Source organism: Lissotriton vulgaris, chromosome 6 (assembly GCF_964263255.1).
Source record: "Lissotriton vulgaris chromosome 6, aLisVul1.2, whole genome shotgun sequence".
NCBI lineage: Eukaryota > Metazoa > Chordata > Amphibia > Caudata > Salamandridae > Lissotriton > Lissotriton vulgaris.
Window position 1 is genome coordinate 395,123,083 of NC_141694.1, and position 72,089 is coordinate 395,195,171.

The window sequence follows — 72,089 nt, forward strand, 5'->3', positions numbered from 1 at the left end:
GCTGATGCAAGCACTGCGTTCCGCAGACTTCCACCTGGCCTATACTCCCAGGGTGCACAAGAGCAGAGCAGGGGGCGCTCATTTAGGTACCTGGCCCCTGCCCATTGGAACTCTAACCCAATCTCGGCTCGCTGCACTCAAAATCACTGGGCTTTCAGGAAACAGATTAAAACCTGGCTATTCTCCTCCATCTAGCCGGGGCGCCTGCATTGTGCGCCTTTGCCCCGTGGTGCCCACATTATAGGCATTTTCTGGCTCTCCTCCATCTAGCCTCTCACCTTCCATCACTGCTGCCTGTCCTCTAGCGCTGGGACGCCGCGTTGCTGGGGTAGCCATGCGCTATACAAGCTCTGCTAACTTAACATAACATGATGTGCCCTAACTATTTCTACGAACAAGTTCCGTTATAAACTCTTGCTTTGGGAAAGGATCTTTTTAACATGCATCTTTCTAAATATTGAGCATGTGAACTATAATTCTATCATTTTACGCATGTTGGAATCACCAGCGTTCCCGAGTATGCTCAGAATTAATTGCAGGTAAAGATGTATACTATTATTCCGTAACTTATTCTTTTTGCTACGGAATTCATCACAATCTAGATATGGATGGCGAAGGTCTGCCTGCTGTAGGCAGGGTTTGTGGCTGTGGCTCGTGATACTCCATTATTTACAGGTGACATTAATTTCAATAGGAGCTTCTTTTGGCCTGAACTTTGAATTATTTATGGTTGTCAGACCACACAAAAAATTAAAACAAGACTATACAATCACCGTAGTAGGACCAAAGTTATGGGTCGTGGCAGCAGACTAAGTTGCACACTTCACAGAAACAAACACACTGAGATGGGAGTCATTGAACTAGACAAAACACTGCCACGTGGAGAAGATCTTCAAACTCTATTAAACAAGGCAGAATGCTATTGGATCCTAAAATGTATTCTGAATGAACTAAATTCATTGGAAAAATGTAATTCAGTCACATAAACTTGACCCACCCCTCACCAGCCTTTGTTTTCTATTCCAGGGCTACAATTTAGTGGTGAACTATCATCACATCATCGGTATTTATCTTGAATTTCGTTTATGCACTAAAAAGGTGGCCATTAGGAATGTATTACCCTCCCGTCGTCTTAGAATTGCTCTCATTTGAATGATTATGTTTTATTTCATATTGTACCTATGAACAGCAATAGACTGGTTGAGTTCCTTCGGGGTTTAGTGTATACCAGTGAGTTAAACAATCTAGGCGTGTCTATTATGTGTAACATTTGAAATTGAATTCCATGTACTAGTTTCTCAAATATAAATTACACAAATGAATAGTACCTCCGTTTTCTATGACCTTTAAACACATATCATTCATCAAAATGAATTGTTATCTACGGTGCATCTGTGTTCCATTTGGGTGGATATGCAGAGTGGTTATGCATTGCACACCTGGGGCCTTATTTATGAAGGCCTTGCGTCAGTTTTGCGCCGCCGGTGCGTCACTTTTTGTGACGCACCAGCGGTGTAAAACATGCGCCTCGTTGCGCCATATTTAAAAAGTGACGCATCTAGGTAGATGCGTCACTTATAAAACCCCTGCGCCACATTATACCTGCGTCAGGTATAATGTATGCAGAGGGGGCGTTCCCCCGCAAAAAGCCTTGTAATAGTGACACAGTCTTACGCCTGCCTCACAGCAGGCGTAAGACTGACGCAAGCCCTTTCACATGGGGCTTTTCCCATGTGAAAGGACGCATTGCTGGAGTTGCGTCACTTTTGTGACACACTTCAGCAATGCGTCACTTTTGCGCTTACAGATACGTCAGAAATACTGACGTATCTGTAACTCCTTGCGACATGATGCGTCATACATTAAATATGACACATCAGGAATGTCGTAAGGAGTGCGCAGTGAAAAGTGACGCATCGCTGTTTTCACGCAGCGATGCGTCACTTTTCATAAATGAGGCCCCCGCATTCCTCACAGTCTCGAGTCTATTAGCATTGGGACAAGAAAGTTATGTGGTCTTTGCTGTCCTTGTAGTATGTCAGCAACTGACATCCAATTTTTGGACATTTTCTCCCAACCTTTTCAGTACTAATGCAATCTCCAGCTCGCGGCCATTTTTGACATATCGGATGCTCCTCACACACATCACTATTCTGCGCATGAGATGCTCCAACTAGTAGAATAGTGCAGATGCTCTCATTTCTAAGGTGACTTTCAGCAGCCCGCAGATAAGCACACTCGACCTCCCTTAGCTAACAGTGTTAGCTATTCCCTTTTTCAATCACTATTTGCCATTTGCTCTTCTTTCAGGTAACCCTATGATGCTGTAGGACTTCTTCACATTACTGTATATTGTCCTTCCAATTGGAGATTCATTTTCTGGAATCACATTCCACTTTCTCCGCATGACAGGAACACCGATGTTACTTGTTCCCAACCACGTGCAAGTGTTTGTAAAAAGAAAAAAAGTGTATGGTCTCCTCTACACTTCTCACATGCTGTTTGCATCAAATGTTCGAAGTTGTTTACCTCTTTGGACATTCACTGCAGAGTGAATTCTTCACCACTACCCCAGTGATATAATCATAGGCAATTTTACCCACCCAGAAAATACTTAATTCTGCGGTTTTATCACTAAATCCCTGTCCCATTGTTCTATTTTCCCACTTAAAGATGATTTGATCTTGGTTCATCTGAAAGTGTCCTTGTCCTGGTGATAATACGTAAACCACTACGGGTTGCAAAGTCATTGAGGATCATGGAAAATGGAACTAACTATCTAGGAACTGTTGAGGTGCCTGACATGCAGAATCCTAAAAATGGGCACATTTCAGAAAATCTGCTTATGGTCAATTGCCTTCTTTATTATACAGTGGCTCTGGTTACCCACCGACCCCCACAGTGCATTAACTAATAGAAGTTTCATAATGTACTACAGTGCATTTTACATTGAGTACCAACTTTAAAAAAATAATTTTTCACTTATGCTTCCCATTATTTTACATGTAGCATCCTTTTGCCTCCCCACAGCAGGTGTAGTGAGGAGAAATGTTTTCATTTCTCCTCTTTTTTTTCCTCCTTCCATGTGTGCTGCATTCGGTCACACACATAGAAGGAGGAAAACACCTATCTGGACTGTTTTTGTGCAGTAAGGTGCCCCTTCCTGCACAAAAACAATTGTGACTATGTTGCGCTAGGCAGTAATTTGTGCGCCAACGCAGGGGAAAAAGTCAGGAATGCACTGTATTTCATTAATATGGTGCAATACTGCCCATTCACATTGGCTTAGGGCAGTGCAGCAAGAAGACCTGTGGCGCTGCCTGCGCCAGTTCATGGTAAAAGAGGTACTTCGTTTTCAGCAACACCTTTGATCAAACCCACATGCTCACTGATCTTTGGTTTGCTAAACACTGTTTAAAAAATGTTTTTCTGTGGGAATGGGGGGTTTATGGTTCTCAATATTTGTGGATGATGAGGATTACCAGGTCTCGAGAATTTTTTGTCAAGAGGGGGTTCTTACGCCTAAAACATTTTGACAGGACGTCTCGGCATCAAAAAAATAGTAGACCTCTGTTATACACCCTCTTGCACGGGTTCTTCTTCACTCAATGTGTGATTCCCTGAGCACTGAGCACTGAAGCTGTGAATATAAAACTTTATGAAATTGTATAAGGGGTTCCACTTTATCTTTAATGAACTATTTTATTGATGAATAATTGTCCAATTATGCACCGTCTAGCTGATTGTTCCTTTGTGGCCCATGTATTTATTTATGTGTCTCTGGTTCCAGGTGTTTTTTGGGCTGCCCCTGTTCTAGTGTGATGGTAAATCTATGGAAAGGACCACAATGGTTTTAATCCATTACATGTTGACAGCACAAAGTAATTGGATTTTACATTCATACAAGCTTAAGATTTAAAAAGAAACTTGCCGCGAAATCTACTGGGCAATAATTTTTCTTTGCTATGAAGATTCTAGACTTTTCATCCTGTTTCCTAGTTCAAAATGTACCCGTAATTCCGGGTCCTCTCATATCAAGGCAAAGACTAGTCAGCGTGTCATCACTCCTGACGACAATGGAGAGCTTCGGCTAGTCTGCCACCTGCTGGATCACAGGACTAAGAAAAGGTGACTGATGCTTTTCCATTCTTCAAGAATGTTGTTCGAGCGCTATGTTTCTCCAGGCTATATTCAAGCTAGGTGTGTCACCGGTACAGTATGTGTTACAGGGACTATTCTGTGATAGCTAAGGGTAGTTAGTTGTTGACTGTGCCCAAAGCATTAACATTGTTCAAGTTAAACTACATAGAATTTAAATTAATTTAATTTTTGTATTACAGATCCTCCAACCAGAATCAAATGAGCTTTTCCGACATGCAAAGCAATTTTTTTATACACGTCTGTATGCATATTCATTATGTTGATTCAAAATGTGTTTTCTGGCAGCACTGTACTGTATTTGTACTATTTCCATAAAATATACTGCCGGAAAAAGGATTATAAGAAATCTGATACTACAAAGACATTTTTATAAAGCAATTATAGAAAAAAAATCAGCTTATTAGCTAAAACATGGCAATTCATTCTCAATGAAAAACGTTAGTCAGTTAAATAAAATGAGGACAGACAGGAAAATGCAGATTCAAATGAATATTTGCTTTAAAGTGAGAATATGAACAACATGAAGAGAGAAATCTATGCTTTGTGGGATTAGATTCTGCAAGTTAAAAGTGACATTATTGTATTTTGACCTGAAAGTTTGCGGTGACAAAGAAACCAGTTTTGAACTCAACATTCATATTAACTTATAATTGCTATACTTTAAAATGAATTTTTTGTTTATTTTAAAATGGTTCATGAATATTGATGAGATAAACAAAGAATGTCTGCAGAACAAAAAAAGTGCATCTTCCACATGAATGCTAAGAAATGTGGCTTTTCGGATGTTATTTCATACTGAATATATGCCCATCAGATTATTTTCTTAAGAATGTCCTGCTGCATTTTGGTATTAGCAATACTTTTTCAAGCCTATTGATGCATGCAATCACTGTATACCAGCCATTTAAATATTGCTACCCTCATTATCCAAAAAGACTAAGGTCCTGATTACGATGTGTGCTGGAACGCTCCGACTGTCAGTCGGAGCCCTCCGCCCCACATCGTAATAGGTTGGTCAGATTCCTTTTCGACCGAGCCATTTAGATGGGGTCGATCAGAAGAGAATACAAATAGGTTTTCCGACTGGCTTCCGACGGGCTTGGAGAGCCAATCCACCATTTAGAAAACCTACAGCAATACCTCGTCTGGCTTTTTCGGCTGAGTTATTATGATGGCAGTTTCCCACTGCCTTTCTGTGCTGGCCTTCCCGACAAGGAGAGGCATTGGGAAACTGTCTTTGGGGGCCCCAGCAGGGCCCCAATGGTTGCAAGGCCGCTGAATGGTAGTCTAGGGGCACCTGCACCCGGTGGAAGGCACCTAGAGGTGCCTGCCATGGGGTGTAGGAATGAATTGCACCCCTCCTCTTTGCTAGGAGAAAGTTCTGAATGTATACTCTCATAGCTAAATACAGTATTGCGAAAGAACAGGGTTCGGTCGTGTTCTGTCATATCCTAATTCCTGAGCTGGAACCGATGACTGCAGGTCGTTTGGTTCCAGATCAAGCACGATGCCGGGCGGACTCTAGTCAGTCCGGCATCCAAATCGGCCCCTAAAATGCATTTTTCATATCAATAATTGTCAGGACTGACCCTGAGAGGGTTGGTGTTCGTGCACTCTGTTTTTCTAGGTTTTGGAACATCGGACTGACAAGGTAATAACACCCTTAAAAATTGCAGCAGCAGCCAATTCTCTTTCTGTTACATCTTGAACTCCATGCTTATCTATTAAGGGTTACGGAGTGACAGAATAGGTCCTTATTCCACCTCAGAAATATTTCCTTCCTTTTCCCCTTATTACAGATGGGCATTTTTTGTGTTACACAAAAACGGTAATCACCTGACACGACCCAACACAACTGCAGTCTCAGGATGATCCCTTTAACTCGTGGGAAGTGGTACGTCCCTGCAACCTGGACTCGGCGCTTGGTTTTGTTGTATCCTGACGATGTTCTGGACCATGGGTACTCACAAACTTTCTCTCGGGGGCCAAATTTACACTGTGGTTTGTGTCCGAGGGCCGCACCAGTGGGGGCGGGGTCAGTGGGGGAGGGGGCGGGGCTAGAGCAATTAAAAAAAAACTGACCATGAGGTTGATCACTGATCCCTGCAGCGGACACCTTCGTCCACTGAGCCACCAGACCTGGCATACATATATCTCTCTCGCTCTCTTTCTCTCTCTGTCTCCCTCCCTCCCTCTCCCTTACTCTGTCCCCCTCCCTCTGTCTCCCTTTCCCTCTCTCACTCCCTCACTCTGTCACTCCCTTTCCCTCCCTCACTTTCCCGATCTCACTCCCTCACTCTGTCACTCCCTTTCCCTCCCTTCCTTTCCCTCTCTCACTCCCTCATTATGTCTCCCTTTCCCTCTCTCACTCCCTCACTCTGTCTCCCTTTCCCTCCCTCACTCCCTCACTCTGTTACTCACTTTCCCTCCATCCCTTACCCTCCCTCCCTTTCCCTGTATCCATTTCCCTCTCTCACTCCCTCACACTGTCTCCCTTTCCCTCCCTCGCTCTCCCTTTCCCTCCTTCGCTTTATCTCCCTTTCCCTCCCTTACTCCCTCACTCTGTCACTTCCTTTCCCTCCCTCACTCTGTCTCCCTTTCCCTCCCTCACTCCCTCCCTCTGTCTCTCTTTCCCGCCCTCCCTCACCGTCACTCCCTTTCCCTCCCTTCCCCTCCTTTACCCTTCCTCCCTCCCTTTTCCTCCTACCCTTTCCCTCTCTCACTCCCTCACCTGGTCTCCCTTTCCCTCCCTCAAGGTTCATTACGCCACCGGATTTAACAGATATGTATTTTCTCAAAAAGCGCTCCTGCCACATTGATGAAATCGCTTTTGACTGAAACATCATGCTAATAAAGTGGAAATATTTTAATAGAGCAGGTGGACCACAGGTAGAAGTGGGGTCATTGCGGCTCTCCAAAAAAAAATCTGTCTGTCTGCTCTCTACCTAGCTAGATATCTAGTTGGCGCAGGGTTCAAACCTTGCAGTTGGCCAACCCCTTCTGCACACAGCCACAGGTTGCACACAGTGGGGTTGGGTATAGGGCCTGGGCTGCAACCAGCCCTGCACCTAACCTCATCAACAGCCAAACTGCTGCCAGCAGCCTTGTGTTTTCCACCCACCTATGCCTTGGGGTCAGAAACTCATGAATGTGTCTCCCTCTGCCTGTGGATTTATTTTCACCACACAAAACTTGTGAATCACAATCGATTTGTGAATAATTTATAAAAATGTGCTTGAATCTGGCATCTAAAATGGCAACTTGCAGGTTAAATGATTTGCGTGCAGGCTTTTACACTGTTTAATTGTGTGTGACTCACGATTTGCATACCTTTGGCTTGCCGTCACCACTTCCCTCAAGTCACAGACTTCTGGGGGTAGCCACCCAAGGCTGTGAATGTTTTTTAAAGTGCATATAAATTGCAAATAATAATAGATTCACAATTTTGACGATGCTGCAATAAAATTCAGATCCCTTTCCCTCCTTTTCCCTTCCTCCCTCCCTTTCCCTCCTTCTTTCTTTTACTCCCTCTCCCGGTCTCCCTTTCCCTTCCCTTCCCTTTGTCTCCTCTGCCATCTTACCCTGCCTCTGTGTCAGCCCGGGCTGATACAGCTTCGGAGCACACACACATAGCCACACAAGCGCATCAACAGGTCTTTAAAAGACCATTAGCATGTTAATGAGGCTGTGTTGTTGACCTCTTAGCGCCCCTGCAGCTCCACTCTAACTATGGCAGGAATCCCCCGGCCGGCCCCCACAGAGCAGCAGAGTCTCCGAGTCGCGCTGCTGTAACTTAGTTTGCAGACACTCTTTTTAAAAAAAAAATTCAAACACTGGTAATGATGTGTGCAAGGTCCGCGGGCCGCCAGGGAAGGCTTGCCGGGCCGCCACTGGCCCGCGGGCCGTACTATGAGTAACCCTGTTCTGGACCATGTTCCGGATCTTCCGGCTTACAGTCTTTGATTGCTTTCGCATAATGGAACACTTGTCTACTCCCCGTGCGGTCTAGTTGTTAGCTTCGGCCGCAGTTGCTTCCAATTTTTTCTCTGCCTCGTAATCGGCGTTTGGTGTCAGCTGGAGAGAAAGCCTTTAATGTTCCTTTCCGCATTTCTCTCTACGAGACATTGGTTCATTTCTTTATTCCCCTATTGTATGAGGCCATAGAGAAGTCACATGATCTACCGCTGAGAATGACCAATATGCAAAGGTCAGTTCACTGATGAAGATTGCTATATTGAATTATTTTTGTTCTTTTGATTCCGTATGGGCAAAGAGATGACAAATGATCCCTGAGGAAGCTCCCTTCACAAAAAATACTTTCCTGAGATAGTAGCGTTATTTAAAAAAGTCTATGGGAGTGTAATTAATATTTGTTTGGTGAGTAAACTTGTGGCTATTTGACACTAAATGTACTAGAAACAGAGGTGAAGTGGACTCGCCTATGAGAGCACTATACTAGTAGTTTCCTTTCTTCTCTGTTGTTTTTCTCCTACGCATTTTGGAGACTTCCCGACAAGGATTATTGACAGGGAAGATATCCCTAAGTGAGATACACTCATTCCCTTGGAATCACAAGAAGTAGTCCTGTCATAATAATAACTCCTTCTGCCTTCCGAGGAATATAACCTGTCACAGTGTTTTATTGTTCTCGGTCACTAGCAAGTTGTGTCTCTTAGACTGTAGGAGGAACATATTCACTCCTGTGGGTATCTATAAACAGGTTAGTACTACATAGAGATCTTGGCGCAACAGAAAAACAAGCCCACGAATATTATCTCACCCTGAGCGAAGATGGATAGAAGAGATACTCAGACACCCATGAGAATAGATAGTAATCCTTCCCCAGTCACGCAGACACACACATTAGATGATTTATCCTCCGCTCTGCTTGAGATGCAAATAGAGGTACAGACACTGAGAACAGAAAATCAGCAGTTAAAGAGTGAACTAACATATAGCTTCACAGAGAAGGGTTGACTCTAGAGCAGGGGTCTTCAAACTGTGGGTCGCGACCCCCAGGGGGGCCGTGGAATGATAGGAAGGGGGTCGCGCATTACCTTCACACTTCTGCCCAGGCCCATAGCTTCAGCCCCCTCCTTCCCTGTAGTGTCTCAGCCGGGCTGCTGCAGTGCAGCTCGCGCTGCTGGGGGCGGCTGGGAGGTGTCTGGAGTCTCATCTAAATTAATATTTAAGGTGCTCAAAGATCTGATGGGAAAACGGGCCACCTCGCTAGAAATTTGCACGGACTCTCACTGTGAAAGCTTGGCATCCTTTTTCGTGGAGAAGGTGCAGGCAATCTACCGAGGGTTTATGCCATCTGTGCCCGGAGCTGAGCCCAGTGTTGAGAGGGTTTTGGTCTGCAAAACTCTGTCCTCCCTGCCTGCGTTGTCGGCTGAGGCTTTTGATACTCTGAGCCTTAAAATTAAATCTGGCTCTCCCCTAGATCCGTTGAAGCCAGAGCTAATTACACTTCTCCCGCCCCTATGTTGTGAGCCCATATTGGACTTGATTAATCTCTCACTCGCTGAGGGCGTGGTTCCTGCCTCCTGGAAGCAAGCAGTGGTCAGCCCCATTTTGAAGAAGCCTAATCTCGACCCTCTGCTACCTGAGAACTACCGCCCCATCTCCCTCCTGCCCTGGACCGCCAAGGTCACTGAGGCACAAGTGAACTCCATCTTGTCTGCCCATCTTTCCTGCAATAATATTCTTGACGAGAGCCAGAATGGTTTTCGCGCACAACACTGCACCGAAACTGCTCTGCTCTTTATGAGCGAACACTTACGTTCGGTGCTGGATGCGGGGCAGACAGCGGCGCTCCTCTTGTTAGACCTGAGCGCCGCGTTCGACACGGTGTCTCATGACATTTTGGTGAGGCGGCTGGAGGAAGTGGGAATTGAGGGGAAGGCTCTTCAATGGTTCCGCTCTTTCCTCTCGGACCGGTTTTTTAAAGTGGCCATTCCACCTGGTCAGTCCTCTTTCCATCCTTTGGGACTGGGAGTCCCTCAGGGCTCTGCGTTGAGCCCCACTTTGTTCAACTTGTATGTGAAACCGCTGGCTGCTGTCGTCAGACAAAGTGGCTTAACCATGACATCGTATGCCGACGACACGCAGCTGGCGGTGACACTCAGTGGGGACCCTGAGGTGACTGCTCCCAGGTTCCGCGCAGGGCTTATAGCCGTGGCGAACTGGATGCGTATTAACTGCTTACAGTTAAACGCCAAGAAAACCGAAATCCTGATCCTAGGGAAGCAGGCGGAACTTTGGGGAGATCAGTGGTGGCCTCCTGAATTGGGGGTGACCCCCATCCCAGCGGCCGAAGTGAAAAACTTGGGGGTTTGGCTGGATTCCAACCTCTCTTTTACCAGCCACACGAAGAAGATTGCAGCTACCTGCTATGGTATTCTGCGAGGACTGAGACCAAACCTCAAATTCTTCGACCCCCCTACTCGGCAACTGGTGGTCCAAGCCTCTATTCTTTCTCGGCTGGACTATGGGAGTGCTCTGCTGCTTGGTGTAAATCAGGCTGAGGCAACCAGACTACAGAGGGTGCAGAATGCCGCTGCCGGGCCATTGTTGGCCTCCCGAGACGTTGTTCTGTCTCTGCAGTTCTGACCCCCCTTCACTGGCTGCCGGTCAGACAGAGAATCAAATTCAAGGCTCTCTGTCTGACATTTAAGATTCTGAAACTCTCCTCTCCTCCTGCCCTTGCGGGTCTTGTTTCCCCTTATGTCCCCACGCGGTCTCTCAGGTCGGAATCTCTTCATCTGGCGATTACGCCGAGGTTCAGACTGAGTAGGATAGGAGGTCGTTCGTTTCGAGTTCTGGCGGCCGGATTATGGAACTCCCTTCCTGTCCATATTCGTGCCCTTAACAGCCTGACTCTCTTCAGACGTGCTATAAAAACTCATTTGTTCACCTCTGTTGACTGATCTCTTCTCTCTCCAGCGGCGATTTGTTGTGTTGTGGTACTTGATCAGGCGCCAGGACGCCCCTTCGCTGGCGCAGCTGTGCGCTGAATAAAAGTTATTAACATAACATAACATAACATATTAACATAACATAACATCTCCAGCCGCCTGAGCTTTTCACAGGTCTTTAAAGACCATTTACTTATTTACATGCTTTTGTTAACTGGTTACCTAGGCTTAGTTTTTTTAAGGATTCCAGTACCCCCTGGGCCCCCACTCTGCCTATTCCTTACATTTGTATTTTTACACTTACTGCTGTAGTGTGAGAATGCATTTAATGAAAAGAAATATAAATTTGGGTAGCCAAAAGAAAAATGCCTGCCGTGTGTTATATAAAGAGCCCGCAGAGACCTGCTCTTGACACTAAATAGAGTTATAAATAAAAAAGTATGTATCAATTAGCTATGTGACTTTTCTGTCTTTGTTCTCTTTAATTATCAGTCATGGATCATTGAGGCAGCCCTAGAACACAATTAAAAGTGCTTTCTATTTATACTTACTGTTCTAAGTATTCACAGATAAGTGCTAAAAATACAGCTTAAGGTGACTGCTTATTTCTGGGCCATCAAAATAATGAGCTGTATCAGCACATTCCTCCACTCTCGATCCCTGATTAATGCCATTATAGCAATAGTTTAACTTATATCTGAAACCCTACGCTTCAAGTTTCTGGGAACGCACCCTGCATTCAGACAACTCACTCCTCATTCTCGCCTTCACTTTCACACTCGCCCTGCACTGGCAGCGATCACAATGCTCTCACACCGATCACAATGCTCTCACACTGATCACAATGCACTCACACTGATCATAATGCACTCACACTGATCACAATGCACTCACACTGATCACAATGCACTCACACTGATCAACATGCACTCACACTGGTCACCATGCACTCACACTGGTCACCATGCACTCACACTGGTCACCATGCACTCACAGCAATCACAATGCACTCACAGCAATCACAATGCACTCACAGCAATCACAATGCACTCACAGCAATCACAATGCACACACACCATTCACCCGCTCACCCTGCACTAACAGTGATCACAATGCACTCAGTGATCACCATGCACTCACCATTCACCCGCTCACCCTGCACTCACAGTGATCACCCTGCACTAACAATGCGCTTGCGTTGTTCACCCTGTACCTCACCCTGCAATCACATGAGCACACTACTCACCCTGCACTCATGTGACACTTCACTCACCTGTCCCCCCCTCACTGCTCAATCTGTAGCTCACTCAAACAAGGCCATCACTAACCATGCATTAATTCGCCCCACTCTGCACTTACAGCTGAACACAAATTCATATGGCCCCCTTTCTCACCCTGCAGTCACTCCTTTTACCCTACTCTCACACTGTTGCATCGTTCACCGTGCAGTCACTTGGGTACTCTTGTCACCCACACAGGGTTTCGAATTTTTTATCAGGAGGGGGTCCTTACGCCTGAAAATGTTGACAGGGGGGTCTCTGCATCCAAAAGTTTGAAGACCTCTGCTCTAGAGTAACAGGAACAATACCCAAGACAAAAAAAACTACATACAACCACCACATTTTACCTTGCCGGTAACTGGCACCGCTGCTTCCGTCCCAGGCGGGGACGGAGTACAACCTGTTAATCTTATGGTATTCACTCCCAGTCCTATTACCTTTGGTGGTTCCCGAAAGGTTTAATGGAGACAGCACAAAATTTAGCATTTATATGAATCAATGCCACCTTCAATTCTTGTGCAAACCCGCCTCCTTTCCAGATGATGCTGCTAACATGACCTTTATTTTCTCATACTTAGTGGGCAACGCAGCAACCTGGGCAGTTCCTCTGGTAGAAAGTGGCAATTTCATTCTATATGATTTTGTTTCTTTCAAAAAGGAAATGTGCTGTTTATTTGGAAAGCATACCTTCATGCCAGCCAACGATAATGAGCTGTAAGGTCTTAAACAAGGGTCAAGATTTACTGACATACATTGCTAGTTTCAATAGATTAGGAGCCAAAACCTAGTGGCCCAAGAACAAAAGAACGCTGATGTACACAGTACTACCAGTCCCAGGATGCATCACGTTTTATGGGATAAAGATAATCCTCAACGTTAACCAAATTTAATCTGTTAATCCCCATATTTCAGTTCATGTTTACAATGTTTATTGATATATTGGTTGATTTGTTCAAAACAAGTTGATTCTAATTTTCAAGTGCATGTATAATGCCCAATCGCTTTTAATACAGCATGTTAAAATCCCATGTTTCGAAAATACGAATAATTAACCCAATGCATTTACAGCCTTTGTGGCTCTTCGTCAGGGGTTCGTATCTGTAAAATTAAAATCAAATGTATTGCAATTAATGCCATGTATTAGTCCCCACATTTCAAAATGCATTGTAGAGCCATTATAACAATGTCCCCTTATAAACCACACTGATCTTCTGCTAAGCAGCTATTCCCTCTATAAGTATATTTAAACACCATCAAACTTAGCTACTGAATCAATTGAGTAAGTTGTGCTGTTTCTAACAGTTGCGCTCTAAATAACAGTCTATACTGTCAACCCACATGGTGACTATGGTTGTTCTTAACGGTTCCCAGAAGAATGGACGTACCTTTCTTAACTGTTCAACCGCGAGCATATTTCTCTCAACACCACTCCCAAAGTGTGTATATCAGCGTTCTTTTCTAATTTACATGACCGACGCAGTAAGGATGAAGTGTCAACCAGGATTGCTCCGCAAGAGAATGAATTTTGAGAAACTAACAAAAGACGATGTGCGAGGAAACTAACTCTTTTCAGAACAAGAACAAGAAAACAGCTTCAAGAAGTTCAGTCCTTCATAGGTTTCGTGAACTTCGTTTGAAGATTCATTGATCACTTCTCCTATATCATATCTCCCATCAAAAATTTGCTACAAAAGGCTAAAGCCTTCGATTGATCTCTGCAAGCTGAACATGACTTCTTTAAATTAAAAGATAGGCTAATTCAGCCTCCAAGATCAAGCATGCCAATAACACTCAACCATACTTTCTCGAAGCTGATGCTTCCCAATATGCAGTAGGGGTGTGCTATCACAAAGAGAAGAAAAAACAGAGGGGATACATCCCATTGCTTACTTGTCCAAGACTCTTTTACTAGCTGAGGAAAATGATACCATTGGGAACAAAAACTACTAGCCATCAAGCTAGCATTCCAGGAATTGAGACAATATCTTCCAGGATCCCCACATACTATCACCATTTACTTTGGCCATAGAAATCTCCAATTTTTTAAGGGCGCTAAAGCTTTGATACCACGTCAAATGAGATGGGGCTTTTTCTTCAGTGAGTACGATTTTGTTATCACATATATTCCTGGCTCACATCAAGGAAAAGTGACACTTTCTCAAGGTTGTGAAAAGATCAGAAAGCCATTTTGGATCAGTCGTTACACATCATACCTACAAAAAGGGGTATAGGTCTGGGGGCCGCAGTGGAAGACGCATCCACTGTCTTCCTACAAGAGTTAGTAGAAGCCTGTAGGGTGTTTGGAAGAGTGGTTATCTCATCCAAGTAATTGTAGGAGGAAAGACTTGCTTCATCATGAAAACAAGCTATATATCCCTACACCCGAATTACGACATAAAGTGTTACAGTGGTCTCATAGTACAACCTTAGCAGGACCCCGAGGAGAAGAAAAAACTCTACATTACTGTCAACGAAGGATCTGGTGGGATACTTTGTTTTCCATCTCCTGCTCCCAGCCTGGTAAACATCCTTGACACCGTGATCAGGTTATCTGGAGAATAGTCTGACTGCTGGGCCTTGATCAGGGTGATTAAACAATGACCTGAAAGACCGGGCTTTGATCAGGGTGATTAAACAATGACCTGAAAGACTGAGCCTTGATCAAGCCGAGTGAACAATGATTTGTCTACCAAGCCTTGACCAGGTCACCATCTACAAATGTCGTCTGGATCTGGTTATCAACTACAAACACTGCCCTGATTGAAACAATGAACTAACAGCCAAAAGACTGAGAGGAAAAAGTATAAAAGGTTTGTAAGCTGCAGAGTAAAGCAGAAGCCTCCTCTGTCTTGTTTCTGATGAGCTTGGGACTCTGTTCCATTGCCCGGGCTATTTGAATACATCTGGGTTCCTCCTGCAGACGAAGGCTCCTGTGTCTCCTTTTACTACGTATGAAGGGTATGGAAGGCTTGGGCGGTTCCCCCGCTGCCGAGACCCAGTAAGTGGGTTAATCCGGTTCTTCAAATGGTGCCTGAACAGGGACTCCATGAGCACGAAGTTCAGGCCCGGTGGATGTGAGGAGGTGCACGGAGAGACTCCAACGGAGGTACCGTACTCAAGGTATTCTTGCAATCCAGTAAGCCGAATGGCTCGCCCACTGTTCCTCCCCACCCGGTCTGGGTCACATGACTGCATTCTCGCTGGAGTCCCCTAGCAAATACTTTCTGGAGCAGGACACAGCGCTACGTCTGCAGAAGAGAACTACCCCTGTTAGGTAAGGGTGGACTGATCACCCATCAAGTCTGTATAATTCTGTTATTGACTTTTGCAAAAGCCAAGCTGTTATTGACTTTTGTCAAAGCCAAGCAAGCGAGGTGAGATTTTAGAACCCGCTGGTGCCTGTTCTGTATGATTCTGCTGTTATTGACTTTTGCAAAAGCCAAGCAAGCGAGTTGAGTTTTAAAACCCGCTGGTGTCTGTTATCTGTTTTCAAGCATGCCAGTCAGTAGTACGTTCAAGAGATTATGTTGTTGTATATGTATGCAGGACTCCCAGCTGGAGGCTGCTTGTCCGCTTCCTCCAGAAGGGACCCCTGGCCATACGATGCATGTTAAACATGGCCCTTCTACCATAATGTTTTCCTCATTCTGGGTAAAATATACAAAACAAAGTAACGCAGAATTACAGTGGCCACTTTATGGCTCCTATAATTCCCAAGTTCTCGACAATTAATGAAAAGAAAAATGCGCCTGTCTATGTTTGAATCTGTCCGATTTTGGAGGAAAGAGATAGAGCAGAGAGCTAGAAAGCAGAAGACTCAAGAAAGAAAACAACGTTTGTCAATGGCCGCCCACGCCAGAGAAAATTTACTAAATCAAATGACAAAATCAGTAGAAATAGCCGATAGGGAACATGGGCCGGGTACAAACATTTTATCCAGCTCGTGAGAAGAAAGGAAAGGGCCATATGGAAGGGGTAGAAGAAGGTGATTCCTTGCTTGATACCATGCTAGAAAGCCCTCCTGCATTTGCCCCAATGTACCCTGCCCTGACGCCTCACACCCGCTTGTCCCCCGCCACAGCCCACTCCTGCCCCCACTGCCCCTCTTACTGTTCTTCCTGTCACACCATCAATTCCGATTTTTCCTATGACACCGACCACGCCCGCAAACCCTGTACAACAAGTCTCCATCGGCCCAACCCCTGCGGCTTTAAACCTACACACCCTTTTCCTGCTTCCCCGTGGTCTACAGTTAAGCAGGATTTATATAAATTGTTGAATTTACCCCGACTGGCCTCCTTGCGCTCTGCAGTCAGCATTTCGTCCCTTCGAGAAAATGACTTACAGAGGCAACAGTGTTAATGCTGGATAAATAACGGGAACATTTATGCCTTCAAAGAAATATGCGGTACAAAAGGGTGTGGTGATGGACAGAGCATCTGAATCAATCAAACACTCACACCCAGTCAAAAGATCTGGGTTTAATCCATCACCGTTCTTTAGCCCACTCTGCCACCCCAGTACAGACATGGCTATATGCAAATCAGTCTGACCCTGTGCCTCATGGGAACAGTCCAGCCCGAACTGCCAAGCCATGTCTTCCCTGGACTGGAAACAAGCTTCCGAGGACCGGTTTCTGGCATTCCAGCCGTCTTCAGCCCGGCTTGCTTGAATCCAGTGGCAAAGTGAGCAAGGGACTCATGTCTGAGCATACCCTGCCACGCTTATGGAGGCCAAAAGCGGTACAAAAGGGGGTGGTGATGGACGGAGCATCTGAATCAATCAAACACTCACACCCAGTCAAAAGATCTGGGTTTAATCCATCACCAATTTTTAGCCCACTCTGCCACCCCAGTTCAGACATGCCTATATGCCAATCAGTCTGACCCTGTGCCTCATGGGAACAGTCCAGCTCGAACTGCCAGCCATGTCTTCCCTGGACTGGAAACAAGCTTCCGAGGACGAGTTTCTGGCATTCCAGCGTCTTCAGCCCGGCTTGCTTGAATCCAGTGGCAAAGTGAGCAAGGGACTCACGTCTGAGCATACCCTGCCACACTTATGGCGGCCAAAAGCTGTACAAAAGGGGGTGGTGATTGACGGAGCATCTGAATGATTCAAACACTCACACCCAGTCAAAAGATCTGGGTTTAATCCATCACCGTTCTTTAGCCCACTCTGCCACTCCAGTTCAGACATGGTCATATGCAAATCAATCTAACCCTGTGCCTCATGGGAACAGTCCAGCCCGAACTGCCAAGCCATGTCTTCCCTGGACCGGAAACAAGCTTCCGAGGACCGGTTTCTGGCATTCCAGTTGTCTTCAGCCCGGCTTGCTTGAATCCAGTGGCACAGTGAGCAAGGGACTCACGTCTGAGCATACCCTGCCACACTTATGGCGGCCAAAACAAAAACGGTACAAAAGGGGGTGGTGATGGACGGAGCATCTGAATCAATCAAACACTCACACTCAGTCAAAAGATCTGGGTTTAATCCATCACCGTTTTTTAGCCCACTTTGCCACCCCAGTTCAGACATGGCCATATGCAAATCAGTCTGACCCTGTGCCTCATGGGAACAGTCCAGCCTGAACTGCCAAGCCATGACTTCCCTGGACTGGAAACAAGCTTCCGAGGACTGGTTTCTGGCATTCCAGCCGTCTTCATCCCGGCTTGCTTGAATCCAGTGGCAAATTGAGCATGGGGCTCACGTCTGAGCATACCCTGCCACACTTATGGCGGCCAAAAGTGGTACAAAAGGGGGTGGTGATGGAGGGAGCATCTGAATCAATCAAACACTCACACCCAGTCAAAAGATCTGGGTTTAATCCATCACCTTTCTTTAGCCCACTCTGCCACCCCAGTTCAGACTTGGCCATATGCAAATCAGTCTGAACTGTGCCTCATGGGAACAGTCCAGCCCAAAATGCCAAGCCATGTCTTCCCTCGACCGGAAATACGCTTCCGAGGACTGGTTTCTGGCATTCCAGCCGTCTTCAGCCCGGCTTGCTTGAATCCAGTGGCAAAGTGTGCAAGGGACTCACGTCTGAGCATACCCTGCCACACTCATGGCGGCAAAAAGCGGTACAAAAGGGGGTGGTGATGGACGGAGCATCTGAATCAATCAAACACTCACTCCCAGTCAAAAGATCTGGGTTTAATAGATCACCGTTCTTTAGCCCACTCTGCCACCCCAGTTCAGACATGGCCATATGCAAATCAGTCTGACCCTGTGCCTCATGGGAACAGTCCAGCCCAAACTGCCAAGCCATGTCTTCCCTGGACCGGAAACAAGCTTCAGAGGACCGGTTTTGTACCGCTTCAAAGAAATATGGTCCACCTTTTCCCAGTGGACGATTATTAAGCAGACCACCTGGGCTGAATATATGTGTACCCTGGTCAAGAAAAGATTTGAGAATGCGCTTATGCAGATACCCACCGGATTAATGGACCTTAGGTCGCAAATAAAAAGAGGCGATGTTCAGGGAGAAGGGATGTTTGGCACTATGTCTGCTTTAATGGCTAACCGTGATATGACCGTTTTTCTCAACACCCCTCTAGAAACAGCTATGCCAATGAGAGAAGTGGCCCCTGTCTTTGTGAACGCACTTACCGATGCCCAAAATAATGACCGAAGGGCTGCTGAGGCACACTGGCGCAGGCTTTGGGTTCATGTTCCTTGGAAAAGGTCAGAAGTAATGCAGTTAAAAGGACAATTACCAGGTCCCCGGAAGAATCCGACTGCCTTTAACAGACAATTTGGTCAGATTATATCTACAGGTACTCTCGTTCTTGAGGATATAGATTTACTTTTTGGTACAGTTGTCCCCACTGAAATATGGGACAAAATTCGACATACTGACCATGAAGTAGAGTTGGGAGGTAAATGCGCTGACCTAGAGGCTATGGAAGAAGCAAGGATAGGAGGGACTAAACCAGAAGCTGCCATCCTGACTTTGCCCGGTAAAATAATGACGTTTATGAAAACACTTTTGCCGGAAACTGTCATTAACTGGGATAAAATTAACGCCTGTAGGCAGGGAAAAGATGAGAATGTGGCTGACTTCTTTACCTGTTTTTAGACAGAATACAAGGGACATAGTGGTTTGGATCCCCGGACACCAGGTTCTGGCTCAGTATTTGTTCATAAATTTGTCAGCAACTTGCTTCCTGAGATCTCCGCCAGGCTTAAGAAAGTTGAAAGTACGTGGTCTGCCCAAACTATGACTGGTATCTTGGCTATGGCACAATATCTCGATGATAGGGAGAATGAAGACAGAGACAAGGAAAGTAAGAAGGTTATAGATCTTAAGACTAAGGCACTTCTGCAACATGCTTACCCTCCCTGAGGTCCCGATGCCCGCAGGAATTTCAGACCTCAACTCCAACTCCCTCAAAGGGGCTCGCCAGTCTGCCCCTTCCAGCCCTCAAAGTACAGGAGCCCTCCAAACAGATCAGTGTAAGGGGTACAGCCATTGGATAGATGAGTGTCCTGAGTTAGCTGAAAACATCTGATCAGGAAAGACTCGGCCTCGTGCTCCCAGGGAGGGGAGGCCGACTAGGGACCATGGCCCGCCCCACCCACAGGATAAAGAACGCAGGCCCAGGGATGACGCTCCCATCCGGCAGCCCCCGGCCAATAGGTTTGATGGGTACAAAGCAACACACACTTATTACAATTATGATGAAGTTGATGAGACAGGGTCATACCAAGCAAAGGACAGCCAGGAAAGGGGTATTACCAGAGAGCAAATTCTAATGGATCAAAGGGGGCCCGTTTTTTACAAATGTCAGTTGTGGAGAAGAATCATAATTTTCTTTTGGATACTGGGGCCACCAGGTCTTCTATTGCACGTCTATCAGTCCCAGGGGCATCCCTTTCTGGCAATATGACTGTCTCCGTGGGTTTTGCAGGAACCCTTGTGACCAACCCTGTCTCTGAACCCCTTCCTCTCGTTGTTAGGCATGGATTTACTGATATGCGACCATATCATGTAATCCCCAAGGTGTATCCCTAACAATTTCCCCCACCGCAGCTTCCTATATGTATCTATCAGGTCCCCTCCCACCAGAGTTGCAGTCTTTACCTTCCTACCTCTGGGCATCATCAGACGCTGATGTAGGGTGTCTCAACATATCCCCTCATGTGGTACGCATCCAGCCAGGTGCACTTCTCTGCCGCCTCCGGCAGTATTGACTACCCACGGAAGGAGAAATGGCCCTTTTAACAATAATATCTGAATTAATGGACAAGGGCGTAGTGGAGGAGACATCGTAGCAATATCTGTAACAGTCCTATTATTCCCGTCCTTAAAAAAACCAATGGAGATGCACTCTCCCCTAAAATATACAGATTTGTGATTGACCTGAGAGCCCATAACAAAATAACAATCTCCCAATATCCTGTTGTCCCCGACATTACAGCCATCTTAACGATGGTCCCTTCTGCCGCCACACACTTTTCTGTCATAGACCTGAAGAATGCTTTTTTCTGCATTCCTTAACATCCTGACATCAGACTTCTTTTGGTTTCTCCCTAGGTAGGCGGAGCTTTAGATTCCGCTGCGCCCCTCAAGGTTTCACTGAGAGCCCCAGTATGTATAGTCAAGCCCTAAAAAGTCAAGATTCCTTGGAACTCCCTGATAATTCCACACTATTACAATATGTAGATGGACTCCTCATTGCTGCAAATTCTGCCCCAGCATGCAAAGAAGTTACTCTGTTTGTTACGCCACCTTGCCCTCCATAATCACAAAGTCTCTTTAAAAAAGCTTCGGTTTTGTCAAGAGAAGGTGACCTATTTAGGTCATCTCCTCTCAAAGGAGGAAAGGCAGCTCACTGCTGATCGTATAGCCATTATCAATGCTATGACGGCTCCACAAACACAAAAGCAGGTGCGAGCCTTCATAGGTCTAACCTCATACTATAGACAGTGGATTTACAATTTTTCGGCCATGGTCAAACCTCTTCTTGCCCTCACCACTAAAGACATATCAGACAGTTCCTTTCCATGGACTATAGAGCATGCACAGGCCTTCAAAGATTTAAAAAAGGCTCTGTGTACTGCTCCAGTCCTTGGTACTCCTGATTATAACAAACATGTTTTTCTTTTTGTACATGAGACAGGCGGCTGTGCATGTGCTGTCTTGACCCTGATGTTCGGAGGTCACCATCGGCCATGTGCCTATTTTTCAGCCACCTAACGGAAACATGGATGAACGCTTCCTCCGCCCCTGACATCGCCATCGCTATCCCTGACGACTATAAGATCACACGCAAGGACCGCACCGACCATACAGGAGGAGGAATCGCTATCGTCCATAAGAAATCCATCCGCATCTCCACCAGCTCCGACGCCAACCTCGCTAACTCCGAACACCTTCACTTCCAGATCCACATTGACCCCAAGACAACTCTTAGAGGCACCCTCCTCTACAGACCTCCAGGACCCCGCGCAAAATTCAGTGAAGACATCACGGACTTCATCACCCCACACGCGCTCCCCTCCAAAGATTACATCCTTCTGGGAGACCTCAACTTTCACCTTGAAAAGAACAACGACCGCAACACCGCCACCCTCGTGGACAACATCGCCAACCTCGGACTTAAACAACTGGTCACTTCCCCCACCCACATCGCAGGTCACACACTCGACCCCATCTTCACCTCCAGCAACCATGTCTCCTTCAGCCACACTACGGATCTCCTCTGGACTGACCACAGCTGCGTTCACTTCACCTACAACAAGCCGAAACCCATCATCCACCTCCAACCAACTCTACAAAGAAACTGGAACAAAATCACCACGGATCAGATCTCCACATCGCTCCTTCGAACCTCCCCAGCCCTCTCTTCTAACGCCAACGAAGCCGCCTCCAACCTCACCCTTTGGTTATCCAACACCGCCGACACCTTAGCACCACTGAAAAAACGTCAACACAAACTTGGCAACAAGAAGGCCTCATGGTTCAACGATGATCTCAAGAAGTCCAAGAAGCTGTGCCGCTCCCTTGAAAAGGCCTGGAAAAAAGACCCATCCACCAGCAACAAGGACGCCTTCAAAAGCGCCACCCGTACTCACCACCAACTGATCCGAAAAGCCAAGAAAACAACATTCAAGGATCGACTTGACAACAACGCCCACAACAGCAAGGAACTTTTCAACATCGTCAAGGAATTTTCCAACCCCTCGGCCAACTCCAACGACATCACCCCCTCTCAAACCCTCTGCGACTCCCTAGCCTCTTTTTTCCACAACAAGATTGCTGACATCCACAACAGCTTTGACAACCAACCCGGAAGCCAACCCACCCTACCATCTGCTGACCATCTACCCCCCGTAAATACCCTTAACGCCTGGAACCCAATCTCCACTGAGGACACCATCCGCCTGATGAATTCCATCCACTCTGGATCCCCCACAGACCCATGCCCTCACCACATCTTCAACAAAGCAGATTCCGTCATAGCTCCGCACCTCCGAGACGTCATCAACTGCTCCTTCAACTCCGCTACCTTCCCAGAAGACTGGAAACACGCTGAACTCACCGCCCTTCTGAAAAAACCCACAGCGGACCCCACCGAACTCAAAAACTACCGCCCCATCTCGCTTCTTCCATTCCCGGCCAAAGTCATCGAGAAAGCCGTCAACAACCAGCTCGCCGCCTTCCTCGAAGCCAACAAATCACTCGACCCCTCACAATCTGGCTTCCGAGCCAAACACAGCACTGAGACCGCCCTCATCGCAGCAACAGACGACATTCGAACTCTACTGGACAATGGAGACACAGTCGCCCTCATCCTCCTCGACCTCTCTGCAGCCTTCGACACAGTCTGCCACAACACCCTTTTACAACGCCTCAGAAACATCGGAATCCAAGGAAAAGCACTGGAATGGATCACCTCGTTCCTCACCGGAAGAACCCAGAGAGTCCGCCTCCCACCATTCAAGTCCGAGGCCTCTGAAATCATCTGCGGCGTACCCCAAGGATCCTCACTCAGTCCCACCCTCTTCAACGTATATATGAGCCCCCTTGCGGCCATCGCCCGCCAACACAACCTCAACATCATCTCTTACGCGGATGACACTCAACTGATCCTTTCTCTCACCAAGGACCCCAGCACCGCCAAAACTAACCTACACGAAGGAATGAAAGAAGTCGCCGAATGGATGAAACAAAGCCGTCTGAAACTGAACTCAGACAAAACAGAAGTTCTCATCTTAGGTACTTCCCCCTCTGCATGGGACGACTCCTGGTGGCCGGAAGCCCTCGGAAAAGCACCCATCCCGACAGACCACGCACGGAACCTTGGCATCATCCTGGATTCTTCACTCTCAATGAACAGACAAGTCAGCGCCGTATCCTCTTCCTGCTTCAACATTCTTCGCATGCTCAGAAAAACATTTCGCTGGATCCCCTCCGAAACAAGGAAAACAGTCACCCACGCTCTAGTCACGAGCAGACTGGACTACGGAAACACCCTCTACGCAGGTACCACCGCTAAACTCCAGAAGAAACTACAACGAATCCAAAACGCCTCAGCCAGGCTCATATTAGACATCCCACGCAATGAACACATCTCTGGTCACCTTAAAGACCTCCACTGGCTACCCGTCAATAAGAGGATCACTTTCCGACTGCTTACCCACGCACACAAATCACTCTACGACATCGGACCAGATTGCCTTAATTCTCGAATGTCCTTCTACACCCCCTCCCGCCAACTTGCTCTTCCAGCCAAGCCTTCGCCACTGTACCTCGCATCAACAAGACCACCATGGGAGGCAGATCCTTTTCTTACCTGGCTGCCAAAACATGGAACTCACTCCCCGCTTACCTTCGCCTCACCCAGAATCACCTAGCGTTCAGAAAGCAGCTTAAAACGTGGATATTTGACAAATAATCCTCCTCCCCTTCCTAAGCGCCTTGAAACCCTCTGGGTATGTAGTGCGCTATACAAATTTTTATGTTGCAAGGGCTCTCCAAGGATGCTTACGGGCGACCGCTGCGGCCACCCTCATGGTCCGTCAGAGTAGGGGGATCATTATGAACTCCCCCCTGACTCTGATGGTCCCCCATTCTGTAGATACCTTTCTTAATAACACCAAGACTCAGTACCTTACTAGTGCACAACTCACAGGATATGAACTGACACTCGTGCCAGCCACATTAACATCAAAAGATGCACTGTACTAAACCCCGCCACATTACTCCCACTGGATACTCAGGATGCCCGCTTAGACCCACATGACTGCATATTAAGGACAGAGGAGGAAACAAAGGGACGGGTTGACTTACAGGACACCCCGATAGCAGAACCAGAAGGTACACTGTATGTGGACGGATCATGTCTCGGAGGGCCAGATGGTAACACCTCAGCCACCTACGCCCTCACGACATTAGGGCGAGTAGTAGAAACAAATCAGATTCGGCAGTGCTCTGCTCAAGCAGCAGAATTGGTGGTCCTCACTAGAGCCTGTAGGTTAAGCAAAGGGATGACGGTAAATATTTATACTGACAGTCAATATTCCTTCGGGTGGCCCACAACTTCAGGAGGTTATAGAAAGAAAGGAATTATCTTACTTCCCATGGGACCAAGATTCAACATGGCCCCCTAATTCACCGATTGTTAGACTCCCTGACACTCCCCAGAAAGGTGGCCATTATAAATGTAAGGCCCATAAGAAAGTGACAGATGATGTTGGGAAAGGCAATACCCTGCTGTAAACGATTCTAGGACTCTAGTAAATATCCCCATTTTATGACCTTATGTGGTTATATCAAATCATACCCTTATACAGGCATAAGAATCATACCCAAATTAAGACATAGCCAATGCAGTCCAAATATGGCAAGGCTACTCCCATAGACTCCTAGAAAGCACAACATGTTCTTAAACAAAGCAAGCCTCCAGCAGCCCGGGAATTCCCCCTGCTTCTGTATTGATTTGTCCTAGAACTCCTGGAGTCCTGAAAGAACTGCGAGTTCTTAGTGACGTCTTATGTCCAACCTTACGTCAAACTCGGCACCTTCCAGGTATAAATATACCAGCATCTGCCTTAAGCAACACACGGTGGTTTGGAGCGGATCGGCTATCTACTTGCCCGACCCCCTGCTGATGCAAGTGCCGAAGGAAGCTGGCCCTCCCATTGACGCACTGTGAGGGACGCTGTCTTTTCTCCTGCTGAGAAATCCAGCTCCAGTGTTTTCCGGTCAGCCTTGCGGGTTGCTGGGAAATCGAGTCCTGAAAGAGAGATACAAGACCTCCTTCATTCTATAACCAAGGTACGGAGCTGATTAGACCAACAGAGAATTCTTGATTCAGATTCTAGGCAAAAACTGTCACTCATCTACTCCTTTCCTGTACTAGGCTTAGGTTAGGTACACTGGGGTAGGCGTATCTTAGAAACACCAGTTGAGTACGTTTAGTCATTATTTTATTGTTGTATGTATTTTATCCATTTTAAGTATCATATGGCTTAGAAACCATATAAATGCTTTTACAGTATTATTTCATAATACTCATTTTACTGTACGCACTTTACTTCATGACAAGTATTGCAATTGTAGCAATTCACTTCTCTTGCATGAGAAAGTAGACTGCTCAATAAATAACCCTTTTATTGAAAACGCCCGTCTCTCTATTTCTCTGCACCTCTGGTGAAACAAAGCATGCACGATTGACTGAGTGAAATAGCTATCTATTGTTTCCGCGACTCTGGAGATATACTCCTTATTCTGGGGGAGCAAAGTTGTCATGTTTATGCGATTGTCAGAAACGAATCCCTTCTTATCTATTCAGGAAAGTTAACACCTTCCTGTTCACTCGAGAAAGTTTCTAGTGATCTCTGAGCTAGCTGGCATTTCATAATTAAGTCTAACATATTCAATAGAGACCTAGTCGACCTCAGTCCAATGGCTACACTATCGTTTATGTTATTCCAATGCGCAGAGCCTTTTGGGAATATAGTAACTACACTACATGGCACCCAACATTTGGTAAGGCGATAATTTAACGTTAGATACTAGAGTAACTCAGTCGTGCTTTTCACACAGACCTCTTTTTTCCTTCAAAAACTCCGATAGATGTCTGGAGTGGGTAAAAAGGTTAATATCTGCCAGAACTTAGTAGGAAAAGATTCCTATGTAATAGTTTTTGGATTAATCAACGTTGAAGGATACAGTTTTACAAAATATTGTGCACCTATTCTTTGTTTCCTTGAAACTTGCTCTGCTAACTTTCATTAAAGAATGTCAACTAACGGCGACAACAACGAAACCGGTGGAGCTGCAGTAGATGCAAATCAACCGGATTTTGACGTTACAGGGTTTAATGAAAATGACCTGAATGCGAAAAACATCCCGGTAAATGTAAGGAATAGTGTAACTGTAAAACTTATAGAAAATGGTGTATCATCGAGAGGTGGTACAGTCATATTTGTTGTTGAGGCACATGAATGTCGGCAGACACGAGTTCCACTACTACAAAGCAGCCGAAATACAAGCGGAATACGTCCCTTTCGATGAAAATGAAATTCCACTAACTTACCAAGAGCATAAGCTCTGGTTTCATGGCACCCTAAAACATCAAAATCACATTACCAGGCTCGGTCAACTAGGTAGACCAGGAGCCACATGGCCGGTTCTGGCCAGCTATACACCACATCCTGATATTGAAGAAATGTCAGACAGAGAACTTTTAGTTCAACTGAAACAACTAATTAAAATACATAGACAATTGGTACAATATGTCATGTGGACCTTAACAGTCCCACCAGCAATAAAAATTGCACAGCACACCCCTCACCAGGGGAATACAAATGAAATCACACCACAGACTATACAATCAGTCATTTGTAAATAACCCGCAAAACGGGAACACATTCCATTCTGTTTAGCTCAAAAAATTACTCAAATAGAGACAGTATTTCCTGATACTACCCCTCATGAAAAACACAGAATTCTGACTATCTGCCTACCAATGGGAATTGCACCACATGTGGAGGACTGTGACACTTGGGGAACAGCCTTTGCTTTAATCTATGCAAAAACTCATGGTGTTCCGTCTATGGCGGTTATACCAGACGTACTAAGACAGATTCAAAATTAATACGGTCCAGAACCTGCTTTAAATCTAGGTATGAAATTACTGAAAGATTTTAAGCAAGTCTCGGCTATACTACTAGCCAACATAAAAGGTGAAGCAGCATCTGTGGCAATCCGCCAGAAATTTAAAGAAACTGATATAGCAGAAAAACCATTTGAACTTGCCAGAATAATTGAGAAATCCTATGAAGAGCTAGGTAGAGACAGTTTGGATGGGAAACCACTAAAACCACAACTAACAGAAAATCCTGAAAAGACTTTCTTTCAAAATAACTTAATAACTCCTAAACTCCTAAAAAGAAGTGGGAGGGTAATAAGCAAACCACTTCCAGAGAAAAACTGTTTCAGACCAGAGGAAGGTCTCCCCAACCCAGAGATAGATCTCCAGATGAGGGGCAAGTCTCCACAACGGGAGCCCTCTGAAAAAAGATATAACCTTAGGAATAGGGAAAATTTGAGAAAACCTGACAGATATCACGATATTGATACACGTCCCTCTCGATCTTTTCAGACTTCCTCACAGAAATCGGAAAGAAGAGGACGGTCAGAACATAAAGAAGAGCGCGTCAAGTCCAAAGACAAAGAACCTGCTCATCAAAGTAAAAAATTACAGTTTCCCAAAAAGAAGGTAGCCAGTATTAAAGTAAAACATTCCGAGGATTCTGAGGATACAACTCAAGAACGGAGAATGGGCCCAGACAATGCTGGACAGCGCAGCAGAAGTGACCATAGCTCGCAAGATCCTGATGAATCTTCAGGAGACAGTGGATACGAATGAATACATTCAAGTGGAAACTGCAGACACCAGAGTCAGTGTCCCTCATAAATTATATGAAATAAATAACATTACGTATAGAGGGGGACAAAACTAGGAAAATAAGAGGTCTCTTCAGGGAGAACCTATCTAAAGGTTATGATATCCTTGTAGCAGAAAAGGACTGGCCACCAGAGTTTGTCAGGGAGTGCCCACATGGCGAAGAAATGATTATGCCTGCCTTCTCAAATCACATTCCAATTCATAAGAAAATACACATATGCTAGAAAATGGGCAGTAGACCAAGCCCATGCATTATATAAAAATCATGTAGGATGGGATGAGGATTCTCCTCACCATAAAATCCAGTAAATAAATCAACCTACTGCACAAAGGCAGTATCCTGTTAAGCAAGAAGCTAAAAAAACAAGTCAGGGAGATATTAGATCAACTTGAATATCAGGGGGTGATTGAAACATGCACCTCACAAATGAACAATCCTTTGTTTCCTGTCTCCAAACCAGACAATTTATATCGTCTAGTATTGGACTACAGACACTTAAACTCCTGTTGCAAAACATTGCAGTACAAAATTCACACAGTGCAGCACTGAAGAATAACATCGTGCAAAAAAAATATAAAACGTCATTAGATATTTCAAATGGTTTCTTCTGTCAAAATATAGCACCAGAAAGCAGGTATTTGATCAATTTCTCCAGTATTTTGTCGTCTCCCACAGGGATTCAAGAACAGCCCAGGATTATTTTCAGCCAGAGTAACAGAGTTACTACAAATATATGATGATGAGGCATTATCCTATGTCGACGATATCTATCTAACAGACGATGACCTGGAGACACACTTGAAAAGAGTGAACACCATAATAATTGGGTTCGCATCTGAATGGTACAGATTTAAATTTAAAAAGTCACGAATTGCCCACCTCACTGTCCTATTTTTAGGACATGAGTTATCAAGTGAAGGCAAAAGCCTAGCAGACAACTTCTTAGAGAAGTGTGCAGTACTCCAAGCCACAACAACGCTGAAAAACTTACAATCAATTCTAGGTTTCCTGAATTTCGGAAGACCTTACATTCTAAATTATGCAGAGAGGGTTAAACCACTCTACGAACTAATAAAACCTGATTTCAAAGCAATTAATTGGACTCCGAAAACACACAGAAATGTTAAGATCATTACAAAAAGATATGTTAACTAAAACAAAACTGCAAACACGCGCGAATGAACGCAACCTTGTAATCCGAGTCATCCCAGGAAGATGCGGATTTACATACCTGACCTCTAGTGAGGGAGAAACGGTACCAATAGCTTACAAATCCCACTTGTACACACAAGCTGAAATAAAATTCAGTTCCACTGAAATTTTTTTAACTGCGGTACAAACTGCTGTAGCAAAAGAAAGAGCCCTGGCACAAGGTAAACGAATAATAATAAATCGTTACACTGATACCCGCACTAGAAGCAGTAACAAGAGCAAGCATTCCGAATGTTAAAGCATTACATCCAAGATGGATACAAAGGGTTAATTCTCTTGCTTCATCAGACGTAGTTTACGAATTTGATCCTAACTTGAAAACACAAGAATTCCTCAAATACGAATACGAATGTCCTCTGCCAGCAGAAATTCTGCCTCTGTAACAGTACACCTGTGTAATCCACACAGACAGATTTGCACAACACTACGTTGTGGATAAAAAAGCATATAGTGCTGCGTGCGCGATTGTAAAAGGTCGCTGGCGCATAGGTAAATTTAGACCGTTAATCACTAAAACTGAATCGCTCAGAAACTGTACAGCTCAGCGAGCTGAACTACATGCTGTTAAGATGGCGCTTGAAAATGCAGATAGCGAATTCCCCACACTAATAGTGTGCGATTCACATTACAGTGTCGAATCTTACAATAATTACTTGCAGACCTGGATTGAAAATGGTTACAAAGAGGAAAGAGGTTGCACAATACAGCATAAAAAGCTTTGGGAACAAGTAGTTCTTTTACAGAAAGAACTACGTAAGACTCATGTGATACATATGCAGAGTCTTCAACATGATGGCGTTCACGTTGCAGGGAATTCATTGGCTAATAAAGCCACAACGGAAACTGGTCAACAGGCTTCCGTACCTACAAAAAAGCGTTCTAAAAAACAAATAGATGGTGAAATGCTACTAGCAGTAAAAGCCTCTATGGAAGGCAAATATGCAGCGTTACCTCTAAATTATCCACTCGGAAATACATACATAATTGATGTGAACTCCGTTCCTTTTGCTCAAATCTCTGGATTGGGGGAGAGAGTAATTCCAAACACGAACCGGAGAGTCTTCTTAATGCAAGAGGCACACATGGGATTGTGTCTGAGGCACCAAGAGATCCTGAAATCTCTAATAGAATTGCAATTGAGATACTGGTGGCCGGGAATGAGCGTGCAAGTTTATAACTTTGCAATGGATTGTCAGGACTGCAGTAGAGATCGCAGTTATGAACCAGACCAGATATCTGACTCTAGCACAGTAAGACCAGCCCAGACACCCGTATTAGACAGCATTAGACTATCTACACATAAGAATCCAACCAGACAAATGCGATCCCATAAATATTAAGAAGAGATTCATTTGGATGTGGCCCCAGCGCTCGGATGACGCCTGAACTGTTATAAAAGATTTGCGAGTCTTTATCGGCACATACGCAATTGGCATTCTACATTCTGACCAGGGTCCTACGTAAAGCTCTCGAGCTTACAATGAGGCCATGGCCAGCTTGGGCATTGCATTGCGGTACTCTAGTCCATTCCATCCTGAGGGAAATGCGGTAGTGGAGAGAAAAAACCGTGACATAAAGCAATCTATAACAGCGAGGGTATTAGGTTCGGGTGATGGGTGGGTCAAACATCTAATAAGTGTCCAACGTAGTCTTAACAATCTGCCAAGAAATTCTCTGGGTGGAATCACTCCGTATGAACTTTTATTTGGTACAAGAATGATGATCGAAGATCTCGATTGTAAAGCTTCACTGGTGGAACAAAAAGCATTTGACATCAAAGATCGTTTGGCTGTTTTACAGGACTTGAATGAAACGAGAAGAAGTCTAACTAATACAAAGCTAAAGCCAACGGCCACTGAAGAAAAACCACCTGTCCCAGCAAGACCTGTCTGGATTCCAAAGATTGGGGATCTGGTCAGAGAAAAGATTGCGGTAAAGAATAAATTTGGGCCTTCTTACAGAAAAGCAGTACCTGTCTTAGCTATCAGCGGAACAAGATCAGTCATACTACTGGTAAAAGGGAAAACAGAGTTGTATCAATCGACCTGGTAAAACCACAACCATGTTGCCAATAATAAGTAGTAGGCCCAGTGGACTCCCAAGAAGTAGCAGAAGACCAAACCTTGCTACAATCCAAGAGGTTCAAACTGAGAGACTAATCGCATTCGATAAACCTTCAGTGAATAAAAAAGGACTATGCAACAAAGCCATGGAACTTGTTCCTCTTGAAACCCAAATTGCAACAGTTTGTCAAGAAACGCCTGTCTACAATGATGTAGCCTCGAACTATACAAATATGAAAAAGGAAGTAGCAACTACAAAGATTAATAACAATCCTGATGCCATCCAAACAATTGACAGAACTGCATCTGGCTACTTCATCAATTTCGATGACTTTTCTGATGATCCAAGTGAACATGAAGACAAGCCAGCAAACAAAACTTTCAAAGACAAAATTACAGAACTCTTTCATCAACTTGGGGAAACATATGTGATTTCACCGTGGATTGAATTGTGGATTGTGTTAGGTGTACTTTTCCTCCTGCTCTGGCTCATTTTATTTCTAAGCTTGGGAAGAATGATTGATGGAAAATACAGTACAATGGACACAGCAAGTCAAAACATCAACTTGATTCTAAAACCTCACAGATCATCTCGCATTGAAAAAAGAGAACTGTCATCAGTGAACATCACAGCCATTCATATACCTGGTGGTGTAGCGTAGGACACTACTGATTACGACATCTATGGCCCGGTTGAACTCTTGAAATATCCACATCAATTCAAGATTTATTTAAGTGACTTTTTATCACCTAGTACTTTCTCTGATGATTGGGACTTTGAAAATATTAGCAATATGATGTCAGATTTAGAAATGTCAGCTAAATATACAGAACATGATTATTTACCAGGTTCATCAAATTGTGAAGAAATGTATTGCTATAATCATTATGGGCATCACTATTTGCATAAATCAGCAAATCCTAGAAATGTTTTAATGTATAATCAATGGGAACATTGTCCAACTCTGCTCAAAAACATTTAATGAAAAATTCCCATACTTTTCAGGATTTAATATCACTGATCCAGAAACGTTTTATTTTAAAATTATGAATAAGGCAGGAATGAAAAACATGTTGACAAATACTAAACTGATTTATTCTGAAAAATTTTATGAAAAAATGTCTTTATTTGGTTTTGAATTTTGGAAGAACAACATTGAGACAAAAACAGTTTGGGGTACAAAAGAATGGCAGGTACAAGGTTTAGAATCATTATTCAGAGCCTGCATGATTCCAAAACAAATAATGTTCCTGAATGAAACGATTCAACAAACGACTTGTCTTGGCGTAGCCAGGATAAAAGACTTAAACAAACCGCCTATACCAAAACCCATACCTGATAGTAACAGCACTACAGAAGTGGAGATAGACGTATCCCATATTTTAAAACATAACAGAACACTTCCTAATTGGAACAAATGGTTAATCTGGCCCACAGACACTAATAACTGTGAAGATAGATTCCTGAACAAAGTTCAAACAGAATAGGCCAGACCCAAGATATTCCCAGAGACAACATCCAGGGATAATTACAACGTATAGTGTAGGAAAACTATGCCTCGAATGGCTACAGAAATCCACACTACCTGAAATTAAGCAACACTTGACTTTACTTAAAGAAGGTGCTGACTTGCTAGATTTCATACTGGGACCTCGCAAACAGCGTCAAAAACGTTTCATATTGGCAGTATATACGCAGCTTACAATGAAGCTTGGAAAATACCACAAATTGAAACTGCAGGAAAAAATACGAGAAATTGATCGTATTAATTTGGAAAAATCACTTTCTGTAGTGGACAATAGGTTCACGACTCTGTCCTCCAGAATTTGTTCACTGGACAGCATTGTATCATCTGCTATTGATATAATAGAACAGGATATGTTAATGTTACAACATGGCCAGTCCCAATTACGTTCTATTGTACAGTTAGGCTGGACGTTACAAAATCTGCGTTCAGGCTACGTGCCATGGCGTCTGATAAACACAACGTCATTACTTTCTATTTATAACCTTACTGATAAACAAATCTCTTTGGCATAAAGAGGGGCGGACTATACGGTGCTGAGCATTGAAAAACTTGAAAGATTACCATTGACAGTCTCCGAAAGACCTGTCATTGAATGGATAATACATGGCACCATTACAATTCCGATAACGACTTTTCAGTTTCAATATTGCCAAAAGTATATACCAACAGGCCTGTATGAAAGGTTGGGCAAAGAATACATAAAGTCAACCTGGAACTTACCATACGCACATAGATGTTGGAGTGGGGGCAAGAAAGAGGTATTCCTTAGTGGTAACAACTGTAAAAATTCACTAAGCGGTACACTTCTGTGTCAAGGATTTAACTTACACGGAGCCTGCGATGGTTCATCAAATAACCTTGCATGCCACCTGCACGGCACGTCTGCTACATAGATAGAGCCTTTTTTCAGACAGCTTTCCAACGGCAGCTACGTTCTTATAAGTGACCACGGCTGTTGTGGCATGGTGCCAGGAACGGCCTATCTCGTAAGCGTTACTTCCAGGGTCACTTGTTTTATGCAAGTATTGTATCCAAACAACAAGCGAGACATGGAGGCAGCAATATGGCCTTCTTTGAATATCTCTTCAATTCGAATTGATACTTTAAGCAAAATGAAGTCTATTCTTTTACAAACAACTGTGCCTTTAACCTTGTCTAGAGAAACGTATGACCTGCAAGTTACAAGGACAGCAGCAGAGATACATACATTATTATCAACAAATTGACCCGTACATTTGGTAGAAATGTTAAGCCAAATCTTAAACATGTCTGCTACCAGTGGCATCGCACATGTATTTAAGACAATTTTTTCGGGACTATTAGCACCCTTTGAAGCAGTCTTGAGCATCTTCCCAAATTTCGTGCACTCTGTGTTCGGCGGCCTGCCTCTCATCTTGGGACTCAAAGCAGGAATCGTATTTTTGTTCCTTCTGCTCCGATATGGCAAGTCAAGTCACAGAAAAAACTCAGGCTACAATGGAAGACACGATCCTAGCAATACAATACAGAGAGCGGATTAGTAAAGTCCTCGGCTAGGCTCGGATAAGAGATCTGAATACTACTTGGGTTCTTTCATTCAGACCAATCTGGCAAGATTGCATCTTACCTGTTCTACGATGCCTGCTATGCGGAGAAGAATGCGTGTTGGACGTCTGTCTGCCTCACATTTCCGTCAGCAGTACCTATGGATGTCAATACTTTGCTTTGTTTGGTAATGGCTCATGCAACGTGTTGTCCCCAGCGGCTACCCATTCTGATGACGGCATTCGTTGAGACCTCACCATTACGATTAGGTGGCGGTGAGGTACGAGATGAAAGCGGCACACAGGTACAACCTTCTGTGAACATTGCTGATCCAGATAACGCTGACGGTAATGCATCTCACATATGCACTATTTCCACTTTTTAGGAAATGGTCCAACATTCACCTACTGTTGTAGACAAATTTTTTGCCAGCCTATCTGAATTAATGTTCTCTCCTAACAACGAGAATAACTTTTGAAAATACGAGCACACAGCGTTCCCTGAACTCTGAATTCGGCCTTCAGTTTTGGTAAACAGAACCTAAAAACTTTGGAACTATTTTTTCCCCAGAGAGTGAAATTGATTTTTTCCAGTTCCCAAAATATTTACCTTTTTGGCACATGATAATCTACTTAAAGTTGAGCTATTCTTAGAGAACAAGATTTCTATTTTAAAAACTCTAGAGACAATATTTATACTTAGTCTCTAGCACATGTACAGTCTTGTATAACTATGTGATGAAATGGTCTCGACCTTCTCTTCTGTATTAAGAGCCATTTCATAAATGTAAATTTCGTGATTCATTCAGTCAACATTCTAAATGTACAATATATGCATTATCTGAATGATACCACTGCTTGAAAACGTACAGTATAATACTCTTATTACCATATCAAATGCATTTTATGTATTTTGGGGTGGGTTAGTAAACACATGCTTAGATATGCGTATACATTGCTTAGTATTTAGTAGTGATGGACAGTATACGTGGAGTGGGTGTTGTAGATGATTCTAGGACTGTAGTAAATATTCCCGATTTTATGCCCTTATGTGGTTATATCAAATCATGTATGGATATCAAAAGGAGACTAGCTCTAGAATGGGTTAATCTGACATTAATATGATAGATTACTATTAATTACATAGCGACTCAGTATTGTCTTGCCAAGTGGCAATGGCACCTGTTGGGTGTCTTTAGAAAGCCCTCACCCACCAACCTAGTTGGTGGCATGCTTCATCATCGGGCCCACCCAGTGACACCTAGCGTGTCCCGGGTGTGCTTCGACGCCTGATTACAGCGGAGCAGGTATGTCACTGTGTGTGCGGTGTAGGGTGTTAAGGTATGTGAAATTAAAACGGCTTGGCGGATGGTCCCTGGGGTGAGGATACTTTATTAAAAGGGCCTCCGTCAGCGGTTAAAAATAAGGCTGTGGGACGTTAGAGGCGGGTTACGACCTCCTACGTCCTTAAGTTGTCAACATGTTTCAGCCAGTGCCTTATACTAATCTGGCTTTCTTCAGGACAATAAAATATGTGTAGGTTAAAATAGGGGTTGTGTAGTGTAGTCTATGTGTCTACACGCCCTAAAGTGTATCTAACTGTGAGAGGGGGGATTCCCTTCTCAAGATCACGCTTTCAATGCTTGTTTTTAGCTCCAAGGTTATTGAAGTGGCAGGGTGAGGCCAGGATTTCTGGCCAGCACCAGCGTGGGACCTGTTGTGCCTCCTTCGCAGAACCGGTGAATATATCAAATCATACCCTTATACAAGCATAAGAATCATACCCATATTAAGACATAGCCAATGCAGTCCAAATACGGCAAGGCTACTCCCATAGACTCCTAGAAAGCACAACGTGACCTTAAACAAACCAAGCCTCCAGCAGCCCGGGAATCCCCCTGCTTCCTTATTGATTTGTCCTAGAACTCCTGGAGTCCTGAAAGAACTGCGAGTACTTAGTGACATCTTATGTCCAACCTTACGTCAAACTCGGCACCTTCCAGGTATAAATATACCAGCATCTGCCTTAAGCAACACACTGTGGTTTGGAGCAGATCGGCTATCTACTTGCCCGACGCCCTGCTGATGCGTGTGACGAAGAAAGCCGACCCTCCTATTGATGGACTGAGAGAGACGCTGTCTTTTCTCCTGCCGAGAAATCCAGGTCCAGTGTTTTCAGGTCATTTTGCGGGTTGCTGGAAAATCGAGTCCTGAGAGAGAGATACAAGACCTCCTTCATTCTCTAATTTTATTTCTACTTAATGCTCCTATTCTTGGTGGGACAAGCTCATCCAGGTTACCGATTTGGGGCTCCTGGACGCGAGATTTTACAGCGGGCGCCATTTTGGGTGAGGGAAGCTGGCATGCTAGTCTCTCCCCAGCCCACTCAACCCAACCTACAAAATCACCCAGATTGCCACGACCGTCGACTAAGGTAGTAGTCCCTGAGGCGGAAAGCCGGGGACTTAGGCTTACATTTTATCTCTACTGTCCTTTGTTCTGTCATAAAGAATAAAATGTATGTGTTTGCACCACCTGTTCCTAAAAACGTAATTTTTTAAAAAACGATCTCTAATTTTAATTCTACTTACTGCTCCTATTCTTGGTGGGACTAGCTCATCCAGGTTGCCGATTCGGGGCTCCTGGACGCAAGATTTTACCACGGGCGCCGTTTTGGGTGAGGGAGGTTGGCATGCTAGTCTCTCACCAGCCCACTCAATCCAACCTACAAAATGCAACACCCCTTTACCCTTTCCAAACGGGCTTCCGCCCAGGTCAGGGCACGGAGACAGCCATAATGGCTGTTGTGGAAGAAGCGCGCAAAATCGTGGACTCAGGAGGATCAGTGGCAGTGATCCTCCTGGACCTAAGCTCGGCGTTCAACACCGTGAACGATCACATCCTGATCTATAGGCTAAGGGCATTAGGTATCTCAGGGCCTGCATTAGCCTGGTTGGAATCCTTCCTCCACAACCGATCCTTCCAAATTTAGGAGGGATCCTCTAAATCTCACTCCGCTCCCTTACCCTGTGGCGTTCCCAAGGGCTCCTCTCTGAGCCCTACCCTTTTCAATGCTTACATGTCACCCCTCCAGGAAATAGTGTCCCCTCATGGACTCACGCTAGGGACGTACACGAATGACACGCAGCTTGTAGTATCTCTCAGCCAACCTGACTGCTCCTCCGACAATCTCCATTCTTGCCTTTGCGACATCTCTAGCTGGATGGACCAATCTCATTTTAGGCTTAACAGCGAGAAAACGGAAATCATGGTACTAGGTAACCCAGCCCACTTTAAGCCAAACTCCCTGTGGCCCCCCTGTATGGGTCCAGCCCCGACCCCTAAATCTTCTATTAAAAGTTTGGGCATATGGCTAGATCAAGACCTCTCGTTCACAACCCAAGCTAGGAAATCTGCCGGAGCATGCTAAGGTATCCTTAGGACTACTCGTAAAATCCTGACTTTGCTTCCTCAAGACACTAGGAAACTCATTATCCAGAGTCTTTTAATATCCAGACTCGACTACGGGAATGCCCTGTATCTCGGCGCCCCAAAAAAAGTAATTGCCAAACTTCAGTGCGTACAGAACTCGGCAGCTAGGCTGCTAACAGGCACTACCCGTAGGAGCTCGGCAAAACCAGCCCTAAAGCTACTCCACTGGCTCCCGGTGCAGGAGTGGGTCAACTTCAAGACGCTCTGTTTGACCCATAAAATCCTCCACAACAATGGCCCACCCATCATCAAACACTGGATCAGACATCATGATACTAGAAGAAACCTGTGCTCCGCTCATCTTCACCTGGCACACGTACCTAGGATTAAAAAGGCCCGCTCAGGAGGTCGTCTTTTCTCCTTCATCGCTTCCAAACTGTGGAACTCTCTCCCCCTCACCCTGCGAGCGGAACCCAACCATCTCACGTTCTGCAAGGGTCTGAAAACTTGGCTGTTTCCCTGATTTTCCTCCTCTACTACTACCTGTCATTAGCACTGGGACGATCAAGGGCAGCCATGCGCTTTATAAATCCCTATTTCATTTCATTTCATTCTATAACCAAGGTACGGAGCTGATTAGACCCACAGAGAATTCTTGATTCATATTCTTGGCAAAACTGTAACTCATCTACTCCTTCCCTGTACTAGGCTTAGGTTAGGTACATTGGGGTAGGCGTTTTGTCATTATTTTATTGTCGTATGTATATTATCGATTTTAAGTATCTTATGGCTTAGAAACCATATAAATCCTTTTACAGTATTATTTCATAATACTCATTTTACTGTACGATCTTTACTTTATGACAAGTATTGCAATTGTAGCAATTCACTTCTCTTGCATGAGAAAGTAGACTGCTCAATAAATAACGCTTTTATTGAAAACGCCTGTCTCTATATTTCTCTGCACCTCTGGTGAAACGAAGCATGCGCGATTGACTGAAATAGCTATCTATTGTTTCCGCGGCTCTGGAGGTATACTCCTTATTCTGGGGGAGCAAAGTTGTCATGTTTATGCAGTTGTCAGAAACTAATCCCTTCTTGTCCATTCAGGAAAGTTAACACCTTCCTGTTCACTCGAGAACGTTTCTAGTGACCTCTGAGCTAGCTGGCATTTCATAATTAATTCTAACATATTCAATAGAGACCTAGTCGACCTCAGTCCTACGTCTACACTATCGTTTATGTTATTCCAATTCGCAGAGCCTATTGGGAATATAGGAACTACACTACAGGCTGACCAGACTGCCAGACAAACAGCCCTTAGGAAAAGGGAAGAAATGTATGTAGGAGGTCCCGCTAGGTGGGTGGCAGATGAAGGCATGGTTGAAAACACAGTACAGAGTGTGATTGATATTCAGTCCCATACTACTCCTGAGGAATTACGGGTGTGGAAGGAGCAATTAGCAAAGGAGGGAATTGATGGTTGTTGGGTCCGTACGACTATGGAAAGACAATGGATGTTATCTGACAGTCACGTGCTACCAGTAGTTACGATGGCCCATGGTCCTGCTCACATCAGTGCAAAAGGGATATGTAAACTGTTGGAACCTACATGGTACAACTCTAAGATACCAGCATATGCTGACAAGCTGCTTAAAACATGCATGATTTGCCTGATGTATAACCCAGGAAAAGGCACAGTTACTCCTAAGGGAGGATTCTCTCCTCTTATCTTCCCTTTTGAAGTCCTCCAAATGGATTACATCCAGATGGACAAATGTAACTATTTGAAATATGTCCTGGTAGTGGTCTGTACCTTCAATCGATGGGTGGAGGCCTACCCCGTCAAAGACTGCATCGCTATCACTACCGCCAAAGTACTATTAAAAGAGTACCTCCCACAATTCGGTTTGCCCTGCTTGGTATGGAGTGACAACGGGACACAAATTATGGAATATGTCTGTACAACATTGGGTATAAAACAAATATTTCATGCAGCTAACCACCCCAGTCAGCAGGTCTAGTGGAGGTATACAATGGCATCCTTAAAACAAAAATGGCCAAAATTGAAGCCGAAACAGGTGTCACTTGGGTTGATGCTCTGCCCTTAGCCCTACTGTCCACAAGAACAACGGCCCACACCAGGATAGGGCTATCCCCTTGAGATTGTTTTCGGGAGGCCTGCCAATGTATGGGGTGTCCCGCAGCCTAAGAAACTGTCTGACGTTGAATACCCTGTATTAACTGATTATCTGTACAGTCTGACTAATACCTTTCGTACTCTTTATCACCAGGTGCATGAGGTCATACCTGACAAGAGAGAGGGCCCAGGACACGTTATCCAACCTGGGGATTGGCTCTTGGTGAAAAATTTTCAATGGGCTAAGAGCATCGAGCCCCCCTGGACACAGCCCCGTCAGGTGTTACTGGCCACCCGCACCGCAGTGAAAGTAGAAGTCCGAAAAATTGGGTGCATTTGTCGCACTGCAGGCGTGTGCCTCTGCCCTTCCCCTATGATCAGTGGGTGAGGGAAGGACAAGGAGACACAGAAACAGAAACAGTCCCGACGTTTGTCCCATTCAGCGATGCCCGACTGTATTGTACATCCACGGAAGCATAAAGTGACAGCATACTGAAAGGAAGGGTGGAACCCTCCCTTAACTCTGCTCAACACCAAGAACAATTGTTTCTCGGCCACACTGTCCCTACTTCCGACCGATACAACTTGCACCCCCAAGGGAAGGCTTGCACTTGACTTCGCCAAGTACCTATAGGCTGTAGGGCTGTGATCTACCCCGGCTGAGAGTAGTGCTGTTGTGTCAGACAAAGGTACACCATATGGCCCTTGGCACCTGCGCCCAGTGAAGCAACCAACAATCACAGACAGCCACTAGAGGTCCCTGGCTTAGCACAATGGCAGCCGTCCAAAGCACCCGAATCCAGAAACAAGATATCAGTCTCCGACATAGTAAATGCTTCATCGCCACCGTGGTGTCGCTGTTTGTCTACAAGAAACCGATGGCCTTATGAACATTGACATTTATTAAAGTATTTTCCACTCAATGGCCAAAGGAGGGTCTGAGGAAAAGTGTTCTGATCGGTATCATTTGTACCGAGACTCCATTGCTTTTTCATTGCCATCTCGTGTCAAACACTTTCACACGACCCACCTGATTGTTTCTGCGGATGCCTGTGGAAAATCTAACTAACACGACAACAGCTATCTTGCAGCCTGTATTTCTGCCCAGGAACTGTCGCACACCCAACCCCCCCTGTTCTTGCAGTTCACCCTGTGTAAATGAGTTGTTTTTCATCTCCTGCTCCCAGCCTGGTAAACATCCTTGACACCGTGATCAGGTTATCTGGACAATGGACTGACTGCTGGACCTTGATCAGGGTGATTAAACAATGACCTGAAAGACCGGGCTTTGATCAAGCTGAGTGAACAGTGATTTGTGTCCGAAGCCTTAACCAGGTTACCATCTACAAATGTCGTCTGTATCTGGTTATCAACTACAAACACTGCCCTGATTGAACAATGAACTAACAGCCAAAAGACTGAGATGAAAAAGTATAAAAGACTTGTAAGCTGCGGAGTAAAGCAGCAGCCTCCTCTTGTTTCTGACTTGGGACTCTGTTCAATAGCCTGGGCTATTTGAATAAATCTGGGTTCCTCCTGCAGACGAAGGCTCCTGTGTCTCCTTTTACTATGTATGAAGGGTATGGAAGGCTTGAGCGGTTCCCCCACCACCGAGACCCAGTAAGTGGGTTAATCCGGTTCATCAACAGTATGTTCAAGCATGTACCATTTGAGCTAGATGGAAGCCTTCCCATAGTGTTCCTGTCGGTTTATTGCAAACCCTCCCCCTTCCACAAAGTCCCTCTCATTCAATAAGTCTGGATTTTATTACTGAACTCCCAGTTGCTCAAATCTATACAACCATTCTGGTAGTGGTGGACATGCTCACAAAAATGGGCAATTGTGTTCCCTTAAAAAAGATCCCTACTGCAAAGGGACTAGTGGACGTTTTCAGGTATGCCTACATGGTATTCCCTCCAGTATCATTTCAGATCGGGCCCACCGTTCCTTTCCAGGTTTTTTGCAAAGAGTATTTTAAGCCCTGCATATTGATCACCTTTTGTCATCAGCATACCATCCCCAAACTGATGGTCAAACAAAAGGGACCAACCAGACACTAGAGCAGTATTTACCCTGTTTATTAAGTACCACTACTAGTGATTGGGTCCAAGCACTCCCAATGGATGAATTTGCCTATAATAATGCTATGCATCCGGCATCTAAGGTATCCCCTTTCCTCTTCTCTTTTGGGTGTCATCCACAATCCATTATGGTGAAATTACCAAGGCGGTTTACTGAGATTTGCGTAGTAAAAGCCCATTATGAGAGACTACTAGAGGTTTGGGATAGTGCAAAACTAGAACTATAAAACACAAAAGGAAACATGAAACATCAAGCTGATAAACACAGGCGTCCCACTCCTACATATACTGTTGGAGGTCAAGTCTGGTTAGCTACAAAGAATCTCAGATTACCAGGTCCTTGTAAACTCCAATCCTGATATGTGGAGCCTTACCAAATAACAAAGATTATAAACCCTGTTGCAGTAAAGTTACAGCTACACAAAAAGATGCAATTACATCTGGTTTTTTCACACCTCCTTGTTAAAGTTTTACAATTCCCTGTCAAGCCCTAAACACCCTTCACCATCTGTGAACCTACAAGGAGAATTAGAATATGAAATCCAGCATGTCCTAGACTCTAGGAGATATTAAGGAAAGCTGGAATATCTTATTGATTGGGTGGGATACGGACCAGAGGATAGATCCTGGGAACCTGCTGAGCAAGAACATGCCCCCTGTTAGAACTGGCTATTTCTGGTAGGCTAGGGCCGACGCCAAAGCCAGGCAGAAACCACAATTCTAGTCAGGGCAAGGGAGTCACATGCCAAGACAACCCCTGCTCACCCCCTTGGTAGCTTGGCATGAGCAGACAGGCTTATCCCGGAGGCAATGTGTAAAGCATTTGCGCCAGCACGCAACAGCAACAACATCCTAGGCACACCACAAAAGGAACTCCACATAAGGTTATATAAAAATAACTTCTGTATTGTCAAAACACATCACATAGAATCACACATGTACATTGTGCCAACTGGCACAGGCAATATTCACAAGGGATTATTTACAGGACAGGGCCACATGGGCCCCTGTCAGAATCAACACTTTTAGAAATAACACTTCTAGAACTTAGAATAAGTATAGCACAAGATAACATTTATAGATCACAGTCAGTAACACCTGGGAACAGGTAAGTACCACCTACGCAACCCTAAACACCTTAGGAGAAATGTCACGCAGGGAACCAGGACCTCACTAGGACCACGTGTACTAGAAAGAACAACCACCTAAGAATAAAAAACATTTAGGGGTATAGGTAAGAACACATTACACATGATGCACAACCAACATTCAGAGGTGTAGGGAAGGAAAAACACATGATGCATAAAACATACATTCAGCAGTGTAATAACATGGCACATGATGCATCAATCACACATTCAGAGGTACCGGAGAAAAGCACATGATGCCTAAAACATTCAGAGGTGTAAGATCAAGGTGCGTAATCATATTAAATGCATTACATTTCCTAGCACCACATCACATTGCGCAAAACTCACATTAGGCAATTACCATCACATAGATAATCACATTGCGCCTAAATAAGATCAAATACCAGCCCTCATCTAATAAAGGGACTAAAGAGCCCTGTGTCCAGAACGTCAGGGCGCGCTGCCAATGCAGCGCTAGTCACAAAACTTAAACATTAGAGGTGCCCACTACTTGCTGGGCACCTGAGGACAATCCCAAGCGCCTAAATGGTGCAGCTGCCCACTAATTGCTGGGCAGCTGGGAATCAAAACTGCGACAGTGTCCTCACTGACCCTTAGGCGCAAACTGCGCCCACTGCTGGAGCCACACAGGCTCTGACACCGAACACTGCGGCCAAATGCTGGAGCCACACAGGCTCTGGGCATATCACATGCCCCAAACGTTGGAGCCACACAGGCTCTGAAACTATATATGGCCGTTGGAGTCCTGCTTGGGGGACTCAACAGATAATGGTCCCCAGAGCCCTCGTTGCTCTAAACAACTGTGGGGCCATGGAGCCGCTCAGGGCTTGAACTACAAATGCCCCTTGAGCCTCGCAGGCTCTGCAGAAACATGTGGAATTGTTGGAGCCCCCCCTCTGGGGACTCGGCATCAAGCGAGGCCCCACGGGCCTCTCCACACATCAAGGGGGACTGCGTGAGCCTCTCGGGGCTCAACGAAAAAACTGGCGCCTTCGGTGGAGCCCCCCCTCTGGGGGACTCAAATGAACAAATGCCCCGCAACCGTGGGAGCGGCCCGCTATCAAGTGGGGTCGCTTAGGGTACAGGCACCGGCAGAATGCCTCCTCACTCCCTCTCCCGGCCCCACTCACTGGCTGACTGCGGCTGCTGCTGTTCTCTTTCCTGGGCGGCAGGGCTCTCCATGACACCGGAGCCCTGCCTGTGCCTGCAGCCGCAACTCTTCATCTCTCGGGGCTCCCTCCGCACACGGGGGCCTGTTACAGGCCACACTTCCTCTTCTTTTCCCGGGGCTCCCTCCGCACACGGGAGCCCTGCAGCAGGCCACACTTCCGCTTCTCTTACTGGGGCTCCCTCAGCACATGGAGCCCGGAGATGACGCGTCTCTCTCCTTCCGGTGGGCAGTCAATGGCAGCGCGGCCCACCGAGACGAGCCCCCAACAGCGGCCCAATCACCTCGCGGCTCAGAGGACGAGCCTCCCGCAGCCTGCCAATGAGAGCGCAGCGCCTTCGGTTCTTCGGCCGCAGCTCCGGCGGTGTTCCTTAGGCAATTTCAAGCTCCGGGCAGCAGCGGTGAATTGGAGGACAATGCACCGGCTTCTTTAAAATAATAAATCGAGGTGAGCACTCGATCGGGTCATCAACAAAAGCGCTCTCAAGCGCTGTAAGTGGCAAATGAAGCGCTTCCAGGCGCTTAGGCACAGATAGCGTAATTAAAGCGCTCTCAAGCGTGTTAGGACTATCAACAGCGCTCCCAGACGCTAAAGAAGCAAAAGAAGGTCTCTGGCTCAAATAAAGCACTCCCCCAGTGCTACAAGCAAGGTCCAGCAGCAAAGGGAACCAAAGGGGACCCAGCAAAAGGTCTCCAGAGTCCAAGATAAGTCCATCAGGTATTCAGGGCGAATCAAAGTCCCCCTATCAGCCCAGGCAAGGCAGAGGGGCCCCCCAGAAGTCCTCCAGGCATCCAGGGGCTGGGCAGGGCCCAGGGATTCCCCTGGGCCCAAGCAGCAGCACGCTCCTGGCAGGATTCAAGTTAGAAACAAGAACATTTTTAGAGTGTCACAGCACCCTTTTTATACCGAAAATCCTTTGTCTAAAGGGTGCAGGCAGTGTGAGAACCAGCTAGAATTGGTTATAGGGAATTCCTTTCACTGGCCAGGCTAGGGACATCAGACGCACCCCAGGGGTTAGAGCCAGCATTGTGTGGAGAAAACCCAGCCTCACTCAGGACCCTGAAACCAGATGGTCAATCCACAAGCAGGTCCAGGCTCACTCCTCCCCTCACATCAGCATGCTAAACACTCCATTCAGCACCAGGGCAGACCCTCCCAGACTCTTGGAGCCAGGCTCACCAGCCAGCCTTAGCCAATCACACGCCAGACACAAATTACACAAATATGTCAACTTCTAAAAGTGGCACTTCTCCACTAGACACAATCATGCCGCATACATCATTAAGCAGCATTCAATCTCACGAGTTCGCACATACCAAACTCAACCCTGCACTCCCCACACATCAGGAACTACCATGGGCATACATATTCCCCATTCATTCCTATGGGAGGGCAGGTCACTCACCACACATACACAGAGAGCTCATGCACTTTACACTGTACCACAGTGAAAAAGTGTGCAGAGGCCTAAAATCACCACCACCAGGTTCCAGAAACAGGCTAGGAAAAAGCAAAAAGTTTTGGGGTGAACCTGCCAAAAGGGCCGGGTCCAACACAACCCCCTTCCAGCCAAAACGCAGAGTAGACCAATCACTCCACTGATGGGCTTCCTTGCTTTGGGCGACAAAACACGGACATGGACCCGCACGGCAGGGACACCCTCCGGTTTTTCGCCACTCTGAACCCACATGGTTTCCTCCAACCAAGAACTCTCTGACCCAACTAGGATACCCCACTGGTACTCTCTAGTGGTCCACGGACAGGACCAGGCCCTAGGCCATCGAAAAATCACAGGTCCTAACCAATCCACTGAGTGGGGGGCAGTAACCCCTGGCACACAATACCCATTCTCCACTCTTCCTCTCAGTTTAGCTACAACTACCACTGATCTTTCAACCTAGGGACCATACCCTCAGGGTGACCAGAGGTCACGGGCAAAAATTCCCCACCCTACCTCTACTTCTGGGTTTTCACACCCTCACAGGGAAGCACTCACCAGAACACAATACTCCTACCAGATCAGGACCTCACTCCATCACTGGTCTACCACCTGGAAACTATGTCACTTCTGAGGTACAAAGCACACAGCACCGTTCCTCTTCAAGCAGATGGGGGGGACACAGCACACAGCAAAGTCCCCTTTCCTCTACCTTAGTGGAAACAACAAACTGCAGGTGAGCCCCAGATCACACAGCAAGGGCTGCCCCCTCGGTCTCTTCAGCTGATCTACTTTGGTAGAGATTCTTCTTGACCTGGAAGCTTCCTAATCTCCCAACCTAGGATCTAAACCCTCAGGTTGCACCCGGGTCAGAAGCACACCGTCCCTTTGCACCCACTTCCAGAGTTCTGTACCCTCTACTTAGGAGCGGTACCCCTCAACACCAGGACCGCCGGAGCTCTGGTTACAGACACTTCCCGTCCTCTAGACACAGGAAGATCCTACTCAAATGACCTGTATGTACAGCCTAGGCCCCTGACCTGGCACTCCCTTAGGGAACCCTCCAGGCCCTGAGATAGGGGTTTGGGCCAACGTGGGACACACTGTCCCACACTCACTCCGCCTCCACTGAGACAGGGCGTGCGCCCCTACCATCCTACTGGGACCTAGCTGGGTTACACATGAACCTCTTCCCCTTCACAGGATCATCAGATACACAAGCCACTACTTTTAGGTTCATTCCCTAATGCCTCTGCAAGACATCTAGCACACCGCCAGACAGCCACCTTCTTATCCAGTGCCTCTGCAGGACCACCTGCACACCACCAGAGGTACACCTCCCGTGCAAGCTTCTTTTATCACACAAAAAGAAAACTCACACCAACTGCTCCAGTTCAACACACTACTCAACCACACACACCCCTTCCAGACTGGTGAGACAGTTCCTCACTGCCCCTGACTCTCAACCTGTACCCCTCTTACTGAGCAACAGGCACCATACTCTGGGAACTGGGAATGGGACTTCACGCACTGGACCTATTTTATCTGCCACCACTGGATCCCACCATACTGGGGAATCCAGACACACACACTACACTCAGGCGATAACCACCCTCCTGAGCTAGTCATTTCTCCTCCACAATCCCTCTCTTCCATCTACCCACACAGAGAAAGGAACAGGGATTGGGCACTGGACCCAGCAAGGGATTCCTAATCTATGGGAACCTTCCCCTCTACTGGCGTCATTTTCTCTCATCTGCCACTAAACATAAAGCGCAGGAACACATTTGAAAATGACACTCTTGAGGAAAAAATAAATCCCAAACAATAATCCCAAACATGTGACTATCTAAAGAATGCAGAGTTTTATAATGTAGCCAGCTGTCGCTGTGGCACTGCACAAACACACGTCCTAATCCTCACCGCTGTCCAACAATGTTAGAAATGGCTATTTCTGGTAGGCTAGGGCTGATGCCAAAGCCAGGCAGAAACCACCATTCTAGTCAGGGCAAGGGAGTCACACGTAAAGATAACCCCTGCTCACCCCCTTGGTAGCTTGGCACGAGCAGACAGGCTTATCCCGGAGGCAATGTGTAAAGCATTTGCGCCAGCACACAACAGCAACAACATCCTAGGCACACCACAAAAGGAACTCCACACAAGGTTATATAAAAATAACTTCTGTATTGTCAAAACACATCACATAGAATCACACATGTACATTGTGCCAACTGGCACGGGCAATATTCACAAGGGATTATTTACAGGACAGGGCCACATGGGCCACTGTCAGAATCAACACTTTTAGAAATAACACTTCTAGAACTTAAAATAAGTATAGCACAAAATAACAGTTATAGATCACATCCAATAACTACTGGGAACAGGTAAGTACCACCTAAGCAACCCTAAACACCTTAGGAGAAATGTCACACAGGGAACCAGGACCTCACTAGGACCACCTGTACTAGAAAGAACAACCACCTAAGAATAAAATAAATGTAGGGGTATAGGTAAGAACACATTACACATGATGCAAAACCAACATTCAGAGGTGTAGGGAAGGAAAAACACATGATGCATAAAACATACATTCAGCGGTGTAATAACATGGCACATGATGCATCAATCACACATTCAGAGGTACCGGAGAAAAACACATGATGCCTAAAACATTCAGAGGTGTAAGGAAGGAAAAACACATGATGCATAAACCAACACATTCAGAGGTGTAAAATCAAGGAAGACACATGATGCATAAGAACATTCAGAGGTGCCAGAACATAACTCAATAGCGCAAAAACACATGATGCCTAAAAACATTCAGAGGTGTAAGATCAAGGTGCGTAATCATATTAAATGCATTACATTTCCTAGCACCACATCACATTGCGCAAAACTCACATTAGGCAATTACCATCACATAGGTAATCACATTGCGCCTAAATAAAATCACATACCAGCCCCCATCTAATAAAGGGACTAAAGAGCCCTGTGTCCAGAATGTCAGGGCGCGCTGCCAATGCAGCGCCAGTCACAAAACCTAAACATTTCAAGTGCCCACTACTTGCTGGGAACCTGAGTACAATCCCAAGCGCCTAAACGGTGCAGCTGCCAACTAATTGCTGGGCAGCTGGGAATCAAAACTGCAACAGGGTCCTCACTGACCCTTAGGCGCAAACTGCGCCCACCGCTGGAGCCACACAGGCTCTAACACCGAACACTGCCGCCAAATGCTGGAGCCACACAGGCTCTGGGCATATCACATGCCCCAAACGTTGGAGCCACACAGGTTCTGAAACTATATATGGCCGTTGGAGTCCCGCTCGGGGGACTCAACAGATAATGGTTCCCAGAGCCCTTGTGGCTCTAAACAACTGTGGGGCCATGGAGCCACTCAGGGCTTGAACTACAAATGCCCCTTGAGCCTCGCACGCTCTGCAGAAACATGTGGCGTCATTGGAGTCCCCCTCTGGGGACTCGGCATCAAGCGAGGCCCCTCGGGCCTCCCCACACATCAAGGGGGACTGCGTGAGCCTCTCGGGGCTCAACGAAAAAACTGGCACCTTCGGTGGAGCCCCCCCCTCTGGGGGACTCAAACGAACAAATGCCCTGCAACCGTGGGAGCGGCCCGCTATCAAGTGGGGCCGCTCAGAGTGAAGGCACCGGCAGAGTGCCTCCTCACTTCCTCTCCCGGCCCACTCACCGGCTGACTGCGGCTGCTGCTCTTCTCTTTCCTGGGCGGCGGGGCTCTCCATGACACCGGAGCCCTGCCGGTGCCTGCAGCCGGGACTCTTCATCTCTCAGGGCTCCCTCCGCACACGGGGGCCCAGTCACAGGCCACACCTCCTCTTCTTTTCCTGTTGCTCCCTCCGCACACAGGAGCCCCGCAGCAGGCCACGCTTCCGCTTCTCTTCCCGGGGCTCCCTCAGCACACGGGAGCCCCGGAGATGACACGTCTCTCTCTTTCCGGTGGGCAGCCAATGGCAGCGGGGCCCACCGAGACAAGCCCCCAACAGCGGCCCAATAAGGACGAGCCTCCCGTAGCCTGCCAATGAGAGCGCGGCGCCTTCGGTTCTTCGGCCGCAGCTCTGGCGGGGTTCCTCTGGCAATTTCAAGCCCCCGGCAGAAGCGGTGAATTGGAGGACAATGCCGGGTGGGCACCGGCTTCTTTAAAATAATAAATCGAGGTGAGCACTCGATCGGGCCATCAACAAAAGTGCTCTCAAGCGCTGTAAGTGGCAAATGAAGCGCTTTCAGGCGCTTAGGCACAGATAGCGCAAAAAAAGAAGCAAAAGAAGATCTCTGTCTCAAATAAAGCCCTACCCCAGTTCCACAAGCAAGGTCCAGCAGCAAAGGGAAGCAAAGGGGACCCAGAAAAAGGTCTCCACAGTCCAAGATAAGTCCATCAGGTATCCAGGGCAAATCAAAGTCCCCCTATCAGCCCAGGCAAGGCAGAGGGGTCCCCAGAAGTCCTCCAGGCATCCAGGGGCTGGGCAGGGCCCAGGGATTCCCCTGGGCCCAAGCAGCAGCACGCCCCGGCAGGATTCACAGCACCCTTTTTGTACCCAAAATCCTTTGTCTAAAGTGTGCAGGCAGTGTGAGAACCAGCTAGAACTGGTTATAGGGAATTCCTTTCACTGGCCAGGCAAGGGACATCAGATGCACCCAAGATGGTGGAGCCAGCATTGTGTGGGAAAACCCAGCCTCACTTAGGACCCTCAAACCAGACGGTCAATCCATAAGCAGGCCCAGGCTCACTCCTCCCCTCACATCAGCATGCTAAACACTCCATTCACTACCGGGGCAGACCCTCCCAGACTCTTGGAGCCAGGCACACCAGCCAGCATCAGCCAATCACACGCCAGACACAAATTACACAAATATGCCAACTTCTAAAAGTGGCACTTCTCCACTAGACACAATCATGCTGCATACATCATTAAGCAGCATTCAATCTCACAAGTTCGCACATACCAAACTCAACCCTGCACTCCCCACACATCAGGAACTACCATGGGCATACATATTCCCCATTCATTCCTATGGGAGGGCAGGTCACTCACCACACATACACAGAGAGCTCACGCACTTTACACTGTACCACAGTGAAAAAGTGCACAGAGGCCTAAAATCACCACCACCAGGTTCCAGAAACAGGCTAGGAAAAAGCAAAAAGATTTGGGGTGAACCTGCCAAAAGGGCCGGGTCCAACACCCCCCATCTGGTACAAACTTTTAATTGCCCTGCACCCTACCAAGCCCTGCCCGGTGAATAGACCTTTGGGTGGGAGTACTGTTACATTTCGGACTCCATGCTTATCTACTAAGAGTTACGGCATGACAGAATAGGTCCTTATTCCACCTCAGGAACTTTTCCTTCCTTTTCTCCTTCCTTTTCCCCTTCCTCTTCCCCTTATTACAGATAGGCATTTTTTGTTTTACGCAAAAGCCGTACTCACCTCTCAAACTCCAACACAGCTGCGGTCTAAGAAAGGATCCTGTTACCACGTGGTAAGTAGTATTTAAACAGGTCTGCAACCCGGACTGGCACTTGGTTTCGTTGTATCCTGCCGATGTTCTGGACCACGCCCCGGATCTTCCTACTTCTATTCTTTGATCGCCTCTGCATATTGGAACACTTGTCTACTCCCCGTGCAGTCTATCTGTTTCTTTCCCTGCCTCACAGTCAGTGTTTGGTGTCAGCTTGAGAGAAAGCCTTTCATATTCATTCCCGCATTTCTCCCTTCGAGTTATTGGTTCCATTTTGAATTCCTCTATCCTACGAGGCCATACACAAGTCGCTTGGTCTACCGCTGAGAATGTCCAATATGTAAATGTCAGTGCACTGATGAAGATTGCTATTTCGAATATGTTTTGTTCTTTTGATTCCCTATGGACAAGGTGATGACATATGATTATTGAGGAAACTCCCTTCGCAAGAAATTATTCCCTGAGATAGCAGAGTGATGTAAACTTCTGCAAAAGTTTATAGGATTGTAATTATTATTTGTTTGGTGAGTAAACTTGTGTAGTATACTACTAATAGGTTCCTTTCTTCTGTGTTGTTTTTCTCCATTGTATTTTAGGGACTTCCTGAGAAGGATTATTGACAGTGAAGATATCCCTAAGTGAGATACACTTGTTCCTTTGGAATCATAAGACATGGTCATGTCATTATACCTCCTTATGCCTTCTGGGGAATATAACCTGTCCTGTTGTGTCATAATTCTTGGTCACTTGCAGGTTGTCTCTCTTAGATGGTAGGAGGAACATCTTTGCTCCCGTGGGTACCTATAAACAGGTTAGTGCTACATAGAGATCTTGGCACAAGTTATTGTTTTCTTGCTAGAGAGAGCATATGATAACCCCTCCAGCCAGACGTAGGCTTTTCCTTTCCTCTCCTACTAACAATCACTATCCTCTCTCCAGCCCCACTGACTCCCATAGAGGCCGGTGTAAATATTTATCACATACAGAGAGCAGATGGTAAATGTTTATATTAAACTTTATTGAATTGTGCATTCTATGTGGTTTAAAAATGGATAAATCCGCTTCCGGATAGTAATTCTCTATCCCGTGGGGCTTCAACACATAATTAGATTGCATAAGAATAGTGTTTCCGTATTTTTTAATGGAGATTTACCACACCGAAGTGCAATACAACTCCAAATCAGGTCCACTGTGCCTTATTCTTGACCCTTATATTCCTTTATAAAGTAACCACAGAGGGGCCCTTGGGCAAGGACAGCTAAAACATCTACAAAAATACAGCAGTCAAAGGGAATACCAAGTGGTAAATTAAAATAAATATGAAGGAAACCGCAGTACAGTAACACATTCTGTGGGTACGCCATAAAAGACAAGAAGTCCCAATGAAATAATTTGCAGGTCACTTCTCAGAAGCAGGCAAAAGACACCCCAAGCAGATACATTCAAGCTTGCAATATCAGGACAACCTTATATAGAGACATACAGGTGAATTTAGAGTTTGTCTGAGCAGGCCACCTGCCAAAAATCAAAGCAAGTCTTGTCTACCCTATTTAGGATGGTTAGATTTCTATGCGCTTTAATTCACTGCTTTCTGTAAGATCATTTGCAGCCACCAAACCGAATTCAGTCCCAAAGACTGTAACTTTTGAGTTGCAAAAGTAGTGGGTGCAGGGTGAAGGAAGAATCTAAGAATGTAATACAGATGCAGGGTCATACCCAACGACTAGGAGGACAAAGAAATATGAGTTTCGACAATAAGGAAAATAGTGTTGACTAGTGTTAGAAATGGGGGTCTTTAGTTAGCATAGGGAGGTACCTTTGTCCAAATAGGGATCCTTGCTTCCAGTCAGTGTAAGGGGGACACACACTTCAGATAACCCCTTCTTTCCTCCTTGGTAGCTTGGCACGAGCAGACAGGCTTATCCAAAAGGCAATGTGTAAAGTATTTGTACTCAAAACACACACTAATACACTGATAACACCACAAAGGACACCGCACCAGTTTAAGAAAATAAAATATCTGTATCTAAACTCAACTACAAAAATCCAACATACAAGTAGTAAAAGAGCACTCAAAAACAGTTACTTACAGAATAAAGTTTATAGAAAACAAATAGCTCCACTTGGGCTATTGCGACATGGTGAAAGCAATAAATCCAAAGTGCGGTGCCGACCACAAGGTGCACAGCATCGGGCATTGACTCATACGGACTCCCAGACAAACAGTACCTTTGGATAACAAAGTCTATGATGATGCGTAGCGTAATGGAGGTGAGGCATCAGTGCCAAAGTCGAGGCCAGCTCCCTGACTGCCACCAGGGGTTGAGGAGTCGTGCCCACGAGGAGGCAAAGTGTTGAATCCGGGACAGGGTAAGTCAGTTGCGTTGGCAGTGAGGCATCAGTTCTGGAGACAGTGTGAAGTTGGCGAGTTTGTGGAGTCACCCTCTGCGGTTATTGGCGCTGCGATAACAGGATCCAAGCTCTGGTGATGATGGAGTTGGTACGAATGCTGGCATTAGGAAATACCTGCAGGCATCAAAGGGCATTGAAGGGAGTTGGAGCTGGGCTGCAGGCCGGGCAGTGCATCATACACTTCATGAGTGATGCCCCTGGTCTTGGTGCAGGTCGCTGCATCACAGCGGCATTACTGATGGCATTAGAGAGAGGTTTACTGGCGGAGGTTGGGGTATCTGGCCTGGCCCTTGAGTGGCTGGTGTTGTATCTCGATCACAGGCACCAGGTAGTAGCCCTGCCACCCTTTAAATCTAACATCAGGAGGGTTGGACAGGGCGTACCTCAGGGGTCGGCCATCAGACCTATCCTATTCAATCTTTACCTCCGTCCCCTGATCACGTTGATAAAATCCTTTGGCATAGCAGTCACCAATTATGCCGATGACACCCAACTTATCTTCTTGTTGGAGGGTAAGGAGGCTGTGTCACAGGAGGTCTTCCATCGTTGCATGAGCACCACAGCAGAATGGTTGGGCCATAACTCCCTGCCTCCTCGCGCTGGGCTTGGATCGCCTATTTAAAGCTTTCCTCTCCCGCGCTTGCGGGACGCGCAGGTGGGGCGCCCTCGCTTAGCCTGAGTCATGCCAGAGTCCTGCCCGTCTGCGCCCGTCAGCGACGAGGAAGCGCGAGACGCGGTAGGGCTCTGATCACTAGCTGCTATTTTCATCATGCATGCATTACCAATGCTCAACTACACTCGGGCGGATTTGCTATCTATTGGGAATAGGGCTGCGGTCTGCTCATGCGACCCTGTGGACCCCCTATCTGGCCCATATGTCAGCGCCTGTAAGGGTTGGTCTCTAGATAGCCCGGCTAAGATCCGCTCTTTGGAAGATAATACCCCGACCAAGCGCAATCTCACCGCGGACTGGGGGCTTCGGATCTGGAATTTGAACGTGAGGTCACTGGTTAAACATCACCAGTTCATACATGACCTCATCGAAAAAGACGGCCCTGATCTTTTTCTCCTTACCGAAACCTGGCTTCAGGACTCAGATGTCGCTGTCTTGAATCTTACCTTCCCATCGGAATACACGATCTTTACTTTGAATCGGACCACGAGAGGAGGTGGCATTGCCATGGCAGTAAAAATCTTGCTTCCCTGCTGAATGTAAAGCTCTTGGGCTGCCTGGTGGTGAAAGCGCCCTCTTCAAAGTGGCTTTTATCCATCATTTTACGTTCAGCGGCATTCTCATCTACCGCCCACCTGGCAATGATACAGTCTTCAAGTCCGCTCTTGCCGATATTTTAAGCTCTTTAGCGCCCGGTTGTGCGAACTTTAACATCATGGGTGACCTCGACATTCATTTTGACAACAGGTCGTCCACAGCCATTAACACCTTGCTCGCGGATCTCGAAGCACTTCAACTTGTCCAGCTAGTTACACTTCCCACTAATACTGGAGGACATATTCTCGATCCCTTTTTTTCCACTTTGAGAGGGTGAAGGTGTCTGACCCGGTGTCGGTGGGATGGACTGATCATCTGCTGGTGGAAGTCTTTTGTCCTATTCACGATAAGCCATTTAAACCTGTGGATAGGCTAATTCTTAAAAGACATTGGCATAAGCTTAAACTTGAGGAGTTTTACCGGCTACTGGAGCAGAAACCCCTGAGCCCATTTCTGAATGTGGATCATGGCTACCAACTGTTTTGCACATGGATTTCAGATGCTCTTGATTCCCTTATACCCATGCGCTGGTCGAAAGGTCATTCTAAGGTACCCAGCCCGTGGTATAATGACTCCCTTGCCGAGCTTAAAAAAACTTGCTGGAAAGCGGAGAGGGACTGGAGAAGATCTTACGATCCCGCCCTGAAAACCTTGTACTTTGCCAAACTCAAGACCTACCACAGGGCAATTTGCAGAACTCGGGCTGCATTCTATGCTCAGGAATTCCAAGCCAGCACCAACCCCTCCAAATTAATATTCAAGGCCTTGAAAGACCTTATGAATAAGAGAGCCACTTCGGCATAGATCGGCACCGACTCCCACTGCGAGAACCTGGCAGCCTTTTTTCTGGAGAAAGTGCAGAATTCATACCGAGGATTTGACCTGTGTCGGCCGGATCCAGAGTTAGTTGACCCTAATTCTTTGGGTTACGAGACTTTGACCTTCCTGCCTGATCTGTCTACTGAGGCTTTTGACAAACTTAGCCTCAGCGTTAAATCAGGCTCTCCTCTGGACCCGCTGAAGCCAGCTCTTATCAGTACGCTTTCCCCGCTGTGTCGAGTTCCAATACTCACTCTAATCAACCTATCGCTGTCAACTGGGACGGTCCCCTCCTCATGGAAGCAGGCGGTAGTTACCCCAGTCTTGAAGAAGGCAAATTCAGACCCCCTCTTGCCTGAGAACTACCGCCCCATATCTCTTCTGCCTTGGACTGCTAAAGTCACCGAAGCCCATGTCAATTCTATCTTGTCTGATCACCTTGCCCGTAATCAGATATTGGACTCTAGCCAAAATGGCTTCTGGCCAGGACACAGTACCGAGACCGCTTTGCTCCATATTATCGAGCATTTACGCCTGGTGCTTGACTCCGGACGTACGGCAGCGCTCCTGCTATTAGATCTGAGCGCTGCTTTCGATACTGTGTCCCACCGTATACTGATTCAGCGCCTCGAGGAAGCTGGAGTAGCAGGAACCGCTCTTCAGTGGTTTCGATCTTTCCTCTCAGATCGAACCTTTAAAGTGGCTATACCACCCTGCCAATCCACTATTCATCCCTTGGACCTGGGGGTCCCACAGGGCTCCTCGTTGAGCCCCACCCTGTTCAACCTCTATGTGAAACCGCTAGCTGCAGTTGTCAAACAGTGGGGTTTGAGGATGACCTCATATGCTGACGATACGCAGCTGGCGGTGACACTGAGTGGAGACCCGGAAGTGGAGGCCCCCAGATTCCAAGCCGGACTTGGGGCAGTAGCTAGTTGACTATGCACCAATTGTTTACAATTGGATGCCACTAAAACTGAAGTGTTGGTCTTGGGGAAACATGTTGAACTATGGGGAGACCAGTGGTGGCCTCCAGAGCTGGGCATTACTCCCATCCCAGCTTCCGAAGCGAAAAACTTAGGGATCCGGCTGGATCCTGCGCTCACCTTCACAGGTCACACGAAGAAGGTTGCAGCCACCTGTTACGGTATCTTGCGAGGCATAAGGCCGGTTCTTAAATACTCGTGGTCCAAGCCTCGGTTTTATCTCGGCTGGACTACGGAAGTGCGCTGATGTTAGGGGTAAACCAGGCTGAGGCATCCAGGCTTCAAAGGGTACGAAACGCTGTGGCGCGGGCCATTGTTGGTCTTCCCAGACATTGCTCTGTCTCCGGCACTATCTCAGCCCTTCACTGGTTACCAGTCAGACAGAGGATTAAGTTTAAAGCGCTCTGTCTGGCCTTTAAAATCATGAAACTCTCCTCGCTGCCGGCTCTTGTCAACTTGCTCATCCCCTACATCCCTCCGAGATCTTTAAGATCGGAGGCTCTTCATCTGGCGGTCTGCCCCCGTTTCAAACTCAGTAGAATGGGTGGCCGCTCTTACCGGGTGCTTGCCGCGGGGCTGTGGAACTCGCTTCCGGTGCACATCCGAGCTCTGAATGACGTGTCCACCTTCAGGCGTGCTATTAAAACGTTTTTGTTTCCTGTCTCTGAGTAGCCGCTCCCCCCTTTTTTTTTCTCTTTCTGCGTGTTATGTTATAGTATCTGTCTAAGCGCCAGGACGCCCCTTTGCTCGGGCAGCTGTGCGCTATAAAAATAATATTAACATAACATAACATAACATAAAATTTAACAGCTCCAAAACGGAGGTGCTGCATTGCTCCATGGATCGTACCCCTAGGCCTCTTCCACAGGATTTTTGGCCTCCTGACTTTCAGGGTACCAGCTTGCCTGCTGAATATGTTTGAAACCTGGGGGTGATGTTTAGCTCCAGTCTGCTGCTAGACGTATCAGTGAATAAAACGGTGGCCACTTGTATGGCACTGCTCTGCTCGCTGCGGAAGATCTTACCCATGCTCTCTGTACAGGCTAGACAGGAGGTAGTGCGGAGCATAATTTTAAGTCGGCCTGACTACTGTAACGCAGTACTTCTGGGGGCGCCTGCTACCTTGGTGGGAAAATTGCATCGCGCACAGAGTTTCGCCGCCAAACTAGCACTTTCGCTCCGACGCCTGGACTCCTCTGCCATGGCACTTAGGGACCTTCACTGGTTACCAGTCCCTCAACGGATTGACTTTAAAGCTTTGTGCTTGGTATTTAGGGCTCTTCAAGGACAAGGTCCGTCCCCTCTGCAGGACCTCTTCTCTTGGTACACCCCGTCCAGATCACTCCGGTCAGCCTCAGCCTACTTGGTAGTAGTGCCCAAGATTCTGAGGTCCCGGATGGGCGGTCGGTCCTTCAGGTTCACCGCAGCGAGACTGTGGAATTCCCTTCCGTTGGGCCTGAGGGGTTTGGAAGACCTCCCTTCTTTTAAGAAAGCCTTAAAAGCATACCTGTTCCCTAGAATAATGTAAATGGATAGGATGCTGGAAACATCATGTATGTGTCATTACAGTCTAAGCGCCAGGATGCCCGTCGGGTGACAGTTATTGCGCTATATAAGAATGCCAATACATACATACATACATACATACTTGCTTCTTTCCTATTGCTTCCAGCTCCAGCAGCAGGAACAACCTCCAGAGGCCCAAAACTGGAATAGGCACCTCTTGTCAGGTCATAACTCTCAGAAAAAGAGTGCAGGGTAGCTGTGGGTGAAGTCTTTGTGTCCCTGAGACTACAGAACAGGAGGCCAGCACTCACAGACCCTGGGAGATTCTTCAAGCAGTTTCACAGCTAAGTTCCAGTCTTTGCCTTTTCCCTGGCAGAAGCAGTAACTTCAAGCCAACCCCATACAGCACACAGCGAATTGGCAGTACTCTTCCTCACAAATCTCCAGCTCGTCTTTTTGGCAAAGGTTTGTCTTGAGTCCAGAAGTTATCTAAATTTCTGGTGTTTGAGTTCCAATAAGTATATCTCATCTTTGTGCAAGACTATTTTAGCCAAGTCTAAACCAGTATTGTCCTCATTTTGCAGTATGACCACAGGGTGTGGAGACAGCATTGTACAAGGGAGACAGTCCCTATTTATGTGCAAGGTAAACTCTTCCCACTACTCTAAATGCAGTCAAGGTCTATTCAGCTCAGCTCTGAGTCATCCAGGAAGGGTGAGGCACACAGCAACCACCCCCATTGGTTGTCTACAGTGAATGCACATCCCCAGCCCCAGTCATTCTAATACCAGACAGTCAATCCACAAACAGGCAGAGGCACACAGAATGGTTAAACAAGAAAATGAATATTTTCTAAAAGTGGAATTTTTTTCAAGCACACAATTTAAAAGATGTGGCATTAGATTCTGAGTTCAGAGAGCCTAAACTTTACAGCGCTATATTGTTCAAACTTTAACTTATACTTGTAAGATGTTACAAAGCATCTCCCATGTTATCCTAAGGCACACATAGCCTTTCAACAGTGAAAAATGAAATACACAGTATTTCATTATCAGGACATGTCACACACACCAGTACATGTTCTGCCTTTCACATACACAGCACCCTGCCCATGGGGGTACCTTGGGCCTATGCTATGGGTGCTCTACAAGTATGAAAGGGGAAGGTTAGGGCCTAGCATGTGGTTTCATTTGCCAGGTAGACTTGGCAGTTCAAAATGTGGATGCAGACACTACAGTGGTAGGTCTGAGATACACTAACAGGGCAACTTGTGTTTTTTTGCACAATCAGTGCTGCAGGCCCACTAGTAGCTTTTGATTTACAGGCCCTGGCTCACTCAGTGCACTTTACTAGGGGCTTACCATTAAATCAAATATGCCAATCATGGATAACCAATCATTTTAACAATTTATCCAGAAAGCTTTTGCACTTTAGCACCAATCAGCATTGCTGTAAACATCAAAAACAGGTCTGAATAAATAGGAGGAAGAAGCAAATCATTTGGGAATAACCCTGCAAAAAGGGCCTGGTCCAACAAGTAGCAATATTGTATTGTTTAGTGAGATCTTTATGCCTGGGATCGTAAAATCTTTCATTGGACACATGTTCATTTTTCTGGGTATGCACAGAAGCTAGCATAGTCTATCTACATAGATGAATCACTAATTCTCTGAGTATGTGCATGACCTTTGAAGATGTCTCCTCAGAAAGACTGTACCTTTTCTAATGCTCAGTGACTGCACATGTGGAGCTTTCATTCGTAGTTTGCCTGTTATCGTTACCGTATTGGTCATCTCCAGATAAGCTCCCAGACTCTGTCCTTTGCTGACTCATCAGATCCAGTCAGCAATTCCTCAACTGCCAATGAATGCCATGTACTGCAAGTCTCAGCTAAATGCCAATGGGACTGTTTCTGGCATTGAATCTGTGTTAGAGCCACTGTCTCAATTTGTAGATTTTTTCCTTAGGTTGGCAGTTATCACACAAGATTCGTATGTGCAGGATACAACCGACATTTCAAACATCTTGAAAGACTCAGATAATCAATTGCTGGTGACTATTGCTATCGAATCACTTTACACCAGCATCCCCCAGGACGCCACGCTGGTGGCAGCAGTGCGAGCACTGGGGGGATTAGAATGATTTAATAACACACCTCAGTCTTTCGTTATGTAATGCATTGAATTGGCATTTCAAAAATAAATTTGGAATATAAAAATCAGTTGTACATACAGGTGTTGGGGACTTCGATGGGGGCCACATTCGCCCTAAGTCTGGCCTGCATTTATGTGGGCCAGTTTGAGGAGAATGTGGTCCACCACCCCGGGAACCCTTTTAAAGAGCACATCTCCCTGTGGTCTGAGGTATATTGATGATGTCCTCTGTATCTGGACAGGTACAGAGGACCACCTCCAGAGGTTCCTGATGTGGCTGAATCAGGCTGATGATTGCCTCCGATTCACGTGGTCTATCAGCAACACATCGGTTGTGTAATTGGATGTGGATATTGTGGCTGTGGAACGGAGGTTGGCTACTAATGTACATCATAAGGTAAACGGACAGGAATTCCTTGTTCCATTACCGGTTGTTCCAACCAAGACCACTTATGGATAATCTCCCTGTGGGTCAGTTTTTGTGCTATCGGCGCAATTGGTCCTAGACTGGAACATTTTTGGAACAGTTAGAAGAACTGGTGAAGAAACTTGAGGTGAGGGAATACCCCATCAAAATAATCAAGCAAGCTCGTAACCGAGCCTTGAATACCCCACGGGAAGCCCTTCTGGAGAGGAACACAAAGGCAGGACAGGAGTGTATACCAGTGGTTACTACTTTCGATCCTCTCTCTACCAAGATGAGACAGATTGTGAGGAAACACCGGTCCATCCTTGACACTCCCATGAGCAGGATGCCTCCACCCCGATTTGCGTTTAAAAGAGCCCCCAATCTTAAAGATAAGTTGGCCCACACACGCATTCCTATAACATTGCAGGCCAGCTGGACACTACCCTTGTGGTGTCTGCTCTGTTTGAAACCTCACTCAAATGACCAAAGAACAAATTTTACATGACGGCAGAACGTGCTTCCTTACTAAATTTAGTAATTGTAATACAACAAACGTGATTTATAGATTGACCGGCGGGTGTGGGTTACATTACATTGGGTTGACATTACGTAAGGTGAAGGTGCGAATACAAGAGCATATCAGTACAATCAAAGCCAGAAAATTGTCTACACGGCTGGTGCAACCCTTTATTGAGAAGGGTCATGAGCCCAGGGATCTGAGATGGACTGTCTTAGAGAGGGTGCTGGGAGAAACACACACCATTGAGAATAAATTGGCAATGAAAGAAGCCAGATGGATTTTTTCCGAACGAGCAGACCGGGAGGGTCTGAACGATTCCATCAAATGGAATAAGATCAGTAAATTTTGACCTGTGTAGATAGATAAGCATAGTCCTGATGGGGGAATGTAGTCTTGACAGGTGGGGAACTCATACATTACTAGAGAGGTTTTTTAATCCCTTTGAGCACCTTTAGGTTGTAACCTAGTATGGCTGGTTTATGCTATTCCTCCTGTGGGAATGTACTGGGGCATCTGTGTTGGCAATGTAAAACCTGATGGATATACGATGAAACTATAGCCACCATGTTTGTTTGAATGGCCAGGATTTAGAGTTCTTTCAGTGCAGGATCTGTTTGTTTATGAACACAGAATGCGATTTGGTTGATGTGTATTGCATTTTAATTGATCTTTTGGAAATCGGTTAGATACACAGAAGTAGTCCTGTTCACACATTATGAGATCCATAATTGCCTTTGCACTCGGGAATAGATAGACCGATGTGCATATGGGTATTTGAACATCAAAAACTCGATGTAGTCTTTTGCCCCGACTTAAGATGGCCGCCGCAGTGGCTTGAGCAAGAGGGGGATGAAGGTCTAAGAGAGGACTGTTTTATACGATTGATTTTTGGAATTAAATAAAAGAGAATACTGGGTTGTAGTGCCATGTTCGCTGTGCAAATTGGAAGATCTGAATCAGTGGCTGAATGAAAAGATGATTCATATTCGAAATACGAGAGGGAACATGGCATTTGGTACCTTTTTTAACGCGTTGAGAAATAGGTTGAGGTAAGAGGAATGAGGTTGACTATATGGATATTATGATACATGGGTTATATGCACTGTAATATACTTTGTGCAGAATAACTCCTCTTTAAAGATGTCCACCATGATTTTCAACAAACGTACGACGCCAGAACGATGACGCGACATCGGGGCAGGGTCACTGCACTTGCAAAAACATACGGTGGTCACAGCTCGTAGTTGGAGTTGCTAACACGCTGGAGGGACGCAGCAAGGGTAGGGTGGTCCAGACCGGGTGGGCAGTTAACCTTGCGAATTGGGTTTGAACACAGTGGATGTGAACATGTGGTTTTAAAGACAACGCGAGGAGAATGCGCTATCTGATGGCTATGTGTAGCCCGGGTGAAATTAGTTTGCGTGCATTGTCGTCTTATTGCTGAAATAAGGGGGAGAGGCATGGGCACTGCTGTAGAATGAATACAATAGATGGTGAAATAGAGGACTATGTTATGAAAACATGATCAGAATGATTGGTCTGGATACATGAATTATATAGTGCTGAGGATCAACTATTTAAATGTTGTTTGTATATAATTACATAGGGCCAGACACTGGATGGTCTTCCATGGGACACGTGATCGATTGACATGTTGATCCTAGTAAGGAGGGTTGTAGGTATGTAGTAATTCCGCACCCTGCAGGTAATGAAGTATGATAATGCTGCAATTAAACTGTGTGCCGTAAACGTTTGATATCCACCATGTCATTGTAGAAGGCAGACGGATTTTTATAACCAGCTCAATGTTGTGTGTTATTGTCTACCATCACAGGTTTTAGCCAATACGTAGAAAAGATTGAGAAGGTGAACACACATTTGCCCTGATGAAGTTGCGAGAAGGTGTAGCAACGAAACATGTTCGCATCATGAAATTAAATACGGTTTGATGGGAATCGTTTTTAATTTGGAGGGCTTGCAGCTCAGAATAAAGGTTGGTTGGCCAGCAAGCCTTACCAGTTTTTTAATGGTGAGAATGATGTTTATTTTTCTCACAGGGGTTTACTTGGCTCATACACACAATAGTAAGCACAATTATTATTATTTTTTCTTACTATCACTTGTGTTACCACAATTTTTTGTTGTGGTTCTCATAAAGGAGAACAAACACTGTTTCCTTCTTTTTGCTTTCATTCACAGAGAGAGAGTTGCTGATGAAGAGAAGTGGGTAAACTGGCAAATACTAGTCAGCAACCCCGTTGGCGGTTCTACCGTGAGGTACTCTCTCTCCTTCTTCACCTTTTTTGTTTTGATGAAAGGTGGGGATTCTGGATGGTAGCGATTGTTGTTTTTAGTTAGGATAAGTCAGTGATATTCTCTCACAATTTAGAGTAGCTGAATGGATCACACTCAAGGGAATTGGAAAAATAATTGAACACCCTGGCCTTGTCAAATTGTGTTAGGCCATAGTGTACTCTGGGTGAGGCCCTTTGTTGTTTATAATGTTGTGAGTGTGGGGTGGCCTCTCCTTTTGTTCCCCCTTGGCTCCGAGTAGATTGAAATGCCAATGGGACACCTTTTTCACATGCTTGCCTTACCCCTCAGAAAAAATAGTGATAGATGGAACATTTTAAATATTGTCAAAAATGTGTTATTTAATCTGGGACACATTTGATGTAATCTCTTATTTTTCACACTGTGCCATTAAAGAGAGGAACCAAAATATGTATATCAGCCACTGTTATGCTACATTAAGGCCCGGCTAGTTCCAAACTGCTAGTCCTTACCCCCTCAAAATGGAACACCGTAAACCTTAAAACAGTTTCAGCCTTATATGCTCTCATCCAATATAACTCTTTGAATCTTAGGCTCAGTGGGCTATGAGATACACTTCTGGACATCTCATCAAAGTAAGAGCATCTAACAGAAAACATAATTTTCTTTCTTTCTTTCTTTCTTTCTTTCTTTCTTTCTTTCTTTCATTCTTTCTTTCCTTCTTTCTTTCTTTCTTTCTTTCTTTCTTTCTCTTCCTCTTTCTCTTTCTTTCTCTTTCTCTCTTTAGCATTTTCAGGCTGTCTGCCAACTGTTCAATTTTTCCCTCATGGCCCAGCTTTCATCTAAATATTGTGCTGTAAATCTAGGGGCATATTTACAATGCCCCTGCAGCACTTTACACTGCCAGAGCATGACTTGTGTGATGCTCCAGAGGAGCAGTGTTGTTAGAATGGAAAAATTCATGTTTGCGCATTGTTCTATGTATGTTAGCATTCATAGCGCCATTTTCTATGTCGGTGCCATTTTGAGTTATAATCAAAACGTATTCTTTGCTATTTCTGAGAAAAGGCTATTGCTGAGTTGTGTTTCTCCAAGGCTAAGTTTTGCTTCACTAATGAATACACTGTTATTATTAGCACCTACCTTTCCCTCTAGATAGAGGCCTTCTCCCACTTGTCTAGTGGTGAGCAGAGGCAGTGTGACCTTGAATAGTAGATAGTGTTTTCATGGACTCAGAATTGAAGCTTATTTTCTGTACTTCATTGTTTCGCTGCATCTGCTTGGAAAATTCCATTGTGGGCGTGCCTTCAGTGGTTCTGAGATGTACATAATGTACCTCTATACTTGCTGATGTCAGTACCTCTGCAGCACTTCTAAGTGAATGGTCAGACTGAGCTCCACTCCGAGTGTACCTGAAAAAAACAGTTATTGGTTTGTATTCTCTACTGTCTGACTGACTCTTCATTTGGTATGGAAGGCAGAGAGTTGGTTGTGAATGACCCAGGTGACCCTAATCGAGCCACTTCCTTCAGTTGGTGCCCAAACAGGGACTCTTCGGGTGAGTGACCTATAACCTTCCACAGACGGGGGAGGTTGAGGCCCTCGTTGGATAGGACTGATGGTGCAGGGAATCCCTGTATGAGGAGCATTGATTGCTCAAAGCTGCCCCTTCCATCCTGCCGGATGGTACCTCGGCCAGTGGTCATCCCGACTGGAGTCCTGAATGTTGAAATCCTTGGATCTGACCATTTGGTCTGAAGAGTTGGCAGTGAAAAATTAGTTCGCTAGACCTGCATATATCAGGTGAGTTTGTTTTAATTCTTTGTGGATATGGTAGCATTTGGTTTGAATTTGGTAAGGTTTCAGGACCGTCTTAGGGATGGAAGCATTTGCAATTGCTTTGCCAGTCATAAATAGTGAACTTGTTTTCTTTTGAGAATGGCTGGTATCAACTGTTTTCTTCATGCTGTCTCTGTTGTTATCCAGATGCTTGATTGGAAGAAGCTCAGCCGGCACCTCCAGAAGGCACTCCTAATTTTCATTGTGAAGCATGGTCTTGGCCCTATTATGTTTACTACATTATGGCATAAATATTCAAGGGACAGTGCAGAGCTGCAGTGTCCGTTGACGGACACTTTCGATGAACAAATGTTTGGGTTCTTACAGGAACAGTGATTTAAGAGACAATGTAGACAGTCTTTGTTTGATTCTCTTGTGGCAGAAAGCAGCGAGGCAGAGACAATTAAAGACAGAGAAAGAGGCACAGAAAGGGAAGATGCAGACGCTGACTCAGAAAGCTGTAGCATATGATAGAAAAAACCAGGAGAAAGGAGTTGAATGTGAAGACAGGAGGTTTCGATTGCATGTTGATAAATTGTATATGGCTGAGGAGGAAAATGATACTTTTGTGGAAGAATTGTTAGACACCCGACCCCCACCCCCATATGCCCGGCAAAGGATATATCCCACTGTCCCTGTGCCACCACAGCCACCTGTTACAGCTGTTTTCACAGTCCCTGTATACACTGCTGTCCTTTCGACAGTCTTATGCTTCAGCTCCTCCTCCTCCTTCTTTTGCTTCACGGTCTGTGGCAACTGTGACTGTTAGCATCCCCATCTCCAGCTCTCTTTCCCCCGGCGCACGCGCTTGTGCTGATCCTTCCCGGTGAATCTGTTGGTTCATTTCCCAGCATTATTGGGTTCTGAGATGCCAACACGTGGATTTGACAATAGAGATTTGACAAAATGTAATGGGTAGATGGGCCATTTTGTGTGGTCTGTGGTGGGGGATGAGGAGAAGAAGGTAGTAGCTAATCAGGCTGTGTAATCTCAACTACAGTGTGGAGGATGTTTGGGGTGTGATGAAAGTTTATGAGCTTTTTATACCACAACATTTTGGGGCTGACCCACCACAATTTGTATTCAATATTAGAGATGTACGCCAGTGGTGTGGACCCAGATCAAGTTTTTGGGAACATTACTACTTTGGTTGCCTATAGGGGCAGGTTGCACAAAAAGAGTCCTACCCAGGTGTCCCAGTTTCCATTGCAAGAGGTTCATCCTATATATCATCCAGAAATCCCAGAATTGATGGATAAGCATGGTGTTGTCACTAGACGAGGTGTAGCGGCCCATTTCCAAGAACAGTGGGTTCATACTCTGTGGAAATGGAGTAAAGTTCTGTCCCTTGAAGCTCATTTGCCTAACCCTAGAAAAATCCTACTGCTTATTATAAAGAACTGACTGAAGCTGCCTCTTCTACTGTAATGACTCCTGCTGACATTGAACTTTTTTTGGTCTCCTTGTACCGGTTGACATTTAGAGACAAGTTCATACTCGAGATCATATCGCTGGATTGGGTGGAACATGGGATATGTTTAAGGGATGGGATCAGGAAAGGAAGCCAGGTGATAAACCCTGAGCCGAGACACTTGCTTTGCCAGGCCTAATTATTATCCATATGCATTATCTTATTCCCCCAAAGAAGGTAAGTTGGGACAAGTTGACGGCTTGCAAACAGAAAAAGGATGAAACTGTGTCAGATTTTTTTACTCGGTTTGAGGATACGTTTTTGGGTTTATAGTGGGCAAGAAATGTCCATTGAGGGGGGAGTTTTATTGTTTGTCGACAGGTTTGTTTCTAACCTACTTCCTGAAATTGCGATTTGTTTAAAGGCATCTGAGATTACTTGGACCACCTCTTCCCCCCATGTTATATTGAATATGGCTCAATATTATGAGCATCGTGATCAGGAAAAGAAAGAAAAGATGAGAAGATTAAGGATTTAAAGACAAAGGTGCTGTTGCAGCAAGTGTTTAGAAGAAATGGTAGCGAACGTGGTGGTCCTGCTAGACAGATTCCACACACTAGTAGGCAGTCCACCACAACTCCTTTGGGGGCAAATCAGTGTGCATATTGTAAGGAAGATTGTCATTGGCGTAGCAAGTGTCCTGTGCTTCTGCAGAAGGAGCGGTTCCTAGAGGGCAGGGTCCTAAGGATGAGGTTGAGGGTCTGATAGGGCTAAGGCTTCTGCAGTCTCACAGGGTCATTCTGATGAACATTATTTTGATGACCCTTGTGATGGACAGTATTACCATGATGATTATGGTATGGATGAGGCAACAGGAATGTCTTATAGCTAAGTCAGCCAAGGACTGATGCCTATAGATCAGCATGGTCCTTATGTCACTGCTGATTTGCGTAGCTCAATAAGGAATTTCTGGTGGATGCAGGTGCAACGTAGAGTTCTGTTTCTCGATCTTTAGTCCCTGGGGTGGCTCTTTTGGGCTATAATAATGTTTTGGTAGGTTTTTTAGGAGTACCGGTTGTAAGCCCCATTTCATGACCCCTTGCATTGACTATTGTTCCTTTTACTGTGGCTTCTCCATTTTTGTTGACATCCAATTGTGGTGAGAATTTGATGGGCTTGGCCTTGTTGAAGAAATTGCATGCTACTATTTATTGTTCCCCGGAAGATGTTTATATGACAATGGGCCCAAAGCTGAGTACTAGACAGTGCCTGTCTCTTGATCTACCTGCCAAATTTCCTGACATACAATCCACTCTATGGGTGACGAGTGATACAGATGTGGGACTGGTGCACATTCCACCGGTTTCAATCCAGGTTAAAGATAATGTTGTTTTGCCTCGTATTCCTCAGAATAAAATTCCTCAGGTGGGAGAACAGGTCCTTTTGCTAATTATACAGGATTTAACACGCAAAGGAGTAGATAAAGAGACTGCTGCTAATATTTGTAATATTCACATTCTTCCAATTCTTAAACGGACACCCTAAGGTTCCCCTGATGATCATGAAGATGTTTACCGGTTTGTGATTGACTTACACAAAGTTACCAAAATTGTGGTTCCCAAGTTTCCAGTGGTTCTCGATATTACCACACTTTTGACGATGATTCCTTCCACCGCTAAATTCTTTTTAGTCATTGATATGAAAAACACTTTCTTTAGTATTCCTGTTCATCCAGATAGCAGACATATGTTTGGGTTTACCCTAGCTGGTAGGAGCTTTAGAATCTGTCAAGCTCCTCAGGGCTATACAGAGAGTCGGAGCATTTATAGCCAGGCATCAAAAGGTCAGTTGGATTTCTTGTTGCTTCCCGAGGGTAATGTATTGGTGCAGTATATTGACGACCTCTTTATTGTGTCTGATACCGAAAAAGGTTGTAAAGACAGTACAGTTAAGGTATTGCTACATTTAGCTCAGTATGGCCTTAAAGTTTCTCTTTCTAAAATTCAGTTTTGTCAACAGGAGGTCACCTACTGAGGTCTTCTACTGTCGCAGGAGGGTAGGAGGTTGACCGCTGAGCGCATCAGTACCATTGTTAACTATTTCGCCGTGGCGTGAATTCTGCTGCAGCGCAGGAGGGGCTAGGGGGTGGGCATGGTGGTCCCTTACTTATGACGATTCCATGCCATCATGAGTCACGGGTGACGTGTGCTCATGACGGCGTGGAGCCATCATCACCCCGCCCACTCACTAATTCTCCCACAGAGGCGGGGAATTGTTGCTGCGTGGCGGAGCAGCAGTTGCATGACGGCTTCATGAGCACAGGCCGCCGGTGGCTCATGACGGCATGGAGCTGTCATGAGCATGGAAGTGGTTAAAATGCCTACTCCACAGGTTCAGAAAGATGTGTGTGCTTTTATAGGTATCACTTCCTACTTTCGGCAGCGAATACCTAACTACTCCCTACAAATCAAACCCTTGCTTGCCTTAACAATGAAAGAAGTGCAAGAGCCTTTGCCTTGGAAGCCAGAATGTCAGAATTCTTTTGAGCAATTGAAAACAGTGCTTTGTTCGGCTCCAGTACTTGGCCCCCCTAATTATGGAAAAGCATTTGTATTGTATGTACATGCGATGGCTGGTGGCGGGCCGTCGGTTCTACGCAAAAACTTTGAGATAAGCAACAGTGTGTGCTTATTTCTCTTCTTTTCTCGATCCAGTCGTGGGAGCCCTCCCAAGTTGTCTAAGAGTGGTCGTCGACATGGTCACTTTGATCAAACAATCGGCTGGACTTGTACTGGATACTGACCCATGCTGTGGATACACTTCTGAATAAGACAAAGACACAGCACCTCACCAGTGCACGTCTTACTTGCTATGAATTGACATTGTTTGCTAAACATATCACAGTCAAAAGATGGGCTACTTTGAATCCAGCTATGTTACTACCCCTACCTTCAGAGAGTGATGAAGACGACAAACATGACTGTATTTTCCAAACTGAAGAATAGATAAAAGGACGGGTAGATTTGAGTGACATTCCCTTATCTGACCCACAAGGGGAAAACTATGTTGATGGCTCTTGTTTAAAATTATTAGATGGCACTGCAACTGCGGCTTATCCTATTACCACACTGCATACAGTAGTAGAGGCATAACAAGTCCCTTATCAGTCGGCTATAGCTGCTTAGCTTGGTGCCCTTATTCAAGGTTGTGAATTGAGTGAGGGTCTGGTTGTCAATATCTATACTGACAGCCATTATGCCTTTGGGTCGCGCATCCTTTTGGGCGACTCTGGGCTAAAAAATGGTTCCTTACTTCTCATGGCTCCAGAATCCAGCATTGTCACCTTATATTGAGGCTTTTGTCTGCTTTAACGCTCCCCAAGAAATTAGCTATAGTGAAGTGTACCGCCCAACAGAAGGTCACTGATGATGTAGGTAGGGGAAATGTTGTTGTAGATCAGACAGCTAAGGAAACAGCTCGGACAAAGATGAAAAGAATATTTGTAGCCGGTCTGGCTAGGTGGGTGCCTAAGGTTGTCATGTTCGATGAACCCTTGAGAATGTAAAAGAGATACAAAGCGAAGCCACAGTAGTAGAGTTAGCAGCATGGCAGAAAAGTAGAGCACAATTGAACAATGAGGGATGTTGGAGTGATAAGTCAGGGAAGCAGAGATGTTTGATGCCTGATGCATATGTTCTCTCTGTGGTTACGATGGCCCATGGTCCAGCCCATATCAGTGCTAAGGGTATTTGCAAGTTGTTAGACCCTGTATGGCAGAATGATAATATCCCTAAGATAGCTGCACATTTAGTGAAGTACTGCATGGTATGCATGATGCAAAATCCCGGGAAAGGTACCCCTACACCACCTGCCAAATTTGCACCACCCGCTTTTCCTTTTGAGGTCCTTCAAATGGATTATATCAAATTAGAGGGATGCAATAATCTTAAATATGTTTCGGTGGTTGTATGTACATTTAGTAAATGAGTTGAGGCTTATCCCACTAAAGAGAATATGGCCATTATGACTGTAAAGGTACCCCTGAAGGAGTTCTTGCCTTTGTTTTGCTTGCCCTGATTCAGTTGGAAAGGTAACGGATATCTTTTTAATGCAAACGTGATCCAATTGATTTGTGATGGGATGGTTTACACATAAAGCAAAATTGTCATGCTGCCAATCATCCACAGTCAGCAGCTCAGCTTTGGTTGAGAAGTACAATGGTACTCTCAAGCTGGCAAAAATTTAGGAGACAACAGCGTTACAACAGCCAGATGCTTTACCTTTAGCACTTTTGTCAACAAGAACTATAGAACATTCTAGGATAGGATTGTCACTGTATGAGGTTGTATTCGGATGCCCGGCAAATGTCTGGGGTATCCCATGCCCTCTGTGGTTTTCTAATATTCAGTACCCACTGTTGCTTGACTATCTTGACCAGTTAAGAGAAAGGTCGTGGGCCACACGAACTGGATTCACACAGCTCATTGTATGTACAAAACTTCCTAGGCAGAGCACAATGGAAAACATAGGGCATGAAATGACAGCAAAAACAGGCCAAAAGGTAAAAACTAAAATAAAACATAAAATTAATAGACACTTATTTATAAAAATACAATTTATTCCACAATTTAAGCTCTACAATCAAGAAAAAATAAAATCACAAAATATACATTTTACTAAAAACAGTAGTCATCAACATGTACATAATTTAACAGTTTCTGTCCATAGAAACCAAACAGGAAGTGGTGAATAAAGTCGACGCGCATTTCGGCATGGGACACGCCTTCTTCGGAAGCCACAGAAATTGTAAATATAACAATTTGAAACATACATAAAAAGAAATTCATCACACATTATTAATTCACAGTACTGTATTTAACTACATTCTGAAGTACATTTAATACTTTCTAAATTCACATAGTACATTGATTTAATTATAAAAGAGACATAAAGGCACTCAACTGTCATTTCATTTCCTATA